This window comes from Procambarus clarkii, chromosome 29 (assembly GCF_040958095.1).
Source record: "Procambarus clarkii isolate CNS0578487 chromosome 29, FALCON_Pclarkii_2.0, whole genome shotgun sequence".
Taxonomy (NCBI): Eukaryota; Metazoa; Arthropoda; class Malacostraca; order Decapoda; family Cambaridae; genus Procambarus; species Procambarus clarkii.
Window position 1 is genome coordinate 36601140 of NC_091178.1, and position 72089 is coordinate 36673228.

Genomic DNA, 72089 nt, shown 5'->3' on the forward strand with positions numbered 1-72089 from the left:
GAGTGACAGAGAGTAAGAGTGACAGAGAGTAAGAGTGACAGAGAGTAAGAGTGACAGAGAGTAAGAGTGACAGAGTAAGAGTGACAGAGAGTAAGAGTTACAGAGTAGGAGTGAGTATGAGGGTGAGTAAGGATGACTGAGAGTAAGAGTGAGTAATAGTGCGTAAGAGTGATTGAGAGTAAGAGTGAGTAACAGTGTGTAAGAGTGATTGAGAGTAAGAGTGAGTAATAGTGCGTAAGAGTGATTGAGAGTGAGAGTGATTATGAGAGAGTTAAGAGTGTGAGGTGTGAGAGGGTAGCAGGCCAGGGAGGCAGGATGTGTGGTCACAGGCGAGGCCTAGGCCTCGTGATCTCTAATGTTGGTTTTTATATATATGTTGGATTTTTTGTCCTGTTTCAAATTATAATTATTTAGCAGGAATGTAATAAGATATTGCACAGTATTAATGTGACAATAATATATGCATTATTTCCTTGATAATCAAACTTGTTGTTCAAAGATAATATACAATCTTTGAAGGAAACATTTTGAGAGCGCGAGCTGGCAACACTGTTCTGGTGGTGAGAGAGACATGGTTAGTTGTGCTCAGACCTTCAGTGGTGAAGGGTGTGTCCCAGCTGGCCGCCACCAGCCGCCACCCGCCACCCACCACCAGCCGCCACCCGCCACCACCCACCACCCACCACCAGCCGCCACCTGCCACCACCCACCACCAGCCGCCACCCGCCACCACCCACCACCAGCCGCCACCAGCCACCGCCACCCACCACCCGCCGCCACCACCCACTGCCACCACCCACCACCAGCCGCCACCCGCCACCAGCCACCAGCCACCGCCACCCACCACCGCCACCAGCCGCCACCACCACCCACCACCACCAGCCGCCGCCGCCACCACCACCCACCACCACCGCCGCCACCACCCATCACCGCCGCCGCCACCACCCACCACCACCGCCGCCACCACCCATCACCGCCGCCACCACCCACCACAGCCGCCGCCGCCACCACCACCACCCACCACAGCCGCCGCCGACACCACCGCCACCACCCACCACAGCCGCCACCACCACCCACCACCGCCGCCACCACCACCCACCACCACCACCACCCACCACCGCCGCCACCACCAGCCGCCACAAGCCGCCACCGCCCGCCACCGCCCGCCACCAGCCGCCATCACCACCACCACCACCACCAGCCGCCATCACCGCCACCAGCCGCCACCAGCTGCCACCACCACCAGCCGCCACCACCGCCCGTTGCCACAGTCGCCACCGCCAGCCGCCACCACCAGCCGCCATCACCGCTACCACCAGCCGTCACCACCAGCCACCACCAGCTGCCACCGCCCGCCACCAGCCGCCACCACCAGCCGCCACCACCACCTGCCACCAGCCGCCACCACCGCCCGCTATCAGCCGTCACCGCCCGTTGCCACAGTCGCCACCGCCAGCCGCCACCAGCCCCCACCACCGCCGATCGCCACCACCCACCACAGCCGCCACCACCCACCACCCGCCGCCACCACCCACCACCACCAGCCGCCGCCGCCACCACCACCCACCACCACCGCCGCCACCACCGCCAGCCGCCACCACCCACCACCACCGCCGCCACCACCCACCACAGCCGCCACCACTCATCACAGCCGCCGCCGCCCGCCACCGCCCGCCACCGCCCGCCACCACCGCCAGACACAGCCGCCAGTGTCCGCCACTGTCCGCCACCGCCGCCACTGTCCGCCACCGCCGCCACTGTCCACCACCGCCGCCACCGCCAACACTGTCCGCCACCGCCACCACTGTCCGCCCACCGCCACCACTGTCCGCCCGCCGCCACCACTGTCCGCCCGCCGCCACCACTGTCCGCCCGCCGCCACCACTGTCCACCCGCCGCCACCACTGTCCGCCCGCCGCCACTACTGTCCGCCCGCCGCCACCACTGTCCGTCCGCCGCCACCACTGTCCGCCCGTCGCCGCCACTGTTCGCCCGCCGCCACCACTGTCCGCCCGCCGCCGCCACTGTCCGCCTGCCGCCACTGTCCACCACCGCCGCCACAGCCGCCACGGTCCGCCCGCCGCCAATATCCGCCACAGCCGCCACCGCCGCCACTGTCCGCCCGCCGCCACTACTGTCCGCCCGCCGCCACCACTGTCCGCCCGCCGCCACCACTGTCCGCCAGTCGCCGCCACTGTTCGCCCGCCGCCACCACTGTCCGCCCGCCGCCGCCACTGTCCGCCCGCCGCCACTGTCCGCCCGCCGCCACTATCCGCCACTGTCCGCCCGCCGCCACTATCCGCCACCGCCGCCACTGTCCGCCCGCCGCCGCCACTGTCCGCCCACCGCCACTATCCGCCACTGTCCGCCACAGCCGCCACTCTCCGCCTTACAGCCTCCCCTCTCTCCGTTAGTAAATAATTATTATTGTTAGTAAATAATAAAAGAAATATAAATTATTAGATTTTTTTACCCTTAAATTGGTTTTAATATTTAAATTGAAAATAATAATATAATATAAAATATAATAAAAATAATATAATATAAAATATAATTTAATTTCAAGAAATTTAACTTTAAACACAAAGATGTGAAAAGGGTTCAGATTATAGGCTCAAACCTTTCATAAGAGATTCATATTGGTATATGAATGGATTATGAATGATTCAGGTTAGGATTGTAAAGTTGCCACAACATCTCAAATTAGTGTTAGATACGTAGGTTTTGGTTATAAGTTTTGGAAACCTATTTAAGTCCACACACAATATCGTATCTGATATGATAAAACAAACGTTTCCAATCCTTTCAAATACTTTCCAGATATGTTGTGGCAACCTAAAATTGTTTGCTGGGAGTGGACCCCATACCTATCTTGCTGGTGGTAGTCGGACCCTTACCCATCTTGTGGGTGGTAGTGGACCTCATACTCATCCTGAAAGTGGTAGGGGACCCAATATCCATTCTGTGGGTGGTAATGGACCCCATACCCATCCTGTGGGTGGTAGTGATCCCATACCCATCATCCTGTAGGCTGTAGTGGACTCCATACCCATCCTGTGGGCGGGAATGGATTCTATAACCATCCTGTGGACGGTAATGGACCTTATAAGAATTCTGTAAGTGGTTGTAGACCCCATACATATCCTGCGGGTTGTAGTGGACCCCATACCTATCCAAAAGGTGATAGTGGACCCCATACCTGTCCAAAAGATGGTAGATGGCCCAATACCTACCTTTTTAGGTGGCATAGTGGATCCATTAAGCATCGTGAGACTTGTTTTGGACCCTATATTCATCCTGTTTGCAGTAGTATTACTCTATTACTCTCTCATCTATCCTTATCTGAATTATGGTATTTGTGCTTGGGGTTCTACTACCCAAAATCATGTACGTCCTCTAATTACTAAACACAAAGCTGCTATTAGAACAGTATCTAACTCTGGCCCCAGACTGCACTCGGTACCCTTACTCAAATCTTTGAACATGTTAGATATTAAGTCACTGCACATCCTCTCATGTTTACTCTATATACTTTAGACTCAAAGCTCTAATGTCAATCCTGAACTTTACAGTTTCCTAGAAGGTTGTAACAGAACCAAAGGGAAACACACCAGAAACAAATTCCTTTTTGATATTCCAAGAGCGTGCCTTAACCAAACTGGAAATGTTTTACAAATTAAGGGACCCAGAATGTGGAATGACCTCCCCAATCATGTCAAAGGCTGTACCTTTCTCATCCAGTTTAAGATTCAGATTCAGATTCTTTATTTAGGTAAAGGTACATACATTGCTGATGAATTACAAATATAATGTTTGATTGACCACGTTTCGGTCCGTCCTGGACCATTCTCAAGTCGATTGTGAGATCGACTTGAGAATGGTCCAGGACGGACCGACTTGAGAATGGTCCAGGACGGACCGAAACGTCGTCGTCCCTTCAACTTCTAGTGTGTGGTCTGGTCAACATACTTCAGCCACGTTATTGTGACTCCTCGCCTGCATAATGTTTGATTTAAAGAAATAGCTAGTACATAAAATACCTAAAGCCACTAGTACGCATAGCGTGTCGGGCAAGGTGAGGGGAAGGAGGGAGGGGGAACACTTAGACTGAAAGTTAATACTAATCGAGAATAAAGTATACATTGTGTTGAAAAAAAAAAGGGGGGGGAACATGGCAGAAAATAGCAAATAAACAATTTGGTCAACAAACAGCTTTGTTTAAAAATAGTAAGACATTGTTTAAAATAGTAAGACATTGTTTAAAATAGTAGGACATTGGTTGACATTTAGAGGTAAGGTAGATTACATGGTGTTAATTAGGTAGAACTTAGTTTTAATCTTAAACTGGTTGGGATAGATACTGTCTCTGACATGATTGGGAAGGTCATTCCACATTCTGGGTACCTTGATATGTAACGCATTTCTAGTTTGATTAATTCGTACTCAGAAAAGAGAAAAACGTAAGTACTATTACTAATAAACTCCATGTAACCTACCTTACCCCCTGAATGTCAACCTATGTTTTGCTATTATCAAACAATACTGTTTGTTGACCAAGTTGTATAATTGCTGATATCTGCCATGTTCCCCCCTCCTCCCTTTTTCCTTATTTCAACACAATTTATTCTTTAATCTCAGTTAGTATTAACATTTAATCTCAGGGTTTTTTCTCCCCACACCTTGCCCGAAACACTGTGAATATTAGTTACTTTAGGTATTATATGTTCTAACTCTATCAATAAATCCAACATTATGTTTGTAACTCATCTTCTATGTATGTATTTTTACCTGAATAAACATTTTTATTTCGATTTTGATTTGATTTTAGTGTACCCCATAAACATTCCGATGGAACATCATTTTCTGTTGATGTTCCTATAATATATTCTATTATTTTGTTTCAAAGATTTTCAAAGCATACACTGTTGTATATAATGTTGAATTGGGAAGCACCATTATTATATGTAATAACTATTTATTTATTTTTTTATTTATATAGGTATTTATATTTCTTTATACAAGAAGGTACATTGGGTGTTACGGCCCTCTCAGGACGCAACGGGGTTCTTACTCTGATGTTGTTAGAGGAAGTTATATCCGACCCCAAGCCAGCAGTGGCTTTCAAGGGATGCGATCCGTGACGCAAGTAACTTAAAGGGGAAAGGAAATAAAGGCAAAAACTTAATATAATATAATGTCCGTCACCAATAAATAATATATAAAACGGTTACACAAGGGGGGGGAGGGTATTAACACTATACAAGGGGATTAATCCATAATCGTTGTCTTCTGCTGAAGACGCTGGTGCCACAACTCTCGGTGCTGAGTCCTTGGTGCTTCTTCGTGGCCACACAACGAAATATCCAAAGAAGTTGAGCCTACCCTGGCCACAGGTCAGCCAAAACACAGGTCCACTGGGGGCACCGTCATGGAGGCCGTCAACCACACGTCCAGCTGGTCTGCTGGCAGGTTCTGAGCCACCAAGGCTGGTACGGCCACTCCACGAACGATATAAGGGGTACGCCCTAGACAGGAGTCTCGTGTGATATCACAAATCACCCTCCTGTCCTCAATACCCCAGTGGATGATCGTCTCCAACAGTCGGTCCCGGGTAAATCCTCTTACTGCCACTCCACTGGCAGGCTAACACACCACAGTGTTCTTCCAGGGGGACGACTTCACAACAGCTGCAGCAACGTTCAAGGTATGGAGACTGGCTGCCTCGGGTAGACTGACTCAACCTTCAACACAGCGGTCCCAGGTCGACTCTGTAAACAGACACGTCATCAATGACTGGGACACACTAAAACACCTCACTTACGGGGCTCGGGCACAAACACCTGACGTATCCAGTCCATAGATGGCGCCGTCGTCGGAGCACCACCTCACCAGAGGTCAGGAGCGGCTGTGTTGTGAGCTGCACAGGACTGGAAACTGGCCCTCGTGGCTGGTACACCTTGTCCTCACCAGGTGTCGTCGTCCCTTTGGCGGGGGTTTCGGGAGCTGACCCATAGATGGCGTGGTTGTTACTGCTCCGTGCTCGGACGCTGGATCCGGGTTCGTAACACCTCCCCACCAAAAGAATTTGGTTTGGGGTTCTATAAAAAGAAACACAAACCAAATTAGTACGGCGACACTGCTCCAAATGGACTCGCATGCATTATGAACTGGAGTGATGAGGATGTCTCGTCCACAGAACTGTACTACTGGACAATTCCGGCACAACGGGAACTTGAAGATTGAAGGCGATGTCCTGCCTGGCGTAACCTTCCACGTCTCCACTGCGACGTCAAGCAGGGGCGTCATCTCACATCTCTCAAGGAAGGATCGGTGTAGACACGATCTGGGGCGACTCGACACTTCCCTATGTCGTGGCACCGATGATGGCTGATCCCAGACGGTATTTCTAGTACCGGTCCGGTGGTCCTTCAGGGAGACGGGCACCTGGAATACAGGGGTCTGATAATTCAGAGTGATAGCGACAATGGGCAAGTCAGTACTTACTACACACTCCTCTATTAGGCCCACACCTAGTTCCAACAGGGCTGCTTGCTCACCGAAGTTGGCATTCGCTCTGCCCACGTCAGGTCGACCAACGTTCCACATAACGCTGCATTGAGGCTCAGCAGTCACGCAGGGGGTGTCAACCTGTCGGAAACAGTCACTCATATTATCATTTCTCGTACCTCCTGTATCAACCATCACCTTCCAGGTCCCTTCTTCAACTGCAACACTTGCAATACAAATCTCCAATCCCTGGGACCTCTTCACGATGTTCATGGGAGCCATCATTCGTCGGGTCGTCCACCGGTCCTCACTGAGAGCATAAACGAGAACACATACGAGAATCAAACAAAATATCGCTAAGAAACATTTGGTTACCTGAGGAATAAGCGTCCTGAGCCTGTAATGTCCATAGCCGGCAACATCCACTAGCCTGGCTTGGACCGAAGAGGGCACTAGTCCTTTTGAACACACCTCACATACCTCTGACGTCTGGGGAATCTCTGGCTGATTCAATACACGCTGTAACTTGCCATACCGCAAGTACACGTCCGCCTTCGCTCCAGACTCGTTGGTATCCGTGGGTGTCTGCACACAAGGCTTCTCTTCTAGCTCAGGTACTTCTGCCATCGTAACCTCATGTTTCTTGGCGAGAGAAAAATCAGGAGACACTGGTAGAACGTTCTCAATCTGTAGGCGAGAGGACAAATTAAACATAGTTACATCCGGGTCTGTCTTTACCTGGACATTACCATTGCCTGTAGACACCTCTGACCGTACTGTTCTGGTAGACTCGTCCGCAACCTTGGGAAGATTGATGCTCCAATCGGTCACCAAGTCGTTGGCTAGTACCACGTCAATCCCAGACACAGGGAGGGTATCGACTACTGCCAACGCACATGTGCCGCTGAAATAAGGCGAGTCGAGATGTACTGGCACTAAGGGGGCGATATACTGCGTTCTCGGAAACCCAACCAGGACAACCTTTTGTCTCCCGTCCACACTTACTCCCTCGGGTAACGAGCTCTTCACGATCAGGAACTGGGCTGCTCCGCTATCTCTGAGCACTACAACCGATCTACCAGTATGATCACTTGATACATACCCGCCTGAAGTGTGAGGGGAAAACAATCTGGGTTCGTCCTGCGTAGTCGTCGACTGGCTTCCTGCTGGTGGTGTAACACAGCTCATCATCATCACCTCCCTACGTGCGCTGCCACCTCTTCTGCCTCGGCACCTTGCGGCTACATGCCCTTTCTGCCCACAAGTCCAGCACACCATATTCCTCCTTGGGCTCCGGTGTTTCGGACTGCTAGGACTTGTTCTTCGAGGGCTACTTGGGGGCGTCTTCTTAGCACTTTGTGGGACGGGTCTTTCCTCTTCGTCATGAGGTCTGTCAAACCGGCGCTGGTAATTCCTCGGGACGTACTTAGCAGACGGCCTATGAGTCAGGATATACTCTTCAGCCATGGTGACTGCTGCACTCAAGGTCTCCACCTGCTGTTCCTCTAAGTACGTCTTGAGGTCTCCAGACAAACAATCCTTGAAGTCCTCGAGCAGAATCAGCTGCTCGAGGTCTTCCTTGGTCTCCACCTTCCGAGATGCACACCATTCTTGGAAAAGTCGCTCCTTGGTCGTGGCGAACTCGGTGAAAGTGTGCTCTGAGGTCTTCTTCAGGTTTCTGAACTTTTGCCTATATGCCTCAGGTACCAATTGGTACGCCATGAGCACCACTTTCTTCACCTTGTCGTAATCGCTGGACTCGTCAAGGGATAACGTAGAGTAGGCGATTTGGGCCTTCCCAGTCAAGACTGACTGTATCATGATGGCCCAATTCTCCCTTGGCCACTCCAAAGAGGCAGCGACTTTCTCGAAGGCTGCAAAGAACTTCGAGACTTCCCTCTCATTGAATTTGGGGACCATTTTGATATTCCTTACCGGATCGAAACCGCTGGTGTCCGTTGTTAGCCTCCGACCACCGCCTAACCGTAATACTTCTAGTTCATGTTGTCTCTGTCTTTCTTTTTCTTCTCTATCTCGCTGTTTCTCTTCTCTTTCTCGTTTCTCTTCTCTTTCTCGTTCTTCTCTTTCTCGTTTCTCTTCTCTTTCTCGTTCTTCTCTTTCTCGTTTCTCTTCTCTTTCTCGTTCTTCTCTGTCTCGTTTCTCTTCTCTCTCTCGTTCTTCTCTTCTGACTTCTCTTTCTCTCTCTTCTCTCTCTCGTTTCTCTTCTCTTTCTAATTCTAAACGCCTCATCGCCAATTCTTTTTCTTTCATCTCCATTTCTTTATTTTTCATTTCCACTTCTTTATCTTTTAATTCTCGTTCTAATTCTAACTTCTTCCACTCTATCTCACGATTGATCTCTAGAGCACGCATTTTGACTGTTAGGAAGCTGATATTAAGCTCACCTGTATCACTGTCAACGTCGCTGCCCTTATCTTCCTTTTCCGTGGAAGCTATTTCCTCACCTTCCTTTGTACTAGGAGCCCCGCCTTCCTGTTTCTCTTCTGCCTTCAGGTGCCGGTGAACCTTGGACAAGATCTCCACACGGGAATCACTGGCACGGATCTTGATCTCCAGGTTGGCGCTCACTAGTACAAGTTCCGGTTTGCTCAGATACTTTAATCTGGCAAGACAGTCCTCTCTGTTCAGAAAAGCCTGAACATCGTCCAGATCATCGATGGTAGCTTTTTCTGCCATTGTCACAGATGGAACACTCAACTAGCACTTAACACACCGCTTTCACGTTAGCACATCCCGCACCGAGCACTGTTCAACGTCAATATTGCACTTTATCGCACCAAACACTGCACTTGCCAATATTGCACGTAATCACTTCGGGCACCGCACTACCCAATATTGCATTAAATCCAAGCGAACACTTCGCTCTACAATATTACACTGAATCACTGAGCACCGCACTAGTCAATATTGCACTTAATCGCTTAATCACAGCGAGCACCGCACTGCACAATATCGCACTTGGTCACTCTGAGCACCGTACAGGACGTATAACGTCACAATCGTCGCACACAGGGGGAATTATTTACAGGGATTACGCCACTTCACCACCCCTGTCAAACATACTTAACAAGGGGACGGATCCCGCTGGGGATGCCAATTATGTTACGGCCCTCTCGAGACGCAACGGGGTTCTTACTCTGATGTTGTTAGAGGAAGTTATATCCGACCCCAAGCCAGCAGTGGCTTTCAAGGGATGTGATCCGTGACGCAAGTAACTTAAAGGGGAAGGGAAATAAAGGCAAAATCTTAATATAATATAATGTCCGTCACCAATAAATAATATATAAAACGGTTACACAAGGGGGGGGGGTATTAACACTATACAAGGGGATTAATCCATAATCGTTGTCTTCTGCTGAAGACGCTGGTGCCACAACTCTCGGTGCTGAGTCCTTGGTGCTTCTTCGTGGCCACACAACGAAATATCCAAAGAAGTTGAGCCTACCCTGGCCACAGGTCAGCCAAAATACAGGTCCACTGGGGGCACCGTCGTGGAGGCCGTCAACCACACGTCCAGCTGGTCTGCTGGCAGGTTCTGAGCCACCAAGGCTGGTACGGCCACTCCACGAACGATATAAGGGGTACGCCCTAGACAGGAGTCTCGTGTGATATCACAAATCACCCTCCTGTCCTAAATACCCCAGTGGATGATCGTCTCCAACAGTCGGTCCCGGGTAAATCCTCTTACTGCCACTCCACTGGCAGGCTAACACACCACAGTGTTCTTCCGGGGGGACGACTTCACAACAGCTGCAGCAACGTTCAAGGTATGGAGACTGGCTGCGTCGGGTAAACTGACTCAACCTTCAACACAGCGGTCCCAGGTCGACTCTGTAAACACACACGTCATCAATGACTGGGACACACTAAAACACCTCACTTACGGGGCTCGGGCACAAACACCTGACGTATCCAGTCCATAGATGGCGCCGTCGTCGGAGCACCACCTCACCAGAGGTCAGGAGCGGCTGTGTTGTGAGCTGCACAGGACTGGAAACTGGCCCTCGTGGCTGGTACACCTTGTCCTCACCAGGTGTCGTCGTCCCTTTGGCGGGGGTTTCGGGAGCTGACCCACAGATGGCGTGGTTGTTACTGCTCCGTGCTCGGACGCTGGATCCGGGTTCGTAACATTGGGATTGTGAGGATACATAGCATAGTGATTACATTCTTGTAAAGCCACCAGTACGTGCAGCGTTTCGGGCAGGTCCTTAATCTAAAAGAAAATTTTAAGTAGGTAAATACTAGCAAAATTTATAAATTGATAACAGGTACATTGCAAGAAAAAAAAATGAGATGAGAGAGATTTGAATGTATATTAAAGCACATAGGTAGCTTAAATGGATTGCATTGACAGCGTGAATGGTAATAAATAAATAAATGTTTATTTAGGTAAGGTACATACATACAAGAGATTTTACAAAGACTGATAGATTTATAGATAGAGCTAGTACATACAATGCCTAAAGCCACTATTACGCAAAGCGTTTCGGGCATGAAAAACATTAATGACTAAAGCTTAATACTAATTCAGTATAAAGAATAAAATGTGTTGAGAACAAATAAAAATAAAGATAAAAAAGGGGGGAACATGGCTGAAAAAATCAGCACAAATACAATTAGGTCGACAAACAGCGTTTTTTTTTTTAAACAGACTTGGGTTGACAATAGAGGGGGGTAAGGTAGGTTACAGGGAATTTATTAGGTAGTGCTTCGTTTTTATCTTAAACTGGTTGAGAGAGGTACAGTCTTTAACATGGTTGGGAAGGGCATTCCACATTCTGGGTCCCTTGATCTGTAGAGCATTTCTAGTTTGATTAAGTCATACCCTTGGAATATCAAAACTGTATTTATTTCTGGTGAGGAGCTCATGGGTTCTGTTACAACCTTCAATGAAGCTTTTGAGGTCAGGATTGGCATTACAGTTCAGCGTTTTATATATGTATAATACACATGAGCGAATGTGCAGTGACCTAATATCTAACATATTCAGAGATTTGAGTAGGGGTACTGAGTGATGTCTGGGGCCAGAGTTGGATATTGTCCTAATAGCAGCTTTGTGTTGAGTAATTAGAGGACGTAAATGATTTTGGGTAGTAGAACCCTAAGCACAAATACCATAGTTGAGATAAGGATAGATGAGGGAGTAATAGAGAGATACCAGGGCAGGGCGGGGTACATAATATCTGATCTTAGAAAGAATGCCAGCAGTTTTTGAAACTTTTTTTTATATATTTAGAATGTGTCCCTGGAAATTCAGCTCCTGGTCAATGAGAACGCCAAGGAATTTGCCTCTAATTTGTTACAAATTTGGGTATTGTTTATTTTGAGATTTATTTGATTAGAGGATTTATTGCCAAACAGAATATAGAAAGTTTTGTCAATGTTAAGGGTGAGTTTGTTGGCAGTTAGCCAAAGATGGACTTTATTTAGCTCAGTATTTACTGTGGCATTTTGAGCAAGGTGGTCAGGACTGGAGTAAATGAAGGTTGTGTTGTCAGCAAATAGAATGAGTTTGAGGTGTTGGGAGGCATTTGGAAGGTCATTGATGTAGATGAGAAAGAGGAGAGGGCCAAGAATGCTGCCCTGATGTTATGGACCCGAGTCCAGCGTCGTAGCACGGAGCAGTGACGACAACGCCATCTGTGAGTCCGCTCCCGAACCCCCTCCAAATGGACAGCGCCATCTAGCGAGGACGGGATATACCGGCCACAGGGGCTGGTTTCCCGTCTTAATCAGCTCATAACATAGCCGCTGCTGACTTCTGGTGAGGTGGCGCTTAGACAGCAACACCATCTATGGAGTGGATAGGTGGACGTTTGTGTCTAAGCCTGTAAGTGAGGTTCCCTAGTTCCAGTACTAATGACGTATCTGATTACAGAGTCGACCTGGGATTGCTGTATTGGATGATGGATCAGTCTACCCAAGGCAGCCAAGGGCTCTTCACGAGTTTGCTCTGAAGAAGCTGTGAGTCACCCCTGGACGAACTCTGTTGAGAGTATTAGCCTGCCTGTGACGTGGCAGTGTCGAGGAATTGTCTTATCCCGGGGCTGGCTGGTGGAAGAGACTAGCCACTGTGGTGCTTAGTGAGGAGAGTGATCAGCGGGATCACACGAGGCTCCTGCCTAGGGCTTGCAACCCTAGTATTGGTCTTGGAGTGGCCTACACAGCGGAGCTGATTGGAACCAGCCAGCTACAGGGTGGATTGTGCAACCCGTTCTCGCAAATTTAATAAGTCAATATTGACTTATTAGTTGCGTGCATCGTGCATAGGTGACATACTAAACATAATAGTTTCCCTTGAAAAGCTTCATAGAAAACACCAACCTTACCTAACCTACTTAGTATGTTAAAATAAGCATCTTATAGCTTCGTAATTACAATTGTTACTTAACCTATTATAGGTATAGGTTAGGTAATAATTGTAATTACGAAGCAATAAGATGCTTATCTTAACATACTAAGTAGGTTAGGTAAGGTCGGTGTTTTCTATGAAGCTTTTCAAGGAAACTATTATATTAAGTATGTCACCTATGCACATATTTAATAAGTCAATATTGACTTATTAAATTTGCGAGATTGTGGATTGTGGTTGAAGGCCTCCACGACGGAGCACCCAGTGGGACTGTGATTTGGCTGGCCTGTGGTCAGGGTAGATTCGCCGAGAGAATCATAGAGGATTCATCGTGGGCCACGGAGGAAGGAACCAAGGCAACCCAAAGTGCGCACCGTGGAGCATCCTGTGTCTTCGGAGGAAGAAAAGTCATTGTACATAATCGTGTATGATAAACCCCGTGTGCAACTGGTATTTATTTATTTATGGTGGTGTTGAAAATATATATATAAATCGGAGCATTTGTATCCCTCCCCCTTTAGTTTAACTTGCATTACGGAACACATCCCTTGAAAGCCTCTACTAACTTGGGGCCAGATTCCCAAATTCTAATAACACCAGAAAAGAACCCGGCTGCGTCCCGATAGGGCCGTAACACCTGAGGAACACCAATGTCGATGGGTAGGGTGGGAGAAATTGAATTATTCACAGAAACATACTGGAGCCTGTCAGTAAGGTACGATTTGAGGTATTGCAGGAAATGTCCTCTGACTCCATAATGATGTAGCTTAAGAGGAAGGTTTTGGTGGTTGACAGTGTCAAAAGCCTTACGCAGGTCCACAAATAACCCAACAGGGAACTCATTTTTATCAAGAGCTGCATGAATCAAGTTAATCATACTAATAAGTGCATCGTTAGTGCTTTTTTCGGGGTCTGAAGCCATATTGACAAGCGTTAAGTGTATTGTTTTTGGCTAGATAAGAGTAAAGCTGCTTGTAGATTAGTTTTTCAAATATTTTTGACAAGTTTGGCAGGATTGATATAGGTCTGTAGTTGTTAACATCTGTGAGATCACCATATTTGTGGACAGGGGTTACTCTCGCTTTTTTTTAGAATATCTGGAAAGGTTTGGAGTTCAAATGACTTGTTGAAGAGCAATGCAATAGCAGGGGCTAAGGATCTGGAGGCTTTTTTGTAAATTAAAGTTGGTATCTCCTCATGGGCACTAGGCTTGGTTTTAAGGGAAAGGATTATCTCATTGACGTCAGTGGAATTAGTAGGCTTTAGGTACAGAGACTGTGGATAGTTACCTGTAAGATAGTCCTTAACATCAGTACAGGAAGATGGAATATCATTTGCAAGGGATGACCCAATGGAAGAAAAGAACCTATGGAACTCAATAGCAGAATTAGAGGCTGAAAGCTGACCATCGTTATTGGACAGGAGTGTTGGTTTGTTATTTAAAATCTTCTTTGATCCCAATATTTGTGAAATTGTGCTACAAGTTTTTTTAATGTTGCTCTTTATTTGGGTAAATTTATCTTCGTAGTATTTAGTTTTGGCTCGTCTAATTATTTTAGATAGCAATAACGAGTAATTCTTTGAGAATTCTTTGGAGACGGTTCCTAACCTACACTTGTTCTCAAGGTCATGTTTTTTATTAATGGATTTAAGTATTCCCTTTGTAAGCCAAGGATTGTTAAGCTTTTTGGCTTTGATTTGTTTCGTAAGCATAGGACAGTGGGTGTTATAAAGGCTGAGAGTTTTTTGAAGAAAAGATTGCACTGCTAGGTTGATGTCCCCTATGTTACCTAAATCGGGCTCCCAGTTGACATTATCAGCAGCTGTTATAAAATTTTCTATAGCAGTTTCATTGTGCAGCCTAAAGCTTAACTCCCTTGACTCTAGAGGTGGTTTGTTAATGTTAGTTAAGAGAAATGTTGGGTAATGAGCTGTAGTGCTATCGGTGATTATACCTGATGTAAGCGGAGAGGTTATGTTGGTCCAGATGTGATCTACAGTTATGGCAGTACTATGAGTGATTCTAGTAGGTCTAGTGATTAAGGGTATGAGGAAGCAGATTTAATTTAACAAAGATTAATTGGCACAATACAGTATATTGCTAGCACATATAAGACAAAAATGATCACAATGGTAAAGTTGATTGGATTAAGTACATAAAGATTGGGAGATTGGGGTAACACTAGATACAGAGCAATTTTAAAGGAAACCTAATTTCTACCCTGTGTGCACCATCAAGTTCTCCATTCACCTGAAATACATGTGTTGTTTGTTTAATAGGTGCATGAACTTTGAAATATATATACAGTGGTAGATTTAGATATAAGTGCATAAATCTGGTTTTAAGTAAGACTAAATACATTTACCTGAAATACTTATATGAAATATATAAAATGATTGACACTATGTGAAATATTGATATGATTGACACTAATGAATATATAATTGATATACTGAAATAATAAAACTTGAAACACTGTGGTTTGCAAATTTCCACTTTTTAGGGAAACATAAATTCATGACTTTTCCTACAAGTGACTAGTGAAATACCTAAAAATAAGTGATAATTGTCCTTATCTAACTTGTACTTGTAAGTGGGCCACATAATGACATCCTAGATTTAAGTGAGTAACCCTGAATTTAAGTGAATGATTCTAGATTTAAGTACATGATCAAGTTAAGTGTACGAACTTACAAATATCCAGTTCTCTTGAGTGTTCACGGCCATACCATGTGTGATCTAAGTTTTGAACATTTTGGGAGGGGAGTTACATAGGGTTCAGGTAATCCTAAGTATTGGGGCCACCCTGGTTTTTCTCCATTTTTTGAATTGGTACAGTGAATGGTTACCTCACACATACTGGATATTTCCTAAGCGTCACCCCCATCCATTAGTTACATTCTTTGAAGTGGAATACTATGCTTAACCATTCCTGGAATTTAGGTCTATTCCCTGGCATGTCTTATTTTTATTTGTTGGTGGTTAACTTGGCTGTGAAAGTACATTCTGCACAAGAATACTTCTAAGCTTCGGCTTTTCATTACTGCAAGATGCCCCGCATACCCATTAACTCGGTATCTGTAGGTGACCTAATAGCAGTACCTGGAGTGTCGTACTCAATGGCCAATCAAATCGTAAGATTTAGACATACACGTGCAATCACGGCAGAAAACATCCACCATATTTCTCACTTTAAGATTACGACTCCCTTGTTGAATGCCATATCTTTTGACACAAACCCGCCCCCTCACGGCTCGACCTCCCACACAATAAAAGAACCAAATGCAAGGGGACGTTCAAACTCGCCATCAACCGATGGGAATGCCTCAGCTGCTTCTGGAGGTGGTGCTGCACGCAGTCAGGTCAGACGTATGTCTCCCTCTCGTGTTACCCATGAGTTGCATAGTTCCCATTTTCTGAGACAGGGGCATATTTCAACTAAGAGGTCATCTCATTCCACTCGTCGTCCAGTTCGACGTTTGTCGGCTAGCTCCCAGAATTCGGATTCTGACGACTCTACTTCTCCTAGCCTGTGAACCGGTCATGGCCGACTGAGTAATTCCCACCCATTGCCCACCACCACGGGAGCTGGATTATGATGGTAAATCTGAGTGGACTCCGTTTTATCGTCGTTTCACATTCTATGCAACGAAAAAAGATTGGAGCGGCACTACTTCCCTAACAAATTTGGGTTGGTGTCTTAAAGGCAAAGCCAATGATTTTTACAACCGGATACTAGACCTGGAACCATCAAATGATTATACTCGCATGATGCATAAACTTGTAAAGGGATTTGGGGATAGGGAGGTTTTGGACATGACAATAATTAAATTTTCCCAGGCCCACCAGGAGCCTGGTGAGGAAATTCTAAAATAGGCTGACAGAGTCCTGCATATGGCTCATCGAGCCTACAAACATCTGGAAAGGAGAGAAGAAGAGCAGATGGCAATGATGCGATTTGGCCAGGATTTGCTGGATAAGTGCTTAGCAGAATATATTTGCAACGCTAATATTTCTTCCATGGAAAAAGCCATTGATAGGGCTCAAACGTTTCAGCAAAATTCTGTTGCTATTCACGGGTCAGCAGGTTCATTCTCATATGTTCCCATCAGCAGAGATCCCAAGGCCAAGCAGTGCAGATAAACGCTGTGGGTAGGCCTTCCCGATACGAACAGCCATTCTGGAGTAGTGTTGCTTCTCGCCTCCGCTCACGGACACCCACAAAATCTCCAGATTCATCACTGGCTGCTGGCAATATCAGGTCATGATAACTGGGTTCCCCGGCAAACAAATGCTGGATCAGGTTCTCTCTCTCTTGCTAGAATAGATACAAAGCTAGATAAATTTGCAGGTATGAATGCAAAATTAGACGAAGGTAGTCTCGGGTTCGTGACAAATTAGACTATGTGTGTGAGGGCTTGAGGTGTCTTACAAACGCTATCATATCGCCTCGTGGTCAACGCATCCCATCACCTACGGGGAGTAATAATTGTTACTTATATGGAGAAAAGGGTCACTTTGCTTGCGACTGCCAAAGATCCAGGAGTGGCTGGGACGAAGGCCGTAAACAGGGGAAGCATACCGATGATAGGCTTCATGTTTCCTTTAGTGAGGAGAATCAGTCTTTAAACAGGGACGGGTCGGTCCAAGAGGCCTAGATCCGACCCACTATTTACCGGGCCAGCAGAGTGTGTTTTTGCGCCATAATCAATGACGCCAGGGCCTTCTCAAGGGTTCAAAACTTTTACCCTCCAAATACAAGGACTAGATATCCACCTGGAAAATAGGCAGTCCTATCGAACATTTTCTGACAATGTGCTCAACACTGCAGCACCAGCCGACACAAGGGACATCGACGAAAGTAAAATTAATGTGTCCCAGGACAAGGAAGACTTTTATCAACAAGAGGGGGTAAGTTTAAATTTCAAGCAAGTAGGTGACGAGGAAGAGTTCTCTCAAGACGAGAGTAGTTGTTCCTCCAGGGAGGATGAGGTAGACACAGCTCGTACACCCTGGGACACCGAGTAGCAAGAAAAGGAGGAACAGGAACAAATAACTATTAGGCAACTAAGATCCGGTTCTATGTTCTGGATCCCGATTTAGGTGGAAACCTTACTGTGAGAGCAATAGTTGATACAGCTGCGGACGTCACAATTATTTCTCAAGAGGTTCATTAATAGTTAATACCTCCACCACAGGTAATAAGGCTGATCACCCTCAACACAGCAGGGAAATGTATGTGCATTCCGGGAACAGGTAGGCCCTGTTATATTATATATTGCAGGGCGGATATTTGAAGTAAATGTGTATGTGGCCCCAATTGAAGATAACATGTTAATGGGGCGGGATTTTATGAAAAGCCAAGGCGTCAACATAGCATTGGTGAAATCTCAAATGATATTATAGGGGTAGGTAATTCCTATGCAGTTGGGACGGGAAGATGCACATTAGGAGGTTGCCTTGAGGTGTTTCCGGGGCTTAGCGTCCCCGCGGCCCGGTCGTCGACCAGGGGGCATGAGATTTTTTTTTTTAAAGTTGTTCAATATCAATCAATATTTTTTGACTAGTTGTATATGAAAAAGGCTGCAATTGTTCCAAGTTTCAATACTGCAGCCTAAATAGAAAGGGGAGATTTATTTTTTTTTCAACGAATATTACACATTTTCAAGTGAGTATCTACAACCACACATTTCAGATATAATCATTCTATAACACTTTTCTGGCACATTAGCATATAATAAAGGATCTGATGCAGCGGAGTTTCCAAAACTTATTTAGTTTTCCTAATACAAATAGTCAAAGTTCCCGCCTCCAAAAAAAAAAATATATGCAAATATATCATGTTTATTGCTATTATAAATCAATAAATCAATCAATAAATGAACTTAGGAAAAAACGCTGGCCCCAGATTTTAGAGACATAAACTTTACATATAAGGTGTAAGTTTCATGTAAATTGAATAAAAAATTAAAGAGTTTTAGGAACATTTAAGTTAATTGAAATTAAATAATTAAATAAGTCTACGGTGCTGCCATCTGTGGCTGAGGTTGATATCAAACAATTTCCTTCAAAATTGGCACCCTTACATATAGGCTTACGTGCAGTCATATGTATAAGTTTCATGCAAATCGTCCGATAAACAAATAATAAAAAAAAAATAAAAAAATAAATCTTATTTTTTTAACTTGATTTTGTATTAATAAAACTAATTATATTATTTTAATATATGCTATTGTGATAGCTGAGAGTCATAGACATGATTTCAGTTGACACTTGTGTTTGATAATCATGTTTGACCATTTTGGAAAATTTTTGACAAATAATTCAATATTTTTTCTCCCTTCTTATTTATGCTACGATGCTGAGAATTGGAGCAGATGAAACCCTTTTCATATACAACTCGTCAAAAAAGTTTGATTGAAATCGAACTGTTTTCATTTAACTCCAATGTCGACCCTTGCATAGCTAAAGTGGCAGTGTCTCAATACATGGTCACCCCACCCGTTCGGTCGCAAAAGTCAAATGTGAACTGGAAAATAGTATGCCCCAATATTTAGTGGAACTCTTGGACGATGGGAAGGTGCCAGTAATTCACACACTCCACCAGAAGGGAAAAACCTTGCGGATATGTGTAGTTAATATAGCAGCAAAATATCACATTAAAGAGACAAATGCATGTGGCCAATGCAGAGGCAGCCTGGGTAGTTTTACCTGGATCCAGTCCAGCAGTCGCTATAAGGTCTGTTGATAAGGTACCTGAGGAACCCCAAGGCAATCTACCCGCTCATGTTTAGAGCATGCTACAGGGCATAGAAGAAACTCTGACAGATGAACAGGAGATCCAACTGACCCACCTGTTGCTGACTTATAAAGATGTCTTTGCTGCAAGTGAATTTGATCTGGGATCTTTTAATGAAGTATCTCATCACATTAACACAGGCAATGTAAAACAGAAAATATGGTGGACACCTGCATGTTTTGCACAGGAAGAAAATGGACACCATCAACACGTGCTGGATGCAGGTATTATCCAACCGTCAATGTCTGAGTGAGCATCGGCACCAGTTTTAGTGAGGAAAAGGGATACCTCGGTTCGATGGTGTGTGGATTACCGAGAACTGAACACCCGTACCATAAAGGATGTGTACCCGCTTCCCTTAGTTGATGAATGCCTGGACACATTAGCGGGAAACGAATGGGTTCAGTAAATTAGATGCCAACTCAGCATATTACCAGATAAATATAGCAGAGAAAGATCGGAAAAAGACAGCATTTGTCACCAAGTATGGTTTATTTGAATTCAAGAAAATGGCTTTTGGTCTTTGTAATGCCCCAGCTACCTACGTCAAAGTCATGAATCTGGTGTTACGAGAACTGGGAAATGGTGCTAGCTTTTTTGGATGATATTCTAGTGTTAGGCTAGTCTTTCCAGAGTCACCTCTCAAACCTGGAACAAGTCTTTGGAAGATTCAGAAGAAATGGCCTGCGCCTTAAGCCACAAAAATGTGCCCTGTTTAAGAAGCATGTTCAATTCTTGGGCAGAATAGTTAGCCGGACGGGGCTAGAATTGGGACAAGAGGCAATAGATGCAGTGGTGAGATGGCAGACCCCCAGGTCACCCAAAGACGTGGAACGATTCTTAGGGTCAGCCAATTACCACCGAACCTTTATAAAAGGATTTGCGGAGCTAGCTGCTCCTCTGTATGCACTAACCGGTGCGAACAAATTTGTTTGGGGAAACCAACACCAAGGGGCTTTCAAGGCTATCAAGACAGCCTTGACTACGTCTCCTGTTTTGAGGCTACCCAACGGATAGGACCCTTTTACCCTGGATACCGATGCCTCGGACTGGGCAATAGGTGCGGAGCTGCTACAGGTTCAAGAGGAACAGGAAAAGGTAATCGCTTATGCCAGCTTTGCATTAACCCCGGAACAAAGAAGGTATTGTACCACCAGGAAGATGTTGTTGGCGGTTGTTAGGTTCATCAGGCTTTTTCGGCACTATCTCTTGGGCCGGCCTTTTACTGTTCGAGCTGATCATAGCAGTTTGGTATGTTTGACTAGGTTTAAGAATCCCCAAGGTCAGTTAGCTCATTGGTTGGAAGAGCTGAGCCAGTTTGACTTAAAGATCCAACACAGAGCGGGGAAAGAAACACACCAATGCGGACTCTTTATCTAGAGAAGGGGATACCCAGCAGTTGTGCACACACTTTCACTATGAATTCCTGTACAAGACCTGCCATGCGGGAGCTGTTCTTATTGTCGCAGGGCACACCAGAACTGGGCAATGTTTCAAGAAGTGGTAGACGATGTAGTCCCACTAGCTACAGGATCGTTCGATTGTGCATGCAATGTTCAGGCCCTGGGGGCAGTCAGGCAAATAAGCACCGAGTCTCCTTTTCCAAACTGCTGGTCGGAAGATAACAACCTGGTTGTGTTTCCATGGAACCCGGGGGGTAATGATCAAAGGGAATTAGAGGACACATCAGGCAAGGGACAGGATACAGTCCCCCCAAGGGCGGTAAAGGTTCAAATTATCACCAGGACCACAGCAGACAGATACGGAATGCCTTTGCTTGAGCTGCAGGAGCAGACGGAGAAAGACCCAGACATGAGTATGGTAAGAACATGAGTGTGAGGCCATCAACCCGCAAAAGGTGATCTGTTCGGAGCCAGCCCCGCCATGAAATATTACTGGCTAAACAAAGTGGCCTTTATTCTGGAGAATGGCCTTTGGTGGTAGCACAAAGCAGATTAGGACGGAGCGGCCCAAAAACTTTTATACATACCCACGAGCCTGAGACAGGAAGTGTTGAAGTTATATCATGATATACCTGACATGGGTCATCAAGGCAGGAATCGTACAATGGAGAGAAACAAATCAAGATATTTTTGAAATGGGCTAATAACCCAGGCTGCTAATTATGTGGCCTCATGCCATCACTGCAGTATAAAAAAAAGTATCCAAAACCAGCAAGCACGAGTTGCGCACATACCATGCTGGTGCACCAATGGAGAGAGTGCACCTGGATTTCTTTGTGACCATTGCCAAGGACTCAGAAAGGCAACGAATACCTTCTGGTGATGGTAGACCAGTTTACTAAATGTATTGAGTGTGTGCCACTACCATCCCAGACCGTAGAGGACACGGTTTGAGCGGCACTCGACGGATTCTTCACCTAGTTTGGGTATCTGTTTGAGATTTTCACCTACCAAGGGAGAAACTTCGAGAGTGACTTGTTTACTAACCTTTGCAAAATGATGCACATGCATGAAACCCGTACTACAGTGTATAAGCCATCACTAAATAGCCAGATAGAAAGATACAACAGAACCATCATGGATGCATTGCGATGTTATGCTAGTTCTCGACATGACAGCTGGGATGAATACGTTCAACATATAGTAAGGGCAATTAGATCCAGCGTGAATCGACAAACCGGATTCACCCCTAATAAATTAATGCTTGGTCGAGAAAGTAACCAGCCAATAGATTTGATGTACCCCCAGGAGAGACAACCTCCCCAAGACGCAATGAAGAACGAATGAACCCAAGAACGAATAAAGAGAGATTATGACCTGCGAGCACGGCTACAGGTCTATGAAAAAGTTAACCTACTTTACCTGTTGGACACCGCCCAAACAAAAGGGCAATGCAAGAACCTTTCGCGGCAATGGAATAGCCCGGGGATCATTATCCATAAATTTTCTTTCTGTTTGTTCAGGGTTAAACTCCAGCGTGACCTTACGACGGAGAACCACGACAGATTGAAAAAGTGTAAGGACCAAGTAAGTCCAGATTGGATTCTCAGATTTAAGCACCGCATGGCGCAGACTCAGGAAATAGCATCAGTACCTTATAATGATCTCTACTGTATATGTAGGCAGCCAATTGACGGAAAAATTATGGTACAGTGTGATAGGTGTGCAGAGTGGTTTCACGGGAGCTGCAAGGGGGCAACCGTTGCGAATGTACGTTCCAAGCCAGATTATATATGTCCACAGTGTAGAGACCCAAGTCGGGAATATTTAAAATACATGTCCTCCTTACGGTAATGGCACTGTTCCTTACAGACCCCCACGCCGGCAGCGCGATGTCAACCCAGGAATCTTCCTCTGATTACTCAGACTATGAGTCGAAACAACAGCAAATGGAGTCAGAATTTCCAGCAGGGGCTCCGGGAGGCGACGAGGATGGGATGACCTCTGACTACTCGGATGATGAATCGAAACAATAGCAAATGGAGCAGGAAGTTCCAGCAGAGGCCCAGGAAGGCGACGAGGATGAGATGACCTCTGACTACTCGGACAATGAGTCGAAACCCCGGCAAGTGGAGCCAGAAGCTCCAGCTGGGGCCCAGGGGATGACCATTCTATCAAATTTTTTGGACAGTGAGTTTAAATCATGTCTAAAGAGCCTCCATGGGAGGTAGCACCTGTGTTCACAAGGATCATGGACACGGGAGTTCCGACAGACACCAACCTCAGCTGAGGAACGGGCAACCCAGCGAGCCTACCTAACCTCTGTTACGCTTTCGCTTCTATGTCCAAAAAGTTTGAAAAAGGCAGGCTGGGATGGGAGGAAAAGGGATGAGGAGTTGAAACTTTTGAAAAGAATGTGGATAGGGAACGAGAGGGCTAAAAAAGTTCCGTGGTCTATCTGCCACGAAAGGTATTTTGCCGTAAGGTATTTTTCAAAGAGTTTGTACTTGGTTGTGTTCTTCTGACGAGTGTTTGGGTGGCGGGAAGCGGCGAAGTAGGCTGAGTGTGCTTGGTAGGTCAGTACCAGGGCTTCAGGTTAGGTGGGGAGTAAAATGGTGTGTAGGCATTGGGCGGAGATGCCTCAGTCTTGGTTCTTCATCTGGCATCTTTCTTCTGCTGCAGGTGGAGGTTTTTCTTGTGTTCTAAGTCTTCTCGCACTTCTGGGTCTTCTGTTTTTTCTTCGTCTGAGACTTCCTTCTTGCTGACATGGCCGTGTTGTTGTTGGAGCTTGGTGAGGAAGCCTCCATGAAGAAGTCTTGCATTGAGTAGGTGCTGAATTGTTGGTGTGGTGATGGTGCTCTTACTGAGATTTCCTCGTCTGAGGAGTCCGAAGCGTCGTCTGGAGCCGATGGTTTAGTCTTTGGTCGAACAGCCTGGGTTGGGTTCTAGTGTGGTGGAGTGGCGGTTGTAGCTACCGCGGGAGCGTTGGTGGTGCTGCTTGCAGGTGTGTACAGTACAATGGCGAGCGCGTCGGCTGAGATGGTGTTAGGAGGAGCGTTGGGAGCTGGTGTGGTAGGTGTTTCTGTTTGTGCAGCTTGGATCTTGGGTGGTGCTGGAGTCTGGGTTGAGGAGTCCATGTGTCCTTGTAGTCGTCCATGTGGTACCCACTGTGGTGGAAGGAGAGGCAGTGAATCTGGCCTCAGGGCGATGATGGGGTCCAGGCCGTTAGCAAGGTACAACGCGTTGAGGTTGGTGGCGAACCAGAGGTTATCTGCTCTGGTGAGCCTCTCTGCTAGACAAATAGGGTCCGAGAATGATCTCTTTGCATGAGGTGTGGGGTCAAGAGGATGCTGATTGGTCCAATGAGCAGGCTGTGATGTCTGGTGGCCATCCATTGTTTAATTAATAAATAACAAATTGATATTTCCTCATGTCCATTTATCCACTTATATTCACTTCAGTCATGGCACACATACATACATACATACATACATACATACATACATACATACATACATACATACATACATACATACATACATACATACATACATACATCTTGGGTCAGCCTTGATAGGAAGCAGACTTGCAGGGTCAGCGGTCCACGTATACCGAGGGAACAATAGGGTCAAGGGAGCGGGTGTACTGTGCAGTGAGAATCGGGACAGTGTAAATCGAACAGTTGCATTGTAATGCAACATATTGAACACATCTTGTGGTGAATTATCTTAGTGAATTTAGAGATGATAGCTAGTGAAGATCGACTTCTTGAGGCAGCATCAGTCGCCCCAGCGGGACCCACGTGGAGACCTAAAGACCACACAGGATTACCGACGACCCGCCGTGTATTCACCTAGAGTGCTTGTGGGGGGCTGGGTGGTCAGTGTTTCTCTGTAAGTCTCCAGCAGTGTGCAAGGTTTATATAATATCATATCATAGACACTTTTGCATTCCATTCAATAATACATCCGTAAGTGGTAGACAAGTAACAGGGACAGCATCTGGGAGCTCACTGGGAACCCAGATATGCCGCTAATCCCCCCGCCGTAATCTGAAGACAACACCTCACCCACCTCCTCTTAACTCCCATCTCACTCTCCCAAAACACTCATCCCTCCACTCCCGCTATCCCCTACCACTGACTACACACACACACAAGCTCGTGTGTGTGTGTTTTGAAGTTCTTTTCTTCTTTTGAAGTTCTTTCTTTTCTTTCTTTTTTGAAGTTCAACCCAAGTAAATGCAAAGCAATGAAACAAGGCAGTGGAAACAGGAGGCCAGACACAGGATACAGAATAGGAGATGAAGTACTTAATGAAGCGGACAGAGAGAAAGATCAAGAAGTTGATATCACACCAAACCTGTCTCCTGAAGCCCACATAAAAATAATAACGTCTGTGGCATATGCGAGACTGGCTAACATCAGAACACCGTTCAGGAACCTGTTTAAAGAATCATTCAGGATCTTGTACACCACATATGTAAGACCAATCATGGAGTATGCGGCCCCAGCATGGAGCCCGTACCTTGTCAAGCACAAGACGAAGCTGGAAAAAATCCAAAGGTATGCCACTAGACTAGTCCCAGAACTAAGAGGCATGAGTTACGAGGAAAGGCTGTGGGAAATGCACCTTACGATACTGGAAGACAGAGGAGTAAGGGGAGACATCACCACAACCTACAAAATCCTCAGGGGAATCGACCGGGTAAACAAGGATAAACTATTCAACACTGGCGGGACACGAACAGGGGACACAGGTGGAAACTGAGTACCCACATGAGCCACAGGGACATTAGAAGGAACTTTTTCAGTGTCAGAGTAGTTAACGGGTGGAATGCATTAGGCAGTGATATAGTGGAGGCTGACTCCATACACAGTTTCAAATGTAGATATGATAGAGCCCAGTAGTCTCAGGAATCTGTACACTAGTTGATTGACGGTTGAGAGGCAGGACCAAAGAGCCAGAGCTCAACCCCCACAAACACAACTAGGTGAGTACACACACACACACACACAGTCTTGGGTCAGCTTTGATCGTGAGCAGACGTGTAGGGTCAGCGGTCACGTTAACCGAGGGAACAATAGGGTTCAAGGGAGCGGGTGTACTGTGCAGTGAGAATCAGGACAGTGTAAATTGAACAGTGGCATTGTTATGCAACACATTGATCACATCTCGTGGTGAATTATCTTAGTGAATTTAGAGAAGATTGCTAGTGAAGATCGACTTCTTGAGGAAGCATCAGTCTCATCAGCCGGGACACAAGTGGAGACCTGAAGACCTCACAGGATTACCGACGACACGCCGTGTATTCACCTATAGTGCTTGTGGGGGGCTGGCTGGTAAGTGTCTCTCATAAGTCTCCAACAGTGTACAAGGTTTATATAATATCATATCATAGACACTATTGCATTCCATTCAATAATACAATCGTAATAATACAATCGTGGTAGACAGGTAACAGGGACAGCAACTGTGAGCTCACTGGGAACCCAGATAAGCCGCTAATCCTCCCCCACCCGCCGTAATCTGAAGACTACACCTCACCCATCTCTTAACCCACCATCTCACTCTCCCAACACACTCCCCCCCCCCCCCACCACCACTCCCACTCTCCCAAAACACTCCCCCCGCCCACCACACCCACTCACACTAGGACTATTCTTGCTCTCTCTCTCTTGACAAGGGCAACATGGCAGGTGGACGCAACAGGGACACAGGGAACAGCCAAATTGATCAAACGAAGGACATGTTAACCCAAGTTCTGGAGGGATTCAGGAAGGAGATGCAGGAAATGAGGATTACAATTAACAACCTGCAAAGTGAGCTGACATCAGCAAGAGAGGAGATCAAATCCCTCAGAAAAAAAATAAAAAGACCGAGCATCAGATTATCATCCAAAGGGAAGGTGGGAATCTTACATTGGAAGGAAATGCCTCTGTACCTGAAACATTTGCAGACATACTGAAAAAGAGCTCAGAAGCAATGGACACAGTGAGGGAGGTAGCGACGCAAGCAGCCACCTCACAGGAAGCAGCAAGGTGCACCACTCAGCTGCTGGAGAGAAAAAGATCAGTGGTAGTTGTAGGCATAAAAGAACAGGAAGGATCCAACAGGCAAGAATGGAATAGCAAGGATAGAGAGGCAGTACAGGGGCTACTGAAAGGGTTACAGATGGAAGGGGCTGAACGAAACATTGAGAAGGTTTTCAGGTAGGGCTGGTACAACAAGGACAGAAACCGACTTGTAAAGGTGGTGTTTACAAACGAAACCACGAAGGAGAATATTCTCGAAAGGAAGAGTCGACTGCAGCATGTGGAGGGATACAAGAAAGTATTCCTGCAGAGGGACAGGACGAAGGAGGAGAGAGCCAGGGCAGCAGAGGCAAGGAGGAAGCGCAGGGAGGGAGAAGCAAACCAGGAAATCACAGCCCCCAACACAACAGTCCTAGAGACAAGAGGCGAACCCAAAACCAGCATCCCAGCAACACCAGAGGGGAGGGCAACCCCACCACCCCCTTCTGCATAGAAACCCTCCCTTCCCCTCACCCTACTTGCCCCCACCCAACCCTCCCTCCCCCACCACCCCATTCTTACCCTGTCATCCCTTCCCCATTCCCATCATATCCCCCCTCCCACCTTTCCCCCCCTGTCCCCCCTCCCCCTTCATCCCATACCCTCCCTATCCCTCCTCCCCCCCTCACCCCGTATCCTCCATGTTCCCCCTATCTCCTTAACCCACACCCTACCTGTCCCCCCTTCCATGAAACCCCCACCCCTCACCCCAAACTACCCTGAAACCCTGCAAATCACCTCACCCACTGAAAAGCTTCCCACACCAGCAGAATGCTCGCCAAGAAAGGGACAAGAAAATGAACTGAAGAAAGTGAGCTTCAAGGCAATGTACACTAACATAGATGAGATTACAAATAAAACAAGTGAACTCGGAGAATGGGCACTAGAAGAAAACCCAAACATAATAGCATTCACAGAAACAAAGCTAACGAAAACCATAACAAACGCAGTGTTTCCACAGGAGTACTATGTAGTGAGGAAAGAGAGAGAAGGGAGAGGAGGAGGTGGTGTAGCTTTGCTGATAAGAAAAGGTTGGAGTTTTGAAGAGATGGTAAATCAGAACTGTGAAGGTTTCAATGACTACATTTCAGGCACCATAGCAACTGGAGGACAGAAAATTATAGTAGTAGTCATATATAACCCCCCACCGAAGACAGGAGACCCAGACAGGAATATGATAAAAACAACATGGCCACCATCAATATAATAGAGAGAGCAGCTTCTCTGGCTAGCAGGAACGGATCCAGACTACTAATCATGGGAGACTTGAACCATGGGAAGATAGATTGGGGGAACAGAGACTCACATGGACAACACGTCAAGGGACCGACAAGAATGAGAGGAGGGGATGAACCAGCATTGCTTCATCTGATATTTACCCTAAATGAGTCGGATATCAGGGAAGTTAAGTTGGAAGCCTCTCTGGGAATGAGTGATCATAGTATATTGAGCTTTGAGTACCTGGTTGAGCTAGGAATTATCTCCCCCCAAAAAGAACTGTGAAACAAAGGGCTGGCCTACCGAAAGAGAAATTATGAGGAGATGAATAAATTCCTAAAGGATATACAATGGGACACAGAACTCAGAACCAAGTCCGTACAAGACATGATGGACTATGTCACCCAAAGGTGTCAGGAGGCTGTAAGCAGGTTTGTCCCGGCCCGAAAGGAAAAAACAGAGAAGCAAAAGAAGAATCCATGGTTTACTAGGGAATGTATGAAAGCAAAGGAGCTGAACAAAAGGGCATGGAGGAACTTCTGTAATAACAGAACACCTGAAAGTAGAGAGAGAGAGATACCAGAGAACCAGGAACGAGTATGTTAGTGTGAGAAGAGCAGCTGAGAAAAGGTATGAAAATGATATAGCTAACAAAGCCAAAACCGAACCAAAACTACTACACAGTCACATCAGGAGGAAGACAACAGTGAAGGAACAGGTGATGAAACTTAGAATGGGTGAGGACAGGTACACAGAGAATGACAAAGAGGTGTGTGAGGAACTGAACAAAATGTTCCAGGAGGTCTTTACAATAGAACAAGGAGAAGTCACGGCGCTAGGAGAGGTGGCAGCAAACCAGGCGACCTTGGAATGGTTCGAAATTACAAGAGATGAGGTTAAGAAGCACCTATTGGAGCTGGACGCGAGAAAAGCTGTTGGGCCGGACGGAATCTAACCATGGGTATTGAAAGAGTGTGCAGGAGCACTTTGTTTGCCACTCTCCATAGTGTATAGTAGGTCACTGGAAACGGGTGACCTACCAGAAATATAGAAGACTGCTAATGTAGTACCAATATACAAAAAGGGTGACAGACAAGAGGCACTGAACTACAGGCCAGTGTCCTTAACTTGTATACCATGCAAGGTGATGAAGAAGATTGTGGGAAAAAACCTAGTAACACATCTGGAGAGACGAGCTTCGTGACAACCCATCAACATGGGTTCAGGGAGGGTAAATCTTGCCTTACAGGCTTGATAGAATTCTATGATCAGGTGACAAAGATTAAGCAAGAAAGAGAAGGATGGGCGGACAGCATTTTTTTGCACTATCGGAAAGCCTTTGACACAGTACCCCATAAAAGGCTGATGCATATGCTGGAGAAACAGGCAGGAATAACTGATAGGGTGTTCCAGTGGATAAGGGAGTACCTAAGCAATAGGAAGCAGAGAGTTACAGTGAGAGTGAGACCTCAGATTGGCGTGAAGTCACCAGTGGAGTCCCACAGGGCTCTGTACTCGAACCTATCCTGTTTCTGATATACGTAAATGATCTCCCAAAGGGTATAGACTCATTCCTCTCAATGTTTGCTGAGAGTCAAAACTATGAGAAGGATTAAGACAGAGGAGGACAGCTTGAGGTTTCAAGAAGACCTGGACAAGCTGCAGGAATGGTCGAACAAATGGTTGTTAGAGTTTAACCCAAGCAATTGTAATGTAATGAAGATAGGGGTAGGAAACAGGAAAAACTTTCAGAACATTATATATCACATATGTCAGACCAATCCTGGAGTATGCGGGTCCAGCATGGAGTCCATATCTAGTCAAGCATAAGACTAAACTTAAAAAGATTCAAAGGTTTACCACCAGACTAGTACCCGAGCTGAGAGGTATGAGATACGAGAAGAGACTACGGGAATTAAACCTCACTTCGTTGGAAGACAGAAGAGTTAGGGGGGACATGATCACCACATTTAAGATTCTCAATGGAATCGACAGGGTAGATAAAGCCAGGTTATTTAACAAAAGGGGCACACGCTAGTAATAGGGGACGCAGGTGGAAACTGAGTGCCTATATGAGACACAAAGATATTAGAAAGAACTTTTTTAGTGTCCGAGTGGTTGGCAAATGGAATGCATTAGGAAGTGATGTGGTGGAGGCTGACTCCATACACAGTTTCAAGTGTAGATATGATAAGAACCCAGTAGTCTCACGAACCTGTACACCTGTTGATTGACGGTTGAGAGGCGGGACCAAAGAGCCAGAGCTCAACCCCCGCAAACACAATTAGGTGAGTACATACATACATACATGCATACATACATACATACATACATACATACATACATACATACATACATACATACATGCATACATACATACATACATACATACATACATACATACATACATACATACACACATACATACATACATACATACATACATACATACATACATACATACATACATACATACATACATACATACATACATACATACATACATACATACATATATAAATTGATTTAATGGTGGTACCCTGCTTTTGCCAACATAACTCATTTACTTAGATGGAGTAATCTAACCCCATCTAATACCTAAGGTTAAGCATCTGGGGGTTATAAGACACAGTTTGGTAAAGCTGGGAAGGCTTCTGGCTGGTTGCTGGGAGATGAGGTACTGGAGCTGGTGCTGTTGGTGCTGACGGTTGTGGAAGAGGTTTTGGCTTCCAGTGAATCGATCAGGTGTTCGATGACTTCCAGGCTGTGAGGACAGCGGTGGGAAATCTCGGAGTAATCGGTATTCCATTTTAGGCAGCATTTGGTGTCTTCTTTACAGACTGAGTGGTGATGATACTGGGCTAAGATGCTGCACTTCACGATGGGTTGCTGACACTTACTGGTCGGGGTGCGTGTACTCATAGCACTTGAAGCACCCGTTTTATATCGTAGAAGCATTCCTTCGTCTCACGGTAGGGCGGGATATTGATGCCAAAGTAACTGGACCTTTGTGTAGTTGCCTGGGAAGCCAAGGCTGTTGTGGATCGGGTTAACTTCATGGTTGGACACTTGCCTTCAGCACGGTCGTTGAACTCACCTTGGCATAGCAACATGTTAAGGTTTTCGTACTCGTTGTTGGTTAGTATATTTACTATGTCTTGGTCCACCATCTAGAGACTGGTCTCGCCACTAAAGACGATTTGAGTGGCCAGGAACCGACGTGGATAGTTGAGACAGGTGTGCGTCACATAGTGCTCCGTCGGCAACCAGTAGTTTTTTGAGGTCGTCCTCACACGAGAGGTAGCGCACAAGTTCCACTCCTTCTTGTCTGATGTCGGAGGGTTTTACCTTGGCGGCTGTTATGAGGACTTTCAGAAGGTCGTTGAGTATGCATGGTCTTTAGGGATGGTGGTCCTAGCTTTGTGGCGTTTGTGGTGAATTGTAGCGCTGCTGACGTACACACAGGAAGACTCAGGTGTTAATCCCTCAATGGGTTGCAGTAACGATGGAAGAGTCTGAGTGATTCACGATTACGAATCCTGTGTTGATTGCCCTCTGTTACAAGGATCTTGCTTTAATATTGCATCATATTCCTAACAATGTTTTGCTTTGGACATTGATCTTACATAAATATAAACCAACCTCTCCTAACCTAACCTCTAGCACCGAGGTCATTATAAATAAAATATTGAGCATTTTTCCTTCATTAATTAAACCAATCCAATCTTAACCTAACCTCTCGAATCTGGACCTGGACTCCATTTTACATAATTGTCTTAGGAATGTTAAATTGTACACTATATACTCACTATTAACATAATCTAATTTACCTTAACCAATCCCATAACTGGATTTATACCCCCCCCCCCCCATAGAGAGAGTATCAACTTCATACTGGGCCAAGTCGTTCATGATGCTATCTAGACCTTCACTTGCTATTTTAGTGTTTGCTTGTGCAGTCAAATAAGTCTATATTTGTTCTTTAAATTGCACAAACTTGCTTGTTGCCACTTGGTAATATGTATTCAGTTTTACATAGTCAACTGGAGTTTGTATAGACAAATTATTCTATTGCATTTATTTGTCTAGTTAAGTGGCTTTTGTTATGGAAATCTCCTGCTTAGGCAAGAAGATTCTGTCTATTCCTTTACCGCTTAGTGTACAACATATCTACATACTCCAATGTAAGAAATCAACTCCAAGAACAACAACAATACATGCTCAGTGGCCGTGTCTAGACAGACACTACCACCACCCTCCCCCTCAAATACCCAACACACTTGGGGGCCAGATTCACGACGCAGTTACGCAAGCACTTACGAACCTGTCCATCTTTTCTCAATCTTTGGCGGCTTTGTTTACAATTATTAAACAGTTAATGAGCTCCGAAACACCAGGAGGCTGTTTATAACAATAACAACAGTTGATTGGGAAGTTTTCATGCTTGTAAACTGTTTAATAAATGTAACCAATGCCGTCAAATATTGAGGAAAGATGTACACGTTCGTAAGTATTTTCGTAACTGCTTCGTGAATCTGCCCCCTGGACAACTGCTGTCTGGGACTAACTCCACTCACCAGCCGAACCACTCGTTTAAAACTGCCGGTGATAGTTACATGTACATCAGCGCCACTTACAATAATGCCTGGCCGCCTATATAGGCAGCTCAACACCAGCCAGACCTCAGAATATTCTTAGTGCTCCAAGCTGCAAGATCTACTCTCACTCCCCTGGGTGTCGGTAGACTCGACCAGCCCATGAATAATGTATATTTCCTGCACCTTTAATTTTGCTACTAACGTGACCGTCATATTTTTATTTTTATATTTGCATTGTATTTAGTATTCTCGCCAAGTATCATAGAGGAATTGTATTATTTGTTCTTAGGCATTTTTGTTATATTAAATATTAAAGTTTTTCATTCTTTTAGAATTTATCCCGCCATTCTCACCACCGTAAAGAGGTCAGAAGCAATTTTTTCACTTTGTTTTACTTTTTTATTTAATGTGAATGGCATTCCACCAGCCAGATGTCACGTGGAGGTGGTCCGGTCGGGGCTCTGCTAACACTCGGCTGCTAGGGGCTCAAAAGGCCCAAATACTCAGCCCCTCCGACTCCCTGGATTCACCGGAGTCTCCTTGGTCACACAAGAGAGGACCAACAATGCCCACCTCCGCAGGTCTTTGCTTCCACCACAAAGGGGTGCCACTGATTCACCCTGGAAGCCCTTCAGTCAAACACGGGGAAACTGCTGTTAACAGTTCCGGCCTAGACCCGTGGGGGAGTGAAGGAAGACTCAGGCTTACCTTATAACCATAACCTCCCTGAGTCTTGCCTGCCAGACAAAAAAGGTTGCAGGAGCTCCTTTCCCGCCTGTCTTCTCTATCTTCTTCTTAGCAAGGTCGCCAGCTGGGTTATTATATCTGCACCCCAGCAATGCAGTTCAGTGGGTGTATTATATATTGTTTGTAGCCAGAAGGTTGCTACTCCCATGGATCTGCTACTAGACTGTCGGCCCAGGGTACTCTCCCAGGAAGGTCTGTGTGGCTTTACCTCTCTGTAGCCACTACGTTAACAGTTGCCACCATTCAGGCACCGATACTGACCGGATGGCTAAGGGTACACTTTTATGTAAGTCTGTGCTGTCTTTACCACCCTCCAGGCAATAAGAACTGCTATAGAGAACGTAGTATTCCCTAGGTGGTACTATGATAACCTTCGTGTATGCTCATAGTGAAATATCATAAATGGAGGCACACTTAAACACAGTGATAAAATGTGTGAATTTACTGATGCAAATTACATGAACACACACACAATCACAAGTAATACATGAATGTGGAAATATGGATACTAAGTCTGGAGATCGTCAGCCTCTTCTTCCACGACCTCCAACACTCCTTCAACTGGGCAGGAAGACAGGAGTCCCACACTCTCACAGGAGGGCCTCTTCACCACGTCGGCGCCTCTTCTTCACTGTCCTGCCATCCATACACAATGTCCCCTCTGACAGTCCTGGACACAAGCGTCCTTGCAGCCTATTCTACTATTAAAGTATTAAAGTCCTGCTGCCACATACATAAGTAACTATTGTGGCCTAACTAGCCTACTCACACAAGGGGTAATGGGAGGGAATATGATCTACCTTACATTCCTGGCTCACGACGCCTGTCCCTCGATGGTGTGAGGTTCCCACGCTTCCTTGGGTCGATCCTTGACGATCCAGGACGTTCCACAGGTCCTCAGGTGTCGTGGAGCCTTCGCGTCGTCGCCGTTCCAATCCCTGAGATTCAGCTGCCCCAATCCTGGTTCATCGATGGGCGCTGAGCTAATCACTATTTTTCCCACACTCGCCCCTTCCACAAGGCGTTGCTCCTTGTCCTAGGCACAGTGTCGTCCTTCCAAGATTCTCAGTGGATGTGACCCGGTCACAGCTAGGCCTGCCCGCCGCACCTTCCAGACCTCACGTCCAGCGGCGCCGCCCCAGCGTCGTCGCCAACTATTTTCCAAGTTTGGCACTTCTCTGCTCAATGAACTTGGTTCCTTATTTGCTTCCCAGAAGCGCAGGGTCTCCAATAACTTATGGTGGGCTGCGATGGCTAGTTAATCCACTGAATAAGGCTTGTAGAGCCTCTAATCCTTGAGAGCAGACCGAGGCGCGTCCTGTCGCTTCCAAGGTCAGACCCACTCTGACGTTGGCTCCGCCCGGGGCACTTGGTGACGTCATGGCGGGCCCTGATTGGTCGCCCGCGACCTAAGTCGGCCAATCCGCGATCGGCTAATGTCCCTTCCAAAAGGTCATATCTGCCGTAGGGTATACTCTTTCATTTTATATCAGGGCGCCAATTTCTCTTTATTTACAACTTATAATGTAACTTCCTTCCTTTAACTGGCAGCCGGTCTGGTCGCCACATATGTCAATAGACTCCCTGAACCTCAGAGAATCAGTAGGGAGAGCTGATATGACTCTTTAAGCCGGCAAACGAAAGAAATAGGAGAGGGCACCGTAACACAGAATAACCACTGCTCTATTCTTTCACTTTTACTTCATATTAAAGTGGGGGCCTTTCCTAAGAGCCTTGCTCACGTAATGCACCTAGATCCATTCCTCAAAGTTGTGTTAGTTGTATTTGGCTTTAACACATGTTTTTTTTTCAGAACTCCTATTTTGAGTATTTTTGGTGTATAGTACTTTATACATTCCAGGTGTAGGAAAATATGCCTGTTGGATTGACTTCGGATTACGTGGGTGTCTTATGCACAAATTTATACTCGTTATTGGTTGTCTAATAATCTTTGCTGTATCCTGTGATTTCCACCTTATTCTCGTCTCTACAGAAGAGGTTCTCACTCAGGCAAATCACCCCCTTAGGTACTCTGTACTTTGGTCTGTATCTTCGCTAATACATCTACTCTTTGCAATCCGTACATGGGAGGAAGTATTGGACCTTAGTTCGTCTTGCATTTAGAACTTCGTTGTACCATTGGGGCCCATACAGCAGTTCTCGTCAATATTGACACTCACGGCACCCCTATGCTTCGGTCAGAGATCATGGTACTTACAGAGGAAGGGAGTTACCATTCTTTTCCAGAGCACAAAGAGTGATAACTCTGTAAGTACTATCTAGTTAAGTAGGACACCTCTTACCCTTATCCTCGTCATTTATAGAGTACCGGATATGGAAATCCCTACATCCTCGAAGCACTTCGTTTCACCCTTTGATATTATTAGTCAATTTAATCACTCGATTATTGTAACCTTATAACTTATAATCATTAAGTTTACACAGGATAGTTTAAAGTCTCCACATCATCCTGTCAATCTGACACATCATATATATTGGTTCACAATTTGAAGGGAAGTCTCTGCATATTATTTGTCGCTAATTCACTCACCATGTTTCACCTTGCCGCATTCCGACATAACCCAGAAGATGAAGTGGGCACGCTAATCCGTGCCACCATAGCTGAACTGCTTACTCTAGTAAAAGAGTTCCATATTACTCCTTATGGAGTCACTAAAACTGATTTCCATAATCTAATCCTCGACTTTTTACTTTTTAGTAGACAATGATCGAATCACATCAGCGGGTCATGAACAACAACTAATTGCAGATAAGAGCGCCCTGGCAACTATGAAGCTGAAGATAGAGCTCGCCATCATAGAACGTGAACGTCAGAAGGAAGCTCTTCGGTCCAGAGGGAGCCAGCTGCCGTTCAGAAGGAAGCTCTTCAGGTAAAAGAACGTGAAGCTGAACTTCAACTTCAGATCGCTGAAAAACAAATTACCCTCCAGAAGGAACAAGTTGAACTTCAACGTGAACGTGAACAGGAAGCTCTTCAGCGAACTCGAACTCGAACTTCAACACCAAGCTGCTGAAAAACAAGGTGCATTGGACTGTACACGTGACCAAGAGAGATTAGAGCCCTGCCGTCAAGGCCTTGACCTTGAAACCGTCCACATCACTCGGTGCAAGGAAGCAGAAGCTAACCTCCCGTACGTTTCAATCATTCTCATGCCATTAAGTTAATGCCATCTTTTGTAGAGACTGTTCTAGATGCATTCTCTACTTCATTTGAGGCTCTAGCTAACCAACTCAGCTGGCTTCAGGATCAGTGGTTTATACTTTTCGGGTCATATTTGACAGGTAGAAATGCCGTGACCCTCAGTTCTCTGGCTTCAGGAACTGACTAGGTGTTGAAACAGGCAGTGCTTGATGCCTATCTCCTATCCGTAAAGAGTTATAGACGTAAGTTTAGGGACTACCTCAAATCCAGTGCTAATACTTACCTAGAGTTCGCCAACAATAAGAAAAGATATTATATGAAGTGGCTGGAATCGGCCCAAGTCACCACCTTTGTAGATCTCATCAACCTCATCTTGGTGGAAGAATTCATGCGTCGTGTTCCTACTCCTGTACGTCTCTACCTTTCAGACAAAGGAGAGACCTACTTTACTAAATGTGCGCAATTCGCTGACACCTGCAGTCTCATTCAGTGACATCCAACACACCTGGTAAACCATTTGGTTCCAGTCCTGATAAAGTGAGTACTAGTAATGTGAACTACTCACTAATTCCTAAGCCTGTAATGAAAATTTTTGGTCTATCTTTTGATCTTTCTCTCTTCAACAGACATCTATAACCCGGAACTGTTTCAACCAGCGGTAAGGATTCGGTGGGAAGGATCCAAGTGAACATCTTGAGGGACACAGTTGCTCTTCAGTCGATACTCCTCCAATCAGCTGTACCCAACGTCATCTACACCGGAGAAACCGTCCTCATCACAGACTTCACTGCAACCACTCCATACCACTCGCAAGAGTCCGCCTGGATTGTTCGTTCGTTAGTGGTGAAGTCCAAGTCGTCATCCGGGAAAAGTCTTTCCCCCATACCAGTTCAACTTCTCCTGGACAACGACTTGGCAGAAGATCAATAACCCACGAACCTAATTATCCGAGAAAACCCCCCAGGGATGTGACTCATCCGTGGAGGATCCTATTATGAAATAAGTTGCAGAGGAGGTTCAATCGACCGACGATTCTGAGGACATCTTCAAGCTTGTCACGGTGACGACATGTGCCAAAGCTGCTCAACGGCAACCAGCTGCCCCAGCAGTCCCTCAAGATTCTCAGGGTCCCCCACCGAGTCTCAGCCTGTTGGAGTCCCGTAAGTTGCAGAGAGAAGATCCATCCCCTAACATCTTTATTCTTTCAGGCAGAGACACGATCAGACTCCATCCCTGGGTTTTTCGTGGAGAACCATGTACTCTACCGCCGCTATAGACCCAGTAAATTGAAAGAGGACAACGATTGTATATATTGTATATTGTATTGTATGTAGTACAAACCACTGATCCTGAAGCCAGCTGAGATGGTTAGCTAGAGCCTCAAATGAAGTAAAGAATGTATCTACGACAGCCTCTACAAAAGCTGGCATTAACTTAATGGCATGAGAAAGATTGAAACGTACCAGGAGGTTAGTTTCAGCTTCCTTGTGCCGAGTGATGTGGACGGTTTCAAGGTCAAGGCCTTGACGGCAGGGCTCTAATCTCTCTTGGTCACGTGTACAGTCCAATGCACCTTGTTTTTCAGCGGCTTGGTGTTGAAGTTCGAGTTCTCGTTCGCTGAAAAGCTTCCTGTTCACGTTCACATTGAAGTTCAACTTGTTCCTTCTGGAGGGTAGTTTGTTTTTCAGCGATCTGAAGTTGAAGTTCTGCTTCACGTTCTTTTACCCGAAGAGCTTCCTTCTGAAGGGCAGCTTGCTCCCTCTGGACCTGAAAAGCTTCCTTCTGACGTTCACGTTCTATGATGGCGAGCTCTATCTTCAGCTTCATAGTTGTCAGGGCGCTCTTATCTGCAATTAGTTGTTGTTCATGACTCGCTGATGTGATTCGATCATTGTCTACTAAAAAGTCGAGGATTAGATTATGGATATCAGTTTTAGTGACTCCATGTGGAGTAATATGGAACTCTTTTACTAGAGTAAGCAGTTCAGCCTTGGTGGCACGGATTAGCGTGCCCACTTCATCTTCTGGGTTATGTCGGAATGCGGCACGGTGAAACATGGTGAATGAATTAGCGACAAATAATATGCAGAGAATTCCCTTCAAATTGTGAACCAATATATATGATGTGTCAGATTGACAGGATGGTGTGGAGACTTTAAACTATCCTGTGTAAACTTAATGATTATAAGTTATAAGGTTACAATAATCGAGTGATTAAATTGACTAATAATATCAAAGGGTGAAACGAAGTGTTTCGAGGATGTAGGGATTTCTATATCCGGTACTCTATAAATTATGTGAATGAGGGCAAGAGGAGTCCTACTTGAATGGAAAAAAAAAATTGTTTCGAGGTAGTGCAAAGGATATAGGGATTTCTTACCTGGTACTCTATAAATGACGAAGATAAGGGTAAGAGGTGTCCTACTTAACTAGATAGTACTTACAGAGTTATCACACTTTGTGCTCTGGAAAAGAATGGTAACTCCCTTCCTCTGTAAGTACCATGATCTCTGACCAAAGCATAGGGGTGCCGTGAGTGTCAATATTGACGAGAACTGCTGTATGAGTCCCAACGGTACAATGAAGTTCTAAATGCAAGACGAACTAAGGTCCAGTACTTCCTCCTATGTACGGATTGCAAAGAGTAGATGTATTAGCCAAGAGACAGACCAAAGTACCAGAGTACCCAAGGGGGTGATTTGCCTGAGTGAGAACCTCTTCTGTAGAGACGAGAATAAGGTGGAAATCACAGGATATAGCAAAGATTATTAGACAACCAATAACGAGTATAAATTTGTGCATAAGACACCCACGTAATCCAAAGTCAATCCAACAGGCATATTTTCCTACACCTGGAATGTATAAAGTACTATACACCATAAATACTCAAAATAGGAGTTCTGAAAAAACAAACATGTGTTAAAGCCAAATGCAAATAACACAACTTTGAGGAATGGATCTAGGTGAATTACGTGAGCAAGGCTCTTAGGAAAGGCCCCCACTTTAATATGACGTAAAAGTGAAAGAATAGAGCAGTGGTTATTCTGGCTGGTGGAATGCCAATCACATTAAATAAAAAAGTAAAACAAAGTGAAAAAATTGCTTCTGACCTCTTTACGGTGGTGAGAATGGCGGGATAAATTCTAAAAGAATGAAAAACTTTAATATTTAATATAACAAAAATGCCTAACAACCAATAATACAATTCCTCTATGATACTTGGCGTGAATACTAAATACAATGCAAAAAGAAATATAAACATAAATTTTTAGGAAGATCATTACGGATTTCCGACTTGGAAGGCACTGACTCAGAGTCAGAGCTTTTCGTAAGAGAAGCAGTGAAGGTCTCACTTTGGAGGTATGAAACTTTGAAAGTGGAGAGTGACATTAACACAGTGGGGGGAATACCTTTATACTCCTTGAGTAGATTGACGTGGCACAACTGGGTCCTCCGCCGCCTATCTGGAGTCTCAAGAACGTAGTTGTGTTTTTTCTGCACTCCTGGATGCGGTATTGTCCTGAAAACTTAGTTTGCAATGGAGAACCTGGGATAGGAAAATATGCCAACACGAAGTCTCCTGGTTTTAATTTCCTGATTTTGCTGCGTTCAAAATACGTTTGCGCTGCGGTCAAAATGAGTCTTCATCCTCTCTTGAGCTTTCAATAGATTGTCATTAGCAAATTTATGTACTCTCTCTAGAATGTGCTTTAAGTTTTGAAGAAACTGGGGCACATTCTGAGAGTCACTGAAGGTGGCATTACGTAGAGAGTCCTTAAAAACTTTGAGAGGAGTACGGCACTTACGTCCGTAGAGCATCTCATAAGGAGATACTCCTAGAGACTCATTTGGGAGACTTCTGAAAATACACATGATGATGTCAAGTTGTTTATCCCAGTCTTTCATGGTTTCATTGCAAAATTTCTTTAGGAGTGATTTAATCATTTGATGACTACGTTCAAGAGAACCCTGTGAAGCAGGATGATATGGGCTGGATAATACCTTAGTGATGTTGAACTCTTCCAGCGTCTTCTTGAAGAGATCACTAGTGAAGTTGGTGCCACAGTCACTTTGAACCTCCTTTGGAAATCCGTATTGGGTAAAGATCTTCAATAGTTGTTTTACCACCGTAGCAGCCGTAATGTTCTTTACAGGAACTGCTATGGGAAATCTGGTGGTTGGACACAGGATGGTTAGTATGTAAGCGTTGCCAGAACTGGTCCAGGGTAAAGGACCAACACAGTCAATGACGAGTCTGTGGAAAGGTTCTGCAGGCACCAGGATGGGAATTAAAGGAGCTTTGGGAATAGAGATGTTAGGTTTCCGTGCCATCTGACATATATGACACTGTTGCACATAACTTTTGACGTCTTTAACCATACCTGGCCAGTAGTAGTCTTGTCTGATTCTGTGATAGGTTTTGTTAAAACCATAGTGAGAAAGAGCTCCGTGGGCCAGGTGTAGAATATCGGGCCGTAGGCTGGTGGGAATCACTAGTTGTTCGACATTGGCCCAATCGTCGTCCTCCTTCAGCTTACTGGGTCTGTACCTGTGGTAGAGCAACTGATTCTCTAGGAAGAACCCAGGGATACTGTCAGGTTGAGTCTCAGTCTGGAAGAATAATGGTGTTAATGAAGAATCCTCCCTCTGTAACTTACGGAACTCCAACATAGTAAAATTCTGTTGTAGGTTCTGATGGTCTTGACGGACAGCGGTAGCAGTAGAGTCAGCTGGTTGCGGGCGTGCAGCTTGTGCACGGGTGGTCACCAAAACAGGAGAAGAAACTTCATCACTTTCTTGAACCTCTGCTGGAACATACTTTAAGATGGGGTTGTCCACTACAGAGTCACATACCTGGAGTTTGTCCATGATGATCAGGTTGGGAGGTTGCAGATCTTCGGCCAAGTCGTTGCCCAGGAGAAGTTGCACTCCAGGCATGGGAAAAGGCTTTTCCCTGATGGCGACTTGGACTTCACCAGTCACAAAAGGACAATCCAGGTGGACTCTCGCGAGTGGATACGGAGTGGTTGCAGTGAGGTCAGTGATAAGGACGGTTTCCCCGGTGTAGGTGATGTTAGGCACAGCCGATTTCAATATTATTGACTGAAGAGCGGCTGTGTCCCTCAAGATCTTCAATTTGAAACGTCCCTCCGAATCTGTACTGTTGGCAGAGACAGTTCCAGGGTACTGGTGTTTGCTGAAGAGAGAAAGATCATTAACAGGAACACCAACATTCATCACAGGCTTACCGGACTTAGGAGGAGTCGGTTTGGGTTTAGGAGTTTCACTATAGCCTTTGTATTGAGCCATCCCACATTTATCTATGGTATGTCCATAGAGCTTGCAATACTTACAATACAATTGGGAGCTCGCTTAATCGGTACTCACTTTGTCATAACTATACCAAAACTTCTTACTGAAAGGTGGGTCTGGTGTTAGCCGGTGTATGAGGCTGTAGGTGTCAGTCGACTTCACACATCTGATGTAGTCGGTTTCTTCTTTGTCTGCTAAATATAAACGGATGGAAGGGGGAGCACGTCTAAAGAATTCCTCAACTAGAATGAGGTTGACGAGGTCTGAAAATGTAGAGACATGTGCTGCTTCCAGCCTTTCATGAAATATCTTTTCTTTGTATTGGCAAATTCTAAAAAGGTGGTGGTACTTGCCTTTAGATAATCACGGAATTTTCGTCTGTAGCTTTCGGTGGAGAGAAGGTAGGCGTCTAAAACTGCTTGCTTCAGGGGTTGGAAGTCATTCACAGACGCTAAGGTACTGAGAGTAACCGCAGCTCTACCTGTGAGATGCACTCTGAGAAGGGTAGACCATTGATCTGCAGGCCAGCTAAGTTTTTTAGCTAGGGTCTCAAAAGTGGTGAAAAACACATCGATCTCTGTCTCAACGTATGGTGGCATTAACTTACTTGCATGGGAGACATTGAAACTTACGGGAAGACTAGCGGTAGCTTGTTGGCGCTGAGTGAGGTGTGTAGATTCCAAGGTGAGTTCTTTTCGACGATATGCTTGAACACTCTCAGGTTGCTGTTTATCGTGCTCACGTTGCATCTAGAGGTGAAGTTTTTTTGCTTCATGCTGTTCCCTCTCCCGCTCACGGTGTAGGGCTGCCTCTTCTTTCTTTAGAGCCATCTCGCGTTCCTTTAGGGCCAACTCGCGTTCCTGTTGCTCTTTCTTTAGGGCAGCCTCGTGGCGTTCCTGTTCTTCCTTCTTTAGGGCAGCCTCACATTCTCTTATCTGGAGAGCTTCTTTTTGTTTTTCCCGCTCTATGTTTGCTAGTTCGAGCTTCAACTTCATAGCTGCCAGAACATGTTTATCTGCAATATAATAGTTTTCGTGAACATCAGAGTCTATGATTCCTTCATCTAAGAGGTAATCCAAGATAAGATTGTGCAAGTCATTTTTGTTGGCTCCAGGGGGAGCACCTAGTTGATACTCGTGTGCAAGAGTTTGTAATTCGGCCCTCTTGGCAGGACTTAAGTTCGCTACTTCACTTGCTGGATCGTTACGAAATGCTGAGAGACGAAACATTTTGAAATAGCAAATAAGTGTACAAGGAATATAATTGTGATATTGTAAGTGTCAGTAATAGGATGACGTGGCAACTGGTAACTATCCTGTGGAAATTTAATCGTTAACAATTAACGTTAATATTAGTATGGTAAATGATTAGTCAATCAAAATCGCAGGAAATCTTGTACCCAGTACTCAATGTAAGAGAATAAAGGCAAGAAAATCCTACTAAGTAAATGAAACCGATAGTTTGTAAAACAAATGAAACTTTTAATTGTTTCAAAAGTGAAAGGTAGTCCAAGAATGTGGGGATACTTTGCCGAGTCTCTATAGGACAGAAGCAAGGGTTTTCCTACTTTAATTATATGATACTTACAGAATTAGCGTTCCTTGTGCTCTGAAAAAAGAAAGCTAATTCCGTACCTGAGTAAATATCATCATCTCTGACCTACGTATAGGGGTATGAGTGTCAACTGGTGACGAGAACTGCTGTTGATGTCCCAACTCAACAGCGTAGTCCGTGCTAGAGGAACTATGGCCCTCAGTATCCTCCTGTGGTTGGATTGCAGAAGATAGGGTGCTTTGGCCCGAAGACAAATCAAAGTACCAGGGTACCAAAAATGATGGTCTGCCATAATTTGAGAAATATCCTAGGGACAAAAAAAGGTGGAATACACGAGTAATAACACTGAGGGAGGGATGACCAATTAAGAGAATGACTTAGGCCTCCAGTCACCACATAATCCACAGTTATCCAACACTCATAATATGCTACCCTCGGAAAGCACAAAATACACAGCACCATATAAATATTAAAAGTAATGAAAATATTGAAAAGCAACTGTATCAAAGTCAAGTACACTTACCACAAATTGATGTTTTAGTACTAGTACCTGAGTAAGGCATCCCGGACAGGCCCCCATTAAATGTGATGGAAAAAAGAAGTGTAGGTGTTCGGCAGTCCTCCCATTGGCTGGTGTCAATGACTATCACATTTAAAAAAAAAAAGATGACTGCATAGCTGTTGTGTCGTGTGGCAAAGTAAGGCAAAACCAGCAAAACAAATAGTATGAACAATGAAACTTTAATTAAATTTAAAACAAATTATGAATAAGACAATTCCTTGGCAATGTGCACTGCAAACTCACAAGATTCTAAAAATAACATAAAATAATATAGTGGTGACATTACTCTAAAATGGATAAAGACAAAATGAAATTAACAGGTGCTGAGAATAAAGCGCTGGCTGAGAACATCCACTAATAGACAGAGCATATATCATATGGTTGTTTCAGCTTGAGAGCACAGAATATTCTAACTCCAATGGCTGGTGCAGGCCCAGACATCGGCTAGGTAGATGGCACTGAGGTGCAGAAGTGCAGTGGTGCAGACGTCGATTCACCAATCAGAAGCGGGCAGGTTGGAAATGCTAGTTTGGTGATCGGCGACGATGGAGGGGGGAGGTGGAGAGCGAGTGTGATACGTTTGTGCCTGGCAAAACGTATTTGACCAAATTTGTACTACACTTGCTTGTAGTATCTAGATGTTGTAGATGTACTGAAGTAACATGACGATAGGAAAGAACAGGCCAAATCTTTCTTGAAGGAGATTATATATATATATACATATATATATATACATATATATATATGTATATATATATATATATATATATATATATATATATATATATATATATATATATATATATATATATATATATATATATATATATATATATATATATGTCGTACCTAGTAGTAGAACTCACTTCTGAGCCTACTATGCAAGGCCCGATTTGCCTAATAAGCCAAGTTTTCATGAATTAATTGCTTTTCGACTACCTAACCTACCTAACCTAACCTAACCGAACTTTTTCGGCTACCTAACCAAACCTAACCTATAAAGATAGGTTAGGTTAGGTTAGGTAGGGTTGGTTACGTTCGGTCATATATCTACGTTAATTTTAACTCCAATAAAAAAAAATTGACCTCTTACATAATGATATGGGTAGCTTTATCATTTCATAAGAAAAAAATTAGAGAAAATATATTAATTCATGAAAACTTGGCTTATTAGGCAAATCGGGCCTTGCATTGTAGGCTGAAAAGTGAGTTCTGGCTACTAGGTAGGACATATATATATATATATATATATATATATATATATATATATATATATATATATATATATATATATATATATATATATATATATATATATATATATATATATATATATATATATATATATATATATATATATATATATATATATATATATATATATATATATATATATATATATATATATATATTATTAAATATGACCGAAAAAGTAAGATTAATAATTCTAACACGAATTTTCTCAATCTTTCGTACATTACGTTTCACTGTTGGAGGTAAATCAAAAATCAATTCTCCAAAATTCATTTTTATTTCTAGTCTGACGCGACACGGGCGCGTTTCGTAAAACTTATTACATTTTCAAAGACTTTAGTTCACAAATACACAACTGAATAGAACTTACATATCTCCGATTTTATATCTACATTTGAGTGAGGTGGAAGGGGTGATGTGGCATTAACACAAGACAGAACAAAATGTGGTATTAATAGGGTATTAATTTCATCAACACAAGACAGAACAAGAGTATTAATAGGGTATTAATTTCATCAACACATGACAGAACATGAAACAATGGATATTGAATAGAAGTGTTTGTAGAAAGCCTATTGGTCCATATTTCTTGATGCTTCTATATTGGAGCGGAGTCTTGAGGTGGGTAGAATATAGTTGTGCAATAATTGGCTGTTGATTGCTGGTGTTGACTTCTTGATGTGTAGTGCCTCGCAAACGTCAAGCCGCCTGCTATCGCTGTATCTATCGATGATTTCTGTGTTGTTTACTAGGATTTCTCTGGCAATGGTTTGGTTGTGGGAAGAGATTATATGTTCCTTAATGGAGCCCTGTTGCTTATGCATCGTTAAACGCGTAGAAAGAGATGTTGTTGTCTTGCCTATATACTGGGTTTTTTGGAGCTTACAGTCCCCAAGTGGGCATTTGAAGGCATAAACGACGTTAGTCTCTTTTAAAGCGTTCTGTTTTGTGTCTGGAGAGTTTCTCATGAGTAGGCTGGCCGATTTTCTGGTTTTATAGTAAATCGTCAGTTGTATCCTCTGATTTTTGTCTGTAGGGATAACGTTTCTATTAACAATTTCTTTCAGGACCCTTTCCTCCGTTTTATGAGCTGTGGAAAAGAAGTTCCTGTAAAATAGTCTAATAGGGGGTATAGGTGTTGTGTTAGTTGTCTCTTCAGAGGTTGCATGGCTTTTGAAAAGCCATGCTTTTCAATAACCAATAGGCTTTCTACAAACACTTCTATTCAATATCCATTGTTTCATGTTCTGTCTTGTGTTGATGAAATTAATACCCTATTAATACTCTTGTTCTGTCTTGTGTTGATGAAATTAATACCCTATTAATACCACATTTTGTTCTGTCTTTTTGTTCTGTTAATGCCACATCACCCCTTCCACCTCACTCAAATGTAGATATAAAATCGGAGATACGTAAGTTCTATTCAGTTGTGTATTTGTGAACTAAAGTCTTTGAAAATGTAATAAGTTTTACGAAACGCGCCCGTGTTGCGTCAGACTAGAAATAAAAATGAATTTTGGAGAATTGATTTTTGATTTACCTCCAACAGTGAAACGTAATGTACGAAAGATTGAGAAAATTCGTGTTAGAATTATTAATCTTACTTTTTCGGTCATATTTAATAATATATGTCTACAGGAAAGACTGCTACCAAAATATACTAATATATATATATATATATATATATATATATATATATATATATATATATATATATATATATATATATATATATATATATATATATATATATATATATATATATATATATATATATATATATATATTAGTATATTTTGGTAGCAGTCTTTCCTGTAGACATATAATATTAAATATGACCGAAAAAGTAAGATTAATAATTCTAACACGAATTTTCTCAATCTTTCGTACATTTCTTTTCACTGTTGGTGGTAATTCAAAAATCAATTCTCCAAAATTCATTTTTATTTCTAGTCTGACGCGACACTTGAGCGCGTTTCGTGAAACTTATTACATTTTCAAAGACTTTAGTTTACACATACACAACTGAGTAGAACTTACACTGATTGATTGATGAAGATTAAGCCACCCAAAAGGTGGCACGGGCATGAATAGCCCGTAAGTGGTGGCCCTTTTAAGCCATTACCAGTATCAAGAGCTGATACTGGAGATCTGTGGAGGTGCGAATGCACCCTGCATGACGGGAGATGTCTCCCTTATGAATGTGTTAAGATGAAGATGAAGCAACCCAAAAGGTGGCATGGGCATAAATAGCCCGTAAGTGGTGGCCATTTTAAGCCATTACCAGTATCAAGAGCTGATACTGGAGATCTGTGGAGGTGCGAATGCACCCTGCATGACGGTAGATGTCTCCCTTGTGAATGTGTTAAGATGAAGATGAAGCCACCCAAAAGGTGGCACGGGCATGAATAGCTCGTAAGTGGTGGCCCTTTTGAGCCATCACCAGTATCAATAGATGATACTGGAGATCTGTGGAGGTGCGACTGCACCCAGCGTGACGGGAGATGTCTCCCGGACCAAATGGTGACCAGATGGTGGACAAACACGAGAGAGAGAGAGAGAAGATTAAGCCACCCAAAAGGTGGCTTGGGCATGAATAGCCCATAAGTGGTGGCCCTTTTGAGCCATTTCCAGTATCAATAGATGATACTGGAGATCTGTGGAGGTGCGACTGCACCCTGCGTGACGGGAGATGTCTCCCGTCCAAGTGTCTGTGCGCGCTGAGACTGAGAAGATTGATTGATTGATAAAGATTAAGCCACCCAAAAGGTGGCACGGGCATGAATAGCCCGTAAGTGGTGGCCCTTTTGAGCCATCACCAGTATCAATAGATGATACTGGAGATCTGTGGAGGTGCAACTGCACCCTGCGTGACGGGAGATGCCTCCCGTGGACTGAGAAGCGCTGATTGATTGATGATTGATAAAGATTAAGCCACCCAAGAGGTGGCACGGGCATGAATAGCCCGTAAGTGGTACAATTTTTTTTTCTCAGTATTCTGAGGTTGCATTTAACCATCAGGCTGTTATCGTGGGGGAGGATACTGCTTCATAGTCTTTATGAGGGTGTCCAGCTGCTGGACACCTTTGTTGACCAGGAGAGTGGCTGTGTTGATGGCTTCAGGGTGGCCACTGCATGATTCAGGAACTCTTAAAGCTCTTCTAAGGTCATTGGTTGCTTCACATTCCAGAAGATAGTGAAGTAATGGCTTTTCTGTGACAGTTTGGCAGAAGATGCACTCTCTCTGTCGGGGTTCACCAATCTCCCAGTTGCATCTGTAACCTAGACGTAGTCTATATAGCCTAACTGCTATTTCCCTGTGGATTCCTTTTGGGATATTTAACCTTTCTAATTTGGTTGCCTGAAGATACCATGTTGCAGATGGCGAACCTTCAGCTATTCTTCGGTGCAGGTAGGCTTTGTTGAGATGTGAGAGTTTTTTGGTGATGATGTTTTTTATGTTCTCTAGGCTGGGTTGAATTGTTTTATGTATCACTGGATGACGAGTTGCCAATTTAGCAATTTCATCAGCTTTTTCATTTAATGGGATTCCAATATGGGATGGGATCCAGTTTAAAGTTACGTTGAGGCCTTTGCCTTTAGCGACTGCTCCTTGATACAAAATGGTGGTAATTATTTCCACATTATCTTTCCACTGTTTTTGTCCTAGTATTTGAAGTGCAGCTTTTGAGTCTGTGTGTATGATTGCATTTTGAGTGTTTTGTGCAATCACATATGCGAATGCCTGTTGTATGGCAAACAGCTCAGTTTGGGTTGATGATACTAGTCCTCCCAGTCTCCAATATGCCTGAACGCTGGTCGTGCAAAGAGCAGCGCCAGCACTCTCATTTTCTGTGTCCACCGATCCGTCTGTGAAGATGTGGGTGGCTCCTGCTACTGCTATGCTATACATTTGCTCTTCTATTATGCGCCTTAGGATTGTCGGATCATAGGCAGCCTTTTTCATTGGGAGACTTTCTATTACTATTTTGAAAGTAGGTTCTTCCCACGGCGCGGAAGGAGTGTAATTTGGGTGTGGATGACCCTCTCTATCAAGAATCATGTTTTTTAAATGTAGTCTGTTTAGGACCTTTCCTGCTCTTGCAACCCAAGAGTTTCCATTGTTTTGGCCTAGTCCAACCACCAAGGCCTGCCGTACTGGGATTGGATCAGAAGAAATAATTATCTTACTGGTAATTGTAGCTGTCCTTTGTGATATTCTTTCTTGTAGAGAGGGCAAATCCGTCTCCAGTCTAAGAGTTTCAAGCCTGGTCCACATGGGGGGCTCCCAGTGCAGCTCTCATAGCATTGTTTTGGGCAACTTCAAGCTTTTTCCACTGTTGGTGTGATAGATTTGTGAGTGCAGGTGCGGCATAATCGATCACTGATCTGACTGCCTGTACATAGTATGTGCGAAGGACTTGCAGATTGGCTCCTCCAGAAAGGGAGGTTAGCGACCTGAGGATTGCTGTCCGGGCCGCAGTTCGCTCTCAAGTATGTGACCTCAGCATTAAAATTCATGTGTGTGTCCAGGATGATTCCTAGATACTGATAGGTGTCGACCCATTCTATTGGTTGACCCTGTACTGTGAGTTGGATGTTGGGCTTCGCTATTTTTATGGGCATGGCCTTTGACTTTGAGGGGTTGAGTTTGATCCCAATCTGTTTTGCCTCTTTACTGATGCAGTCTAAGCATTTGGGTGCAAGGCGCGCCACATCCCTTCCTTTTATGATGATGACAAAGTCGTCCGCGTAGTTTAGCAGCCTGCAGTGATGTGGGAGTTTCAACCTCATTATTCTTTCCATTAAACAGTTGAAGAGAAGAGGGCTAAGAATACCTCCTTGCGGTGTACCATTTTCATGGCTTTTGTACTCAGAGACTGTGCCATGAAGTTTTACTCTTGCTTCTCTGTTTATGAGACAGTTTTTGGTCCAGGAGAGCAGGTTGCCTCTGACCTCTTTGTCAATGAGGCAGCAGAGAATAGCTGGGGCGCTAGCCAGTTCAAAGGCTTTTTCGAGGTCCAGGAATATCAGCATTCCTGGTCTGTCATTCAAGTGGGCTAACAGAGTTGTAATACATTCCACTGTGCCAACCCCTCCTCTATAGGCATACATATCATGGTGCAGTTTAGGCATTTTCCACTCCAGTCTGTTGAGTGCCATTCTGTCAGCCGTCTTGGCTGCACAGCTTTGGAGAGAGATGGGCCTGGGATTAGCTGGATCTTTGGGTTTTGGGATCGGCACTATGTCTGCTCTATTCCAAGCAGAAGGTCTAGTTTGAGAAGTCCAGGCTAAATTAATTAACCTTAGGTATGCAGCGTCTCCCTCTGGGCCGAGGTTTCTAATCATTTTATAGGTTATTTTGTCGGCTCCAGGGGATGTATCCTTGGAGTTTTTCTTAGCCCGACTGAGCTCATCCAGTGTGAAGGGGGCATTAGTGTCAGAGACTTCTTCACATGCTGTAAGGATTCTGTGCCACCTTTCTTCCTCTAGTCCGGTCTGTACTGCTAATACATCTGGTGGAAGTTGATTGCTGGCTGCTCTCTCTGCAAACCTGGTTGCCAGTACTTCGGCTTCCTGTTGAGGATCCTTGGGGTGTGGAGCTTTAGGTGTTTTATTCCCTTTGGCCCGGTGAATTTGCTGCCACATCTTCCCGAGAGGGGTGTGTTCATACAGGTGTGAACACCATTCTAGCCACTTTTGTTCTTTTATTTGTCTGGTCTCTCGATGTACATGTTCCTTGACCTCACAAAGTAAGATCCTGTTGCGGTCACTTGGCTGCTTTTTGTATAGCTTTCTTGTTCTATTGAGTCTATGGTTGAGTTCTTTGACACGTTCGCAATAGTACCAATGATCTTTATGGTGTCCGGTGGACTGTTTTTTCAGTGGGATTGAGTGGTTGGCTGCACTTTGAATCGCTTTGACAAATTCTTGTTCTGCCTGATTAATGTCTTCGGGAAGATCATAGTTTCTTTGCCACTCTGAAATGAGGTTTTGAAATCGGTCCCAGTTTGCTAAAGCAAAGTTCCAGGCTTCAGATGGAGGCGGAGGTGGGGTGGGTAGGTCTAACTGAAGATCAATTTGGACCCCATAGTGGTCGCTTGTGAATGTGGGCTCAACTGACCATGTTGCTGCATCTCTTAGGGAGGCTGAAACGAAGGTTAGGTCTAATCTGCCTCCTTGGATGTGGGTAGGTTCATTCTTGTTTAGGATTTGTATTTCTGGAAGCTGGTCCAGTAGATGTGTAATGTGTATGCCGGCTTCATTTGTTTTGTTCGAGCCCAGTGCCAATCGATGATGGGCATTAAAATCTCCACAAATGATTGTGTTTGTTGTTGTCGCGTGTCCAAATAACACAGAGAGATCCATTTCGGCTTGTGGAGACCTGTACACATTGAACACTTCAAGTTTGTCGTGTCTTAGCTCAATGGTGACTCCCATTACCTCTGTCCCTGCTCCACAATTGGGTGGGCTGGTTATGGATTTGGAGATCAGGTCACATTTTACATAGATTGCACATCCCCTGGATTGCCCATTGATCCATGGAAGGAAGAAGCCTCGATAGCCTGAGATTTTAGGTTCTAATCCGGCTCGAAGCAAGCTCTCCTGTAGTATCAGGATGTCTATGCCTTTGGTTGCTGCTATACATTGCAAGTGTTGCAATTTAGTGCGCAGTCCTTGCGCATTCCATTGCAGGATCTTTAGAATTCTAGGTTCTTGGAATGTGCTGATAATTCCGTGGTATCCATGGAGTCTGATGAACACGCCATGGAAGTTGCAATTGGGGTATAGGTTCTTAGTGGACCTGAAATTGCCTCATCAATGTCGCTTTCCGACGAGCTGGACTCTATCTGCTTTTTATGGGGGTGCCTCCTGCCCTGCTGTCTTGACGGTGTGGATATTACATCTTCGAATTTTTGGAGCTTGTGCTCAATTGTCTTCCGAGTCTCTGTGGTTTGCTTGATTCCATGTGAAGACAGCAGACTTTCGATCAACTCAGTGACCAAAGTTTTGAGCATTGGCCAGAGAGCGTTCAGTTCAGTGGGAGCACTATTTAATGTTGTGCAGGTTGAGGGCCTGGTGGCTTTCAGACCCTTCTCGGTGGTAACTTTGGCACTGGAATTGCTACTTCTATTGGCCCCAGTGTGCTTGCTGGATGAAATGGGAGGCCGACTGCTTTGAACATGATTCTTGTGTCCTCCATCTTTCTTTTTGTCCTGTACTGTCTTCTCATCCTTCACCATGGCCGATGGTGAAGGGCCGTGTGCTCCCTCTTCCTGAATGGGTAGACCCCACGCGTTTTTAGTGGGCATGGGAGCTGGTATTCGTTTTGGTGGGGGTTTCGGCTCCGCTGTGGGCGTGGTGGGGTTCGTTTGAAGCCTTTTGAGCCTTTCAGGGCATTTCAAGTTCCAGGCATGATGTGCCTTGGAACAATTTGGGCATTTTGCCTGAACAGGGTGGTTTGCCTTGAATTTATCAATACATGTTTTTGTATCATGGGGCTGGCTGCAGACTCCGCACCTCACTGGGCGTTGGCAGCCATCTTTGTGATGCCCAAATCTCTGACATCTAAAGCATCTTAGGGGTTCTGGGGTGTAAGGCCTGTGTTGGAACACGCCCCAGATTCCAAGGTCAAGTTTTTCCGGGATCCGTCCTCTTACTGTGAGAAGGACTTGTCGAGTTTCCTGTTTTGTGGTTCGTACTTGTCATCTCTCTGCTGACACCACATAGTTCAGCTTTTCGAGATGGCCAAGGGCCATATGCAAGGGATAGTGGAGGACAATGACTTTACTTATTTTATCCTCTGGTTTCAGTTCCTCACATTTTGCGTAATTTTTTAGAATCGTAGCGGCCGACTCGTCTTTAGGCCTCAGAATGTATTCTCCTTTGAGATTAGGATTTGCCCTGACCTGGAGCTGGGGGTACTCTTTTTCCAGGTCCACTACAGTAGCGTAGGAAGACTTACCTTCCGTGTGCTGCACTTTGAAGACCGGAAACGTAGATCTAGTCTGAGGCGCTGGGAGAGCTGGAGAAGCTGGAGAGATTAATGGGCGATGGGTCGTCATGGAGTGGCTTGTCCTGTTAGCCTTATTCATGTGATGCCACTCGCCGTCACTTTCGGAACTGGTATCCATTATCGATGGTCTTTTCCAACTCTGAGCAGCATTGCTGGATCGATTATAAGTCAATTGGAATTCCATGATGAAATTTCAAATGATCACTTGTGGAGTGGTCTGGTGAGTGAAGGACGTGACACGACGAGAACTTACACATCTCCGATTTGTTTATATCTACATTTGAGTGAGGTGGATGGGGTGAGGTGGTATTTAATAGGGTATTAAATTCATCAACACAAGACAGAACACGAACAATGGGTATTGAATGGAAGTGATTGTAGAAAGCCTATTGGTCCATATTTCTTGATGCTTCTATATTGGAGCGGAGTCTTGAGGAGGGTAGAATATAGTTGTGCATTAATTGGCTGTTGATTGCTGGTGTTGACTTCTTAATGTGTAGTGCCTCGCAAACGTCAAGCCGTCTGCTATCGCTGTATCTATCGATGATTTCTGTGTTGTTTACTAGGATTTCTCTGGCGATGGTTTGGTTGTGGGAAGAGATTATATGTTCCTTAATGGAGCCCTGTTGCTTATGCATCGTTAAACGCCTAGAAAGAGATGTTGTTGTCTTGCCTATATACTGTTTTTTTTGGAGCTTACAGTCCCCAAGAGGGCATTTGAAAACATAGACGACGTTGGTCTCTTTTAAAGCGTTCTGCTTTGTGTCTGGAGAGTTTCTCATGAGTAGGCTGGCCGTTTTTCTGGTTTTATAGTAAATCGTCAGTTGTATCCTCTGATTTTTGTCTGTAGGGATAACGTTTCTATTAACAATATCATTCAGGACCCTTTCCTCCGTTTTATGAGCTGTGGAAAAGAAGTTCCAGTAAAATATTATAATAGGGGGTATAGGTGTTGTGTTAGTTGTCTCTTCAGAGGTTGCATGGCGTTTCACTTTCTTTCTTATGATGTCTTCGACGAAACCATTGGAGAAGCCGTTGTTGACTAGGACCTGCCTTACCCTACAGAGTTCTTCGTCGACTTACTTCCATTCTGAGCTGTGGCTGAGAGCACTGTCGACATATGCGTTAACAACACTCCTCTTGTACCTGTCTGGGCAGTCACTGTTGGCATTTAGGCACATTCCTATGTTCGTTTCCTTAGTGTAGACTGCAGTGTGGAAACCTCCGCTCTTTTCCATGACTGTTACATCTAGAAAGGGCAGCTTCCCATCCTTTTCCATCTCGTAAGTGAAACGCAGCATGGAACTCTGCTCAAATGCCTCCTTCAGCTCCTGCAGATGTCTGACATCAGGTACCAGTGAAAAAATGTCGTCAACATACCTGCAGTATATGGCCAGTTTCAAGTTCATGTCGACTAAGACTTTTTGCTCGATGGTACCCATGTAGAAGTTTGCAAACAGGACACCTAGGGGAGAACCCATGGCGACCCCATCTACTTGCTTATACATGTGCCCATCCGGGCTCAAGAAGGGTGCCTCTTTAGTACAAGCTTGGAGTAGTTTCCTTAGAATATTTTCTGGTATGTCAAGAGGAGTACAGGGCGGATCACGATACACTCTGTCGGCTATCATCCCGATTGTCTCGTCCACAGGTACGTTGGTAAACAGTGATTCTACGTCCAACGAGGCTCTTATCCCTGTGGCCCGTGTGCCCCGCAGTAAGTCAACAAATTCCTTTGGAGACTTCAGGCTGAAGGCGCAAGGGACATAAGGAGTCAGCAGGCCGTTGAGTCGCTTCGCCAATCTGTACGTGGGTGTGTGTATCTGGCTAATGATTGGCCGAAGTGGGTTTCCAGGCTTGTGTGTCTTGACATTTCCATACGCATATCCAGGTTTATATTCCCCAATGATCTTTGGCAGGTGGAGTCCGGATTTCTTGGCATTCACAGTTTCGATCAGTTTGTTGACCTTTGCTTTTAATTCAGCTGTGATGTCCTTCGTTACCCTTTGGAACTTAGTTTGGTCAGAGAGTATGAGGTTCATTTTCACCAGATATTCGTCTTTTTTAAGAATGACATATATTGGCGACTTGTCACCTCTCCTGACAACTATCTCCTTGTTCTCACGAAGGCTTTTAGCTGCCGCTTTGAGCTCGGGGGACAGTATGGTACTTCTGTAATTTCCTCGATTCTTTCCTCCTTCTGCAATAAGTTCTGCTTGTAAGGTATCTTTGGTAGTGACCTTCTTTTGTGTCTCTGACCAAACTAAGTTCCAAAGGGTAACGAAGGACACTACAGCCGAATTAAAAGCAAAGGTCAACAAACTGATCGAAACTGTGAACACCAAGAAATCCGGACTCCACCTGCCAAAGATCATTGGGGAATATAAACCTGGATATGCGTATGGAAATGTCAAGACACACAAGCCTGGAAACCCACTTCGGCCAATTATTAGCCAGATACCCACACCCACGTACAGACTGGCGAAGCGACACAACGGCCTGCTGACTCCTTATGTTCCTTGCGCCTTCAGCCTGAAGTCTCCAAAGGAATTTGTTGACTTACTGCGGGGCACACGGGCCACAGGGATAAGAGCCTCGTTGGACGTAGAATCGCTGTTTACCAACGTACCTGTGGACGAGACAATCGGGATGATAGCCGACAGAGTGTATCGTGATCCAGCCTGTACTCCTCTTGACATACCAGAAAATATTCTGAGGAAACTACTCCAAGCTTGTACTAAAGAGGCACCCTTCTTCAGCCCAGATGGGCACATGTATAAGCAAGTAGATGGGGTCGCCATGGGTTCTCCCCTAGGTGTCGTGTTTGCAAACTTCTACATGGGTACCATCGAGCAAAAAGTCTTAGTCGACATGAACTTGAAACCGGCCATATACTGCAGGTATGTTGACGACATTTTTACACAGGTACCTGATGTCAGACATCTGCAGGAGCTGAAGGAGGAATTTGAGCAGAGTTCCGTGCTGCGTTTCACTTACGAGATGGAAAAGGATGGGAAGCTGCCCTTTCTAGATGTAACAGTCATGGAAAAGAGCGGAGGTTTCCACGCTGCAGTCTACACTAAGGAAACGAACATAGGAATGTGCCTAAATGCCAACAGCGACTGCCCAGACAGGTACAAGAGGAGTGTTGTTAACGCATATGTCGACCGTGCTCTCAGCCACAGCTCAGAATGGAAGCAAGTCGACGAAGAACTCTGTAGGGTAAGGAAGGTCCTAGTCAACAACGGCTTCTCCAGTGGTTTCGTGGAAAACATCATAAGAAGGAAAGTGAAACGCCATGCAACCTCTGAAGAGACAACTAACACAACACCTATACCCCCTATTAGACTATTTTACAGGAACTTCTTTTCCACAGCTCATAAAACAGAGGAAAGGGTCCTGAAAGAAATTGTTAATAGAAACGTTATCCCTACAGACAAAAATCAGAAGATACAACTGGCAATTTACTATAAAACCAGAAAAACGGCCAGCCTACTCATGAGAAACTCTCCAGACACAAAACAGAACGCTTTAAAAGAGACTAACGTCGTCTATGCCTTCAAATGCCCTCTTGGGGACTGTAAGCTCCAAAAAACCCAGTATATAGGCAAGACAACAACATCTCTTTCTAGGCGTTTAACGATGCATAAGCAACAGGGCTCCATTAAGGAACATATAATCTCTTCCCACAACCAAACCATCGCCAGAGAAATCCTAGTAAACAACACAGAAATCATCGATAGATACAGCGATAGCAGGCAGCTTGACGTTTGCGAGGCACTACACATCAAGAAGTCAACACCAGTAATCAACAGCCAATTAATGCACAACTATATTCTACCCACCTCAAGACTCCGCTCCAATATAGAAGCATCAAGAAATATGGACCAATGGGCTTTCTACAATCACTTCTATTCAATACCCATTGTTTCGTGTTCTGTCTTGTGTTGATGAAATTAATACCCTATTAATACCACCTCTTGTTCTGTCTTGTGTTGATGAAATTAATACCCAATTAATGCCACCTCACCCCATCCACCTCTCTCAAATGTAGATATAAAATCGGAGATGCGTAAGTTCTATTCAGTTGTGTATTTGTAAACTAAAGTCTTTGAAAATGTAATAAGTTTTACGAAACGAGCTTGTGTCGCGTCAGACTAGAAATAAAAATGAATTTTGGAGAATTGATTTTTGATTTACCTCCAACAGTGAAAAGAAATGTACGAAAGATTGAGAAAATTTGTGTTAGAATTATTAATCTTACTTTTTCGGTCATACTTAATAATATATGTCTACAGGAAAGACTGCTACCAAAATATACTAATATGTATATATGTATATATATATATATATATATATATATATATATATATATATATATATATATATATATATATATATATATATATATATATATTGTGACGATAATCTCTTTCAAGAGAGATTGAGCTTGCTCTTCCCTATATCAGTCACGTTATTCTACAAGTACAAGATGCTACATTCAAGATACTTCCACCAGTAGCACAAAACGTTTTGACTAGGAAGCAAAGCGTACCCTACACCACCCCTCACGCCGGCTCACCGCCCGTCGTCAACGAGCTAACTACCCATTCTCCGCCTGCCTGCTCCTGATTGGCTGGTGTATCGCCGACAGCACACCTGCACCTGCACTCACGCCCTCTACCTGAGTCGACGTCTGGGCCAGCTCAAGCCGTCCTTTCCGAGAAGGATGGCTTGAATATTCACAGAAGATTCCTGTGCTCTTAGAAGTTGACATCTCTCTCTGGTATACTAAGCCCTGGCTGTCGTATACTAAGGGAGGTAGCAGCTATAGCCAATATTCTCAGCACCTGATTATTATTGCATTGCACATTATTTTATTGTAGAGTAAATTTTCATATCTAGTAATTATTCATGTTGTTTTGTTTGTTGACTTTTTTTTAATTTTACGTAAGCCAAGGGATTGTCTTTGTTCATATTTTGTTTTCTAAAGTACTTAAAATTTCATTGTTTATATTTTGTGTTTTGCGTGTCTTCCCATAACCTTACCACAGGCAAACAGGCAAGCAGTCTCCTTTTTTTTGTAAGTGTGACCAGGCATTGACACCTGCCATTGGAGGACTGCCGAACATCACTCCAACACTTTACCGTCACAATATATATATATATATATATATATATATATATATATATATATATATATATATATATATATATATATATATATATATATATATATATATATATATATATATATATATATATATATATATATAAATGGATACTTGCATTTATATATATATATATATATATGTTAAAGTCATAGGTAAACACACAAAGGACCCCACCCCCTGCAAGAGACTCGAACCTAGATGGTCCAGGTGTTTGCGCACCCAGACAAAATCAGTACTTAGACCACTCCACTACACAGATCCTTAAAATAGATCGACACTCTGGAGTTTTTACCTAACATCTCGATCTCCCATCTACGCCAGCAATGGTAAGAGATCAGAATTCGTTTTTCATCAGGCAATTGCATTTACAAAGGTAGAACGTGAGCCACACGTACATACGGATACTTGCATAATCTCCCAAGTCATAGGTAAAAACACAAAGGTCTCCACCCCTGCAAGAGACTCGAATCTATAAGGCCCAGGTGTTCGTTCACCCAGACACAACCATGGGCCTTCTAGGTTCGAGTCTCTTGCAGGCGGTTGGAATCCTTTGTGTGTTTACAAAGTTCCGTAACGTTATTGTTTACATATATACCAACTTGTAAATTTTACTCCTTACTATATACTAACCGGCAAACAGTTGCAACATCAGTTCCTTTGCTGGTTCTTCAATGTTTGTTGAAGATCCATCGCCAGGAAGGAGGAGTTCAATTGCTGTTTTACCTGGAACGAAAATTCTGTCTCACAACACATACTGAATAATATTAACAAAATTGTAAATTTTATGTTTCAAAATTTATAACAGCATATGTAATATTATATATTAAAAATAAATGCAGACCAAAATCAAAATAAATGTTATCAATGACTAACAGCTATGACTAAGAAAATTACCAATCTCTTTGTAATTCAACAGTTTGCTGAATATATCGTGGAACAATACATTTAGATTTCTATATGATTTTGCTCATTGCTAAAGATAAGACGTTTCAAAAATAAGTTATACTAAGAAGTAGTATTGGGTGCCCTGGCTGGAAATATGTGTAATTTCTTCATAAACTGTAGAATAGATTGCAGTATTTACTATAAACTTCACCGTTTATTGACTGAGCAATCTATTGATTGTTTATTGAACGTTTTCCGATGTGACAGATAACATCTAAAGAAGCAATAACTCCCATCACTGAAGCTGGACATGTTTGCTCCAACTTCGGTGGGATGGACAGTGTGGAAAATATCGTAGCTCCACATGTGTGTGTATGGACATACCGTTCTCCAACCCGTTCTCACACTAGGCTGTTTAGAGCAGCGGCCGACTTCCCTGGGAATATTCATCAATTTTAGGATACTGTGTATAAAAATTGGTTTGTTCTCATATATAAATTAATACTCTTAAACATAAAAATAGTATGTATAGTTTGGCGAAGGTTAGGTTAGGTTAGGTGTTTTGGTTATGTTGGTAATTATTTATAGTTGAAGTACGTGAATGAAGCATTTATAGAATAGTTGTTCGAATAGAGGACGTGAGTGAAGCACTTGTTCCGGAAGTGTTCGGACGTCATCAGTTGTGAATCATGTGTAAACCACTTTTCATTCATAAACAGGGGGTTTGGTGGCTGGATTAAAGAGCTTTGAACTTTTTATGTGAGAACGGGTTACATCCTCAGACGAAGTTCATTCAATCCAACAGTCGACCCCCAGTCGGCCCTCCTAAGAGACGTCCTCCATATGTTTATATATATATATATATATATATATATATATATATATATATATATATATATATATATATATATATATATATATATGTCGTACCTAGTAGCCAGAATGCACTTCTCGGCCTACTATGCAAGGCCCGATTTGCCTAATAAGCCAAGTTTTCCTGAATTAATATATTTTCTCCAATTTTTTTCTTATGAAATGATAAAGCTACCCATTTCATTATGTATGGGGTCAATTTTTTTTTATTGGAGTTAAAATTAATGTAGATATATGACCGAACCTAACCAACCCTACCTAACCTAACCTAACCTATCTTTATACGTTAGGTTAGGTAAGGTAGCCGAAAAAGTTAGGTTAGGTTAGGTTAGGTAGGTTAGGTTGTCGAAAAACAATTAATTCAAGAAAACTTGACTTATTAGGCAAATTGGGCCTTGCATAGTAGGCTGAGAAGTGCGTTCTGGCTACTAGGTACGACATATATATATATATATATATATATATATATATATATATATATATATATATATATATATATATATATATATATATATATATATATATATATGTGTGTGTGTGTGTTTATATCACGAAAATAAACACGTGATTAAGAATGTGACAATGTCAGACCACGGAGGAAAATGAAACAGGAATTTCCTTAAGTACTTTCGTATATTAAATACATCTTCAGAAGGAATGAAGATTCTGAAGATGATTCCTTCTGAAGATGTATTTAATATACGAAAGTACTTAAGGAAATTCCTGTTTCATTTTCCTCCGTGGTCTGACATTGTCATATATATATATATATATATATATATATATATATATATATATATATATATATATATATATATATATATATATATATATATATATATATATATATATATCCACTTGACCATCACGACCGGACAAAATGAGGTGATAGCCGAGGCTATTTGAACCACCCCACCGCCGGCACTCGGATAGTTATCTTGGGCATAGCATTTTACCAAATCACCTCATTCTTAGGGGCACATATATATATATATATATATATATATATATATATATATATATATATATATATATATATATATATATATATATATATATATATATATATATATATATATATATATATATATATATATATAACTTTTTAGACACTCAACCCACCAGGGGACTCGAACACTGGCCAACAAGGTGGCAGTTGCATGCTGTATCCACTACACTATACTTCAAAGCCATAAGAGAGGTAGGAATTCTGGGGTATTTAACCAGCCAGAACTCCAATCCTCTCCCAGGCAATGAGACAGTGTGGGACCTCGGATGCTCTTTCATCGGTTCCTGTTATATGGGAAAACTCAGTGCCAAATGCTTAATGCACAGACTACCCTATTCCAGTAGCTGAAGTTTATAACTTCAGTTTAGTTATAAACTTCAGCTACTGGAATAGGGTAGTCTGTGCGTTTATATATATATATATATATATATATATATATATATATATATATATATATATATATATATATAAGGAAATTATATATTTATATATAAGGTTATATATATATATATATATATATATATATATATATATATATATATATATATATATATGTCGTACCTAGTAGCCAGAATGCACTTCTACGCCTACTATTCAAGGCCCGATTTGCCTAATAAGCCAAGTTTTCCTGAATTAATATATTTTCTCTAATTATTTTCTTATGAAATGATAAAGCTACCCGTTTCATTATGTATGAGGTCAATTTTTTTTTATTGGAGTTCAAATTAACGTCGATATATGACCGAACCTAACCAACCCTACCTAACCTAACCTAACCTATCTTTATAGGTTAGGTTAGGTTAGGTAGCCGAAAAAGCTAGGTTAGGTTAGGTTAGGTAGGTTAGGTAGTCGAAAAACAATTAATTCATGAAAACGTGGCTTATTAGGCAAACTGGGCCTTGCATAGTAGGCGTAGAAGTGCGTTCTGGCTACTAGGTACGACATATATATATATATATATATATATATATATATATATATATATATATATATATATATATATATATATATATATATATATATATATATATATATATAAATATATATGTCGTACCTAGTAGCCAGAACGCACTTCTCAGCCTACTATGCTGAGCCCAATTTGCCTAATAAGCCAAGTTTTCATGAATTAATTGTTTTTCGACTACCTAACCTACCTAACCTAACCTAACCTAACTTTTTCGGCTACCTAACCTAACCTAACCTATAAAGATAGGTTAGGTTAGGTTAGGTTGGGTTGGTTAGGTTCGGTCATATATCTACGTTAATTTTAACTCCAATAAAAAAAAATTACCTCATACATAAGGAAAGGGTAGCTTTATCATTTCATAAGAAAAAAATTAGAGAAAATATAATAATTCAGGAAAACTTGGCTTATTAGGCAAATTGGGCCATGCATAGTAGGCCGAGAAGTACATTCTGGCTACTAAGTACGACATATATATATTTAAATATATATATATATAAAGGCAAGCAGAATGGCAAGCAGTTGGTATGGGACTAGACGTTCGTATCAACCCTGGCTAACACCTACATTAACCTCAGTGTTGCACAACCAGGTGGCGCTGCCACCCACAGGGAAGCAGCCAAATCCCATAAGTATAGAGAACTGGATCACCACTACAATTTTGTCCCCATTGCTTCTGAGACACTCGGCGCCTGGGGTAAAAGTGCTACCAGTTTTTTGAAGGAACTGGGTTCTAGGAACATTGAAACGACAAGGGACCCAAGAGCTGCAAGCTTTCTTTTCCAGCACCTCAGTGTGGCGATACAGAGGAGAAATGCGCACTGCATCCAGGGTTCCTGCCCGCCATCTGAGGAGCTGGAGGAACTCGACAACCTATGATAACCATCTTTGTAACCCATATGTAACTCCTTTTTTGTAACAAAGTTCAAATAAAGTAAATATATATGTGTACATACAAAAGAATGGGGGTGGTAGGAGAAGATAATATTAGTGTTCAGTGAGAAACCACAAGGTCTCCTCTGAATACTTTTTATTTTCTTCTCCGAGGCTATGGGTCCCCATATTGGCACCTCACCAGAGGTGAGGTGCCTCTGCAGGGTACCTCACCAGAGGTGAGGGTATATATATATATATATATATATATATATATATATATATATATATATATATATATATATATATATATATATATATATATATATTTATATATATATTAATATATATATATAAATATATATATATATATATATATATATATATATATATATATATATATATATATAATATATATATATATATATATATATATATATATATATATATATATATATATATATATATATATATATATATATTAGTATATTTTGGTAACAGTCTTTCCTATAGACATATATTATTAAATATGACCGAAAAAGTAAGGTTAATAATTCTAACACGAATTTTCTCTATCTTTCTTACGTTTATTTTCACCGTTGATGGTAATTCAAAGATCAATTCTCCAAAATTCATTTTTATTTCTAGTCTGACGTGACACTTGAGGGCGTTTCGTAAAACTTATTACATTTTCAAAGACTTTAGTTTACAAACACACAACTGAAACTGAATAGTGCTTACACATCTTTCGAGTTTATATCTACATTTGGGTGAGGTGGATGAGGTGAAACCAAACTTTCAACCATGGGTATTCAATGGGTATTAAATTCAAACACAAGACAGAACACGAAACAATGGGTATTGAAAGGGTATTAAATTCAAACACAAGACAGAACACGAAACAATGGGTATTGAATGGAAGTGATTGTAGAAAGCCTATTGGTCCATATTTCTTGATGCTTCTATATTGGAGCGGAGTCTTGAGGTGGGTAGAATATAGTTGTGCATTAATTGCCAGTTGATTGCTTTATGTGTAGACGTCAAGCCGCCTGCTATCGCTGTATCTATCGATGATTTCTGTGTTGTTTGCTAAGATTTCTATGGTGATGATTTGTTTGTGGGAAGAGATTATATGTTCCTTAATGGAGCCCTGTTGCTTATGCATCGTTAAACGCCTGGAAAGAGATGTTGTCGTCTTGCCTATATACTGAGTTTTTTGAGGCTTACAGTCCCCAAGAGGGCATTTGAAGGCATAGACGACGTTGGTCTCTTTTAAAGCGTTCTGCTTTGTGTCTGGAGAGTTTCTCATGAGTATGCTGGCCGTTTTTTGGTTTTATAGTAAATCGTCAGTTGTATCTTCTGATTTTTGTCTGTAGGGATAACGTTTCTACTGGCAATATCTTTCAGGACCCTTTCCTCCGTTTTATGGGCTGTGGAAAAGAAGTTCCAGTAAAATAGTCTAATAGGGGGTATAGGTGTTGTGTTAGTTGTCTCTTCAGAGGTTGCATGGCGTTTCACTTTCCTTCTTATGATGTCTTCAACGAAACCATTGGAGAAGCCGTTGTTGACTAGGACCTGCCTTACCCTACAGAGTTCTTCATCGACTTGCTTCCATCCTGAGCTGTGGCTGAGAGCACGGTCGACATAAGCGTTAACAACACTCTTCTTGTACCTGTCTGGGCAGTCACTGTTGGCATTTAGGCACATTCCTATGTTCGTTTCCTTAGTGTAGACTGCAGTGTGGAAACCTACGCTCTTTTCCATGACTGTTACATCTAGAAAGGGCAGCTTCCCATCCTTTTCCATCTCGTAAGTGAAACGCAGCACGGAACTCTGCTCAAACGCCTCCTTCAGCTCCTGCAGATGTCTGACATCAGGTACCTGTGTAAAAATGTCGTCAACATACCTGCAGTATATGGCCGGTTTCAAGTTCATGTCGACTAAGACTTTTTGCTCGATGGTACCCATGTAGAAGTTTGCAAACAGGACACCTAGGGGAGAACCAATGGCGACCCCATCTACTTGCTTATACATGTGCCCATCCAGGCTCAAGAAGGGTGCCTCTTTAGTACAAGCTTGGAGTAGTTTCCTTAGAATATTTTCGGGTATGTCAAGAGGAGTACAGGCTGGATCACGATACACTCTGTCGGCTATCATCCCGATTGTCTCGTCCACAGGTACGTTGGTTAACAGCGATTCTACGTCCAACGAGGCTCTTATCCCTGTGGCCCGTGTGCCCGGCAGTAAGTCAACAAATTCCTTTGGAGACTTCAGGCTGAAGGCGCAAGGAACATAAGGAGTCAGCAGGCCGTTGTGTCGCTTCGCCAGTCTGTACGTGGGTGTGGGTATCTGGCTAATGATTGGCCGAAGTGGGTTTCCAGGCTTGTGTGTCTTGACATTTCCATACGCATATCCAGATTTATATTCCCCAATGATCTTTGGCAGGTGGAGTCCGGATTTCTTGGCGTTCACAGTTTCAATCAGTTTGTTGACCTTTGCTTTCAATTCGGCTGTAGTGTCCTTCGTGACCCTTTGGAACTTAGTTTGGTCAGAGAGTATGAGGTTCATTTTCGCCAGATATTCGTCTTTTTTAAGAATGACATATATTGAAATCAAAGACAACAAAACGCAACTACTTCATGCTACAAACGAGTGGAGAAATAGCAACATCGACGAAAGTATCCGTACCCGCATTGAACAACACCTCGACATCCTTACAGACCGACATCACCTCAGCACTGAAACAAGGATTTTCAAGAAACTTACAACATTATATGGAGGACCTATGGCAATTCCACGACCAAGAGATGGCTTCCTGAACCTTGCAGGAATTAACCTCACTGAGGACCAAGTCACTCTCCTAAATCTGGGCATAAACTGTCACGTTATGACCAGACCGAGTGAGATGGCCTGGAAAGTAGAGTTGGAAATTCTGTTGGACGACATATTCGACCTCGAGACACAAAAGAAGGTCACTACCAAAGATACCTTACAAGCAGAACTTATTGCAGAAGGAGGAAAGAATCGAGACAATTACAGAAGCACCATACTGTCCCCCGAGCTCAAAGCGGCAGCTAAAAGCCTTCGTGAGAACAAGGAGATAGTTGTCAGGAGAGGTGACAAGTCGCCAATATATGTCATTCTTAAAAAAGACGAATATCTGGTGAAAATGAACCTCATACTCTCTGACCAACTAAGTTCCAAACGGTAACGAAGGACACTACAGCCGAATTGAAAGCAAAGGTCAACAAACTGATTGAAACTGTGAACGCCAAGAAATCCGGACTCCACCTGCCAAAGATCATTGGGGAATATAAACCTGGATATGCGTATGGAAATGTCAAGACACACAAGCCTGGAAACCCACTTCGCCCAATCATTAGCCAGATACCCACACCCACGTACAGACTGGCGAAGCGACTCAACGGCCTGCTGACTCCTTATGTTCCTTGCGCCTTCAGCCTGAAGTCTCCAAAGGAATTTGTTGACTTACTGCGGGGCACACGGGCCACAGGGATAAGAGCCTCGTTGGACGTAGAATCGCTGTTTACCAACGTACCTGTGGACGAGACAATCGGGATGATAGCCGACAGAGTGTATCGTGATCCAGCCTGTACTCCTCTTGACATACCCGAAAATATTCTAAGGAAACTACTCCAAGCTTGTACTAAAGAGGCACCCTTCTTGAGCCCGGATGGGCACATGTATAAGCAAGTAGATGGGGTCGCCATAGGTTCTCCCCTAGGTGTCCTGTTTGCAAACTTCTACATGGGTACCATCGAGCAAAAAGTCTTAGTCGACATGAACTTGAAACCGGCCATATACTGCAGGTATGTTGACGACATTTTTACACAGGTACCTGATCTCAGACATCTGCAGGAGCTGAAGGAGGCGTTTGAGCAGAGTTCCGTGCTGCGTTTCACTTACGAGATGGAAAAGGATGGGAAGCTGCCCTTTCTAGATGTAACAGTCATGGAAAAGAGCGGAGGTTTCCACACTGCAGTCTACACTAAGGAAACGAACCTAGGAATGTGCCTAAATGCCAACAGCGACTGCCCAGACAGGTACAAGAGGAGTGTTGTTAACGCATATGTCGACCGTGCTCTAAGCCACAGCTCAGAATGGAAGCAAGTCGACGAAGAACTCTGTAGGGTAAGGCAGGTCCTATGCAGGCGGTGTGGGTATCTGGCGGAGGTCCTAGTCAACAACGGCTTCTCCAATGGTTTCGTCGAAGACATCATAAGAAGGAAAGTGAAACGCCATGCAACCTCTGAAGAGACAACTAACACAACACCTATACCCCCTATTAGACTATTTTACAGGAACTTCTTTTCCACAGCTCATAAAACAGAGGAAAGGGTCCTGAAAGATATTGTTAATAGAAACGTTATCCCTACAGACAAAAATCAGAGGATACAACTGACGATTTCCTATAAAACCAGAAAAACGGCCAGCCTACTCATGAGAAACTCTCCAGACACAAAGCAGAACGCTTTAAAAGAGACCAACGTCGTCTATGCCTTCAAATGCCCACTTGGGGACTGTAAGCTCCAAAAAACCCAGTATATAGGCAAGACAACAACATCTCTTTCTAGGCGTTTAACGATGCATAAACAACAGGGCTCCATTAAGGAACATATAATCTCTTCCCACAACCAAACCATCGCCAGAGAAATCCAAGTAAACAACACAGAAATCATCGATAGATACAGCGATAGCAGGCGGCTTGACGTTTGCGAGGCACTACACATTAAGAAATCAACACCAGCAATCAACAGCCAATTAATGCACAACTATATTCTACCCACCTCAAGACTCCGCTCCAATAAAGAAGCATCAAGAAATATGGACCAATAGGCTTTCTACAATCACTTCCATTTCAATACCCATTGTTTCGTGTTCTGTCTTGTGTTGATGAAATTAATACCCTATTAATGCCACCTCTTGTTCTGTCTTGTGTTGATGAAATTAATACCCTATTAATGCCACCTCACTCCATCCACCTCACTCAAATGTAGATATAAACAAAACCGGAGATGTGTAAGTTCTATTCAGTTGTGTATTTGTAAACTAAAGTCTTTGAAAATGTAATAAGTTTTACGAAACGCGCTCGTGTCGCATCAGACTAGAAATAAAAATGAATTTTGGAGAATTGATTTTTGAATTACCTCCAACAGTAAAAAGAAATGTACGAAAGATTGAGAAAATTCGTGTTAAAATTATTAATCTTACTTTTTCGGTCATATTTAATAATATATATATATATATATATATATATATATATATATATGAATGAAAACTCACACCCCAGAAGTGACTCGAACCCATACTCCCAGAAGCAACGCAACTGGTAACTACAGGGCGCCTTAATCCGCTTGACCATCACGGCCGTCAAAGGAAGTGATAGCCGAGGCTATTTGAGCCACTTCCCCGACGGCAACTCGGATGGTAATCTTGGGCATAGCATTTCACCAAATCACCTCATTCTTTGGGGCACACGTGAGGAACACAAATGCGAACAAGCCTGAATGGTCCCCAGGACTATATGCGAATGAAAACTCACACCCCAGAAGTGACTCGAACCCATACTCCCAGAAGCAACGCAACTGGTAACTACAGGGCGCCTTAATCCGCTTGACCATCACGGCCGTCAAAGGAAGTGATAGCCGAGGCTATTTGAGCCACTTCCCCGACGGCAACTCGGATGGTAATCTTGGGCATAGCATTTCACCAAATCACCTCATTCTTTGGGGCACACGTGAGGAACACAAATGCGAACAAGCCTGAATGGTCCCCAGGACTATATGCGAATGAAAACTCACACCCCAGAAGTGACTCGAACCCATACTCCCAGAAGCAACGCAACTGGTAACTACAGGGCACCTTAATCCGCTTGACCATCACGGCCGTCAAAGGAAGTGATAGCCGAGGCTATTTGAGCCACTTCCCCGACGGCAACTCGGATGGTAATCTTGGGCATAGCATTTCACCAAATCACCTCATTCTTTGGGGCACACGTGAGGAACACAAATGCGAACAAGCCTGAATGGTCCCCAGGACTATATGCGAATGAAAACTCACACCCCAGAAGTGACTCGAACCCATACTCCCAGAAGCAACGCAACTGGTAACTACAGGGCGCCTTAATCCGCTTGACCATCACGGCCGTCAAAGGAAGTGATAGCCGAGGCTATTTGAGCCACTTCCCCGACGGCAACTCGGATGGTAATCTTGGGCATAGCATTTCACCAAATCACCTCATTCTTTGGGGCACACGTGAGGAACACAAATGCGAACAAGCCTGAATGGTCCCCAGGACTATATGCGAATGAAAACTCACACCCCAGAAGTGACTCGAACCCATACTCCCAGAAGCAACGCAACTGGTAACTACAGGGCGCCTTAATCCGCTTGACCATCACGGCCGTCAAAGGAAGTGATAGCCGAGGCTATTTGAGCCACTTCCCCGACGGCAACTCGGATGGTAATCTTGGGCATAGCATTTCACCAAATCACCTCATTCTTTGGGGCACACGTGAGGAACACAAATGCGAACAAGCCTGAATGGTCCCCAGGACTATATGCGAATGAAAACTCACACCCCAGAAGTGACTCGAACCCATACTCCCAGAAGCAACGCAACTGGTAACTACAGGGCGCCTTAATCCGCTTGACCATCACGGCCGTCAAAGGAAGTGATAGCCGAGGCTATTTGAGCCACTTCCCCGACGGCAACTCGGATGGTAATCTTGGGCATAGCATTTCACCAAATCACCTCATTCTTTGGGGCACACGTGAGGAACACAAATGCGAACAAGCCTGAATGGTCCCCAGGACTATATGCGAATGAAAACTCACACCCCAGAAGTGACTCGAACCCATACTCCCAGAAGCAACGCAACTGGTAACTACAGGGCGCCTTAATCCGCTTGACCATCACGGCCATCAAAGGAAGTGATAGCCGAGGCTATTTGAGCCACTTCCCCGACGGCAACTCGGATGGTAATCTTGGTTGTGTTCCTCACGTGTGCCCCAAAGAATGAGGTGATTTGGTGAAATGCTATGCCCAAGATTACCATCCGAGTTGCCGTCGGGGAAGTGGCTCAAATAGCCTCGGCTATCACTTCCTTTGACGGCCGTGATGGTCAAGCGGATTAAGGCGCCCTGTAGTTACCAGTTGCGTTGCTTCTGGGAGTATGGGTTCGAGTCACTTCTGGGGTGTGAGTTTTCATTCGCATATAGTCCTGGGGACCATTCAGGCTTGTTCGCATTTGTGTTCCTCACGTGTGCCCCAAAGAATGAGGTGATTTGGTGAAATGCTATGCCCAAGATTACCATCCGAGTTGCCGTCGGGGAAGTGGCTCAAATAGCCTCGGCTATCACTTCCTTTGACGGCCGTGATGGTCAAGCGGATTAAGGCGCCCTGTAGTTACCAGTTGCGTTGCTTCTGGGAGTATGGGTTCGAGTCACTTCTGGGGTGTGAGTTTTCATTCGCATATAGTCCTGGGGACCATTGAGGCTTGTTCGCATTTGTGTTCCTCACGTGTGCCCCAAAGAATGAGGTGATTTGGTGAAATGCTATGCCCAAGATTACCATCCGAGTTGCCGTCGGGGAAGTGGCTCAAATAGCCTCGGCTATCACTTCCTTTGACGGCCGTGATGGTCAAGCGGATTAAGGCGCCCTGTAGTTACCAGTTGCGTTGCTTCTGGGAGTATGGGTTCGAGTCACTTCTGGGGTGTGAGTTTTCATTCGCATATAGTCCTGGGGACCATTCAGGCTTGTTCGCATTTGTGTTCCTCACGTGTGCCCCAAAGAATGAGGTGATTTGGTGAAATGCTATGCCCAAGATTACCATCCGAGTTGCCGTCGGGGAAGTGGCTCAAATAGCCTCGGCTATCACTTCCTTTGACGGCCGTGATGGTCAAGCGGATTAAGGCGCCCTGTAGTTACCAGTTGCGTTGCTTCTGGGAGTATGGGTTCGAGTCACTTCTGGGGTGTGAGTTTTCATTCACATATAGTCCTGGGGACCATTCAGGCTTGTTCGCATTTGTGTTCCTCACGTGTGCCCCAAAGAATGAGGTGATTTGGTGAAATGCTATGCCCAAGATTACCATCCGAGTTGCCGTCGGGGAAGTGGCTCAAATAGCCTCGGCTATCACTTCCTTTGACGGCCGTGATGGTCAAGCGGATTAAGGCGCCCTGTAGTTACCAGTTGCGTTGCTTCTGGGAGTATGGGTTCGAGTCACTTCTGGGGTGTGAGTTTTCATTCGCATATAGTCCTGGGGACCATTCAGGCTTGTTCGCATTTGTGTTCCTCACGTGTGCCCCAAAGAATGAGGTGATTTGGTGAAATGCTATGCCCAAGATTACCATCCGAGTTGCCGTCGGGGAAGTGGCTCAAATAGCCTCGGCTATCACTTCCTTTGACGGCCGTGATGGTCAAGCGGATTAAGGCGCCCTGTAGTTACCAGTTGCGTTGCTTCTGGGAGTATGGGTTCGAGTCACTTCTGGGGTGTGAGTTTTCATTCGCATATAGTCCTGGGGACCATTCAGGCTTGTTCGCATTTGTGTTCCTCACGTGTGCCCCAAAGAATGAGGTGATTTGGTGAAATGCTATTCCCAAGATTACCATCCGAGTTGCCGTCGGGGAAGTGGCTCAAATAGCCTCGGCTATCACTTCCTTTGACGGCCGTGATGGTCAAGCGGATTAAGGCGCCCTGTAGTTACC